General features: G+C 43.8%; 1 long non-coding RNA gene across 1 annotated transcript; it reads right to left on the reverse strand.

Moving 5' to 3' along the window:
• Window positions 1-24,316: 24,316 nt before the first annotated feature.
• LOC130360663 (uncharacterized) lies at window positions 24,317-49,444 on the reverse strand. Its single transcript, XR_008890750.1, has 6 exons — window positions 49,370-49,444; window positions 47,447-47,600; window positions 45,727-45,823; window positions 35,726-35,774; window positions 34,367-34,464; window positions 24,317-24,449 (listed from the first exon to the last, which is right to left on the reverse strand). It is a non-coding gene; the product is annotated as an uncharacterized LOC130360663 (long non-coding RNA).
• Window positions 49,445-72,089: the final 22,645 nt, after the last annotated feature.

The raw sequence follows: 72,089 nt of genomic DNA on the forward strand, positions 1-72,089 counted from the left end.
AATGTTAGAGTGTGAATGTATACACAGCGCATACGTGCTACTACAGTCATGGCCGTAAATGTTGGCACCCCTGAAATCACAGAAAAGGATTGCAGTAACACATGTTTTGCTATATACATGTTTATTCCCTTTGTGTGTATTGGAACTAGACCAAAAAAGGGAGGAAAAAAAGCAAATTGGACATAATGTCACACCAAACTCCAAAAATGGGCTGGACAAAATTATTGTCAATCTTTCAAAATTGTGGAAAAATAAGATTGTTTCCAGCATGTGATGCTCCTTTAAACTCACCTGGGGCAAGTAACAGGTGTGGGCAATATAAAATCACACCTGAAAGCAGATAAAAAGGAGAGAAGTTCATTTAGTCTTTGCATTGTGTGTCTGTGTGTGCCACACTAAGCATGGACAACAGAAAGAGAAGAAAATCATCTGAGGACTTGAGAACCAAAATTGTGGAAAAATATCAACAATCTCAAGGTTAAAAGTCCATCTCCAGAGATCTAAATTTGCCTTTGTCCACAGTGTGCAACATTATCTAGAAGTTTACAACCCATGGCACTGTAGTTAATCTCCTTGGGCGTGGACAGAAGAGAAAAATTGATGAAAGGTGTCAACACAGGATAGTCTGGATGGTGGATAAGCAGCCCCAAACAAGTTCCAAAGATATTTAAGCTGTCCTGCAGGCTCAGGGAGCATCAGTCTAAGCGTGAACTATCCGTCGACATTTAAATGAAATGAAACACTATGGCAGGAGACCCAGAAGGACCCCACTGCTGATGCAGAGACATAAAAAAGCAAGACTACATTTGCCAAAATGAACACGAGTAAGCCAAAATCCTTCTGGGAAAACGTGTTGTGGACAGATGAGACCAAGATAGAACTTTTTGGTAAAGCACATCATTCTACTGTTTACAAAAAACGGAATGAGGCCTGCAAAGAAAAGAACACAGTACCTACAGTGAAATATGGTGGAGGTTCAATTATGTTTTGGGGTTGTTTTGCTGCCTCTGGCACTGGGTGCCTTGAATGTGTGCAAGGCATCATGAAATCTGAGGATTACCAATGGATTTTGGGTCGCACTGTACAGCCCAATGTCAGAAAGCTGGGTTTGCGTCCGACATGGTGGGTCTTACAGCAGGACAATGACCCCAAACATACATCAAAAAGCACCCAGAAATGGACAGCAACAAAGTGATGGAGAGTTCTGAAGTGGCCAGGAATGAGTCCAGATCTAAATCCCAATGAGCACCTGTGGAGAGATCTTAAAATGGCTGTTGGGGAAAGGTGCCCTTCCAATAAGTGAGACTGGAGGAGTTTGCAAAGGAAGAGTGGTCCAACATTCCGGCTGAGAGGTGTAAGAAGCTTATTGATGGTTATAGGAAGTGACTGATTTCAGTCAGTTTTTCCAAATTGCGAGCAACCAAATATTAAGTTAAGGTGCCAATAATTTTGTCCATCTCCTTTTTGGAGTTTGGTTTGACAATATGTCCAATTTGCTTTTTTTCCTCCCTCTTTTAGTTTTGTTCCAATACACGCAATGGGAATAAACATGTGTATAACAAAACATGTGTTACTGCAATCCTTTTCTTTGAGAAATATTTCATTTTCTTGAAAAAATTCAGGGGTGCCAACATTTACACCCATGACTATATTTATAAAGAAATAAATGAATTCCTAACCAGCTACAGGTCAGAGTATGTGTGGGTTGTAATAAAAAAACATTAACATATAAAGAAAAAGATAATTTGCATGATAGCACACATAATGCAAAATATATCAATTATGCACCCAATTCTCTATAAGATATAATGTCTAAACATCTATATATATATATATATATATATATATATATATATATATATATTTAATCTTATAAAATGACACAACTAGGTCCCACTATTAATACCATACTGTAGCAGTTAGGTATAATAATTCATTACATACATATATGTGAATTGCAGGTAAGTATCAGATAAGTGCATAAATAGTCCCGCTGAATGAATCAGTGTGGCAAAGAAGATAAAATAGACATATGTAGCTGTCGCTAATAATGTCTGGTGGCCCCTATATAATGGACTGCCCCAGGATGATCCTCCTCTTTCTTGATGCGACAACCTCAGCAACACTGGAAGCACGATAGCCATCCGGAGAACCGCACCGCCACACGAGTCTTCGGCCAGCCGGCCCGCATACTCCAACTTCAGATCTGGAACATCACCAACGGATCCATCCCAACGGGGATGGCATCGGAGGAACGTCATCCCAACAGGGGATGAAGGCAAACGTCAACTGCTCGACCAGGTCAATCACCAACACGGACACGTCTCCGTTTTTCAGTAACCTGGGAAGAGATAAAGACATCCATCACAGGGTTGGGTCGGGAGGGAAGATACTCGCCTCCTGTCTTCATATAACTAATATTTTCCGTCACAAGCTAGGAAAATCTAGATTTATATATCAGACAGGAGGCTCATATCTTATGCAAGTTCAAAGCTAACAGTTCATAATGATACAACAATACATAGGATACGTAAACTGTCATAAGACCGACATGGAAATATGTTCCTCCGGCCTGAAGTAGAAATGGCGAAAAGTGGTCTCAGAAGACCAATCTGCCGCCATCAAAAGGTCGGAAAGGGAGCCTCCTGAAGAGACTACCTTAGTAGCCATTGCTCCCCTGGTGGAATGAGCACCAAATAGGGAAACGTCTATGCCTGCCAGATCCATGGCGGAACGCACCCAACGTGCCAGCGTGGCTGACGAAACCGGGAGATGCGGTTTAACGTAAGAGACAAGAAGTTGGGGAGAATTCAAGGAACGCAAGGCGGCAGTCTGCGATTCGTAGGCCTGTAGGCAACGGACAACACAAAGCCGCGGATGATCCGGAAAAAACGGGTAGAAGACCGAATGAATACCGGTCTTGGTCCTACGGACCACCGAAAAACTAACTCCCTGAGGCGAAAATTGTCGCCTAGAAATGTCTAGGGCCTTCACGTCCGACACCCTTTTGACGGACACCAAGCACAAGAGCACCGTTAGTTTAAAGGACAATAATTTTAGGGAAAGATCGATGTTGTCTTCCCAGGTGGAAAACATGTCAAGAACCTTGGAAACATCCCAGGTGGATTGGTACCTGGGCCGCGGAGGTCGTTGAAACTTTACGCCTCTCAAAAGTCTACACACCAGCGGGTGTTTACCAACCGGCAAGGAATCTACCGGGCAGTGGTAGGCTGAGATAGCCGACCGATAGACGTTAATTGAACTATAGGACTTGCCGGATTCAAACGAATCAGCCAAGTAATTCACCACTACTGATACAGGTGCCTGTACGGGATCAACCTGTCGTTGATCACACCAACGCACCCAGAGTCTCCAGGCTGATCGATATGCCGATCTAGTCCCGGGGGCCCAGGCCAAGGCGAGGAGATCCCTAGCTGACTTTGAAAGGTCGCTATCTGCATCTGGGATCCCGAAACCAACCACGCCAGGAGAGGCAGGTTGCCCTCCAGAACTAGGGGGTGAAGACCTTTGGTCGGATTGGTGAGTAGCTGTGGAAAGTGGGGAATCAATCTGGGATAATCCACCGACATCCCCAGAAGGAGGGGAAACCACGGTTGTGTCGGCCACCAGGGGGTGATCAGCACCACCGTCGTATTTGAGTTCGCTATTTGTAAGAGGACCCTGGAAATCAACCGGAAGGGGGGAAACGCATAATGCGTGCCTTTCGGCCAGATTTGGCGGAACGCGTCCACCGCGTACGCCTCCGGGTCCGGCCTCCAGCTGAAAAAGTGGGGTAGCTGGCGATTGAGGCGCGAGGCGAATAGATCCAAGTGGAACGGACCCCAAAGTAGCCTCAGCTGAAGAAAAATGGAACGATCCAGTCGCCAATCGCTGGAATCGAGTAGATAGCGGGAATTCCAGTCGGCAACCATATTGGAGACCCCGGGGATATACTCCGCGATCGGGATTATTTCGCGGGCTAGGCAGAAATGCCAGAAGTCCTTCGCGACATTCGCCAGGACTCTCGATCTGGTGCCCCCTAAGCGGTTGATGTATTGCACCGCTGCCACATTGTCCATGCGCAGTAATACACAGCAATTGGACGCGTGTGGTATGAGACTCCTGACGGCGAAAAACGCCGCTAAGAGTTCCAATGCATTGATGTGAAGAGTGGCTTCGGATGCGGACCATGTCCCTCCTGTGGAGGAGCTTCCGTACCGGGCACCCCAACCCCGTCGACTCGCGTCCGACTCTATGATAATGTCCGGACTGGAATTGAAAATGGTCTTGCCGTTCCACTCTACGGCATGACGAAGCCACCATCGTAATTCTTCGATGGTCTCCGGGCAGAGGGGAACCTCGTCCGCATATCTGAGACCCTGTCTCAGATGCATGATCTTGAGCCTCTGTAGGGCCCTGTAGTGAAGCGGGGCCGGGAAGATGGCCTGGATAGAAGCCGCTAGGAGACCCACCAGACGCGCTAGCGCACGTAAGGATAAACAACCCTTTCGTAGGACTGCCCTGATCTCTTTGCGGATTAGGGTAAGTTTTGACTTGGGAAGGCGGAGGACGGCCTGATTGGTGTCCACCAGAAATCCCAAGAACTCCATCTCTTGGGCTGGGAGTAGAATAGATTTCTCTAGGTTGATTATGAATCCCAGCCCTTGTAACAATGACATCGTCCATGTCATGTGGAGATATGCTTGAGGTTTGGAATAAGCCATGATGAGGAGATCGTCTAGATAAATGATCAGACGAACACCTCGGCTCCTTAAAGACGCCACCACGGGTTTCATGAGTTTTGTGAAACACCACGGGGCGGAGGATAGACCGAATGGAAGGCAAGTAAACTGCCACATTCGGTCCCTCCAGAGGAATCGAAGTAGGTGTTGTGATTCCCTGTGAATCGGAACGGTGAGGTAGGCGTCCTTCAAGTCTATTTTCACCAGCCAGTCTCCCGGCTGAAGAAGATCCCGAAGGAAGTGAATGCCCTCCATTTTGAAATGTCGATACTTGACATGTTGGTTCAAGTCCCGGAGGTTGATCACAGGACGATAACCACCCCCTTTCTTTTTTACTAAAAAGAGGTTGCTTCCGAAGCCCGGAGAGGAGGGTTCCACCTCCATGACCGCCTGCTTGGCTAGGAGGTCTCGCAACTCTTTGTCTATGAGGGTAACGTTTTGGTTTGCAAATCGAATAGGGGGGGGGATAACATTTAGAACCGGTAGTGACTGGAGGTCTATGAGAAATCCCGCTACTGTCTGTAGAATCCACGCGTCTGCCGTAATCGCAGACCAAGCGTGGATAAAATACTTCAGGCGCCCCCCCACAGGAATATGGGCAAGAGGAGTGAAAGGAGTACTCACCGGTAGGAGGTCTGGATCGAGGGTAACCACGTCCGCCGCGGCCGCGCCAGGGTCTGCCCCGGGGAGGAAAGAAGGGCGCTGGTTGCGCCACAGGCATGGGATAGGATGGAGCCTGCGCGTATTGGAATTGAGAAGGGGCTCTGCCCTGTGGCCTATAGGATGGGGTGCGGCCGGCAGATCGGCCTCTACCTCTGCCGGCCTTAGGGAAAACCTTATTGGTCCCCGATTTTTTTAATGAGGTCTGGGCTTTGTCTAAGCTTGTAAAAAGCCCTACAAATTTGTTAATGTCCTTAATTAAGGAATCCCCAAACAACATGCCTTCTGCTGAGGGGCCAGGCTCAGATTCTGCCAGGTGGGACAATTGAGGGTCCAGGCGCATCAATATTGATCGGCGCCTCTCTATGGAGCAAGTAGTATTAGCGCTGCCAGCTAGGCAGACCGCTCTCTGTGCCCACCCTCGCAATTGTTGGAGGTCCACAGGCTGATCAGTTGCAGCTGCTTGCTCCGATAGGTTCAAAATCTTCGTGAGGGGACCCATTAGGTCTAGAATGCGGTCCTGTATTGACTTAAAGGACCTCTCAATCCCTTTCTTAGGGAATTTCCCAGATTTTAATAAATATTTAGTGAGAATTGGGTCTACCTCTGGGGTAGCTACTGCCTTTCTAGGAATGAAGGGCCTAGGGCACTCTGCTCTCAGTTTATTTCGGCTAGTCCTATCCAGGGACTTACGTGCCCATGATTCTACGTATTTAGATACGTGAGGCAAGGGGGTCCATTCACCAGAACGGGGATGAGAGATGCCGTCTGGGTGGAAGAATGGTTCGCCTAGAGCATCTAGGAGGACCTCGCCCTGCGTCGCAGGGTTGGCGTCTGTGGTGATCGCCGTGTCCCCAGCATCATCATGAAAAGATTCAGACTCGGAGTGGTCCGACCCGTTGGAATTATCCGACGAGTCCTCATCTGAGGTGTCGACAAATGAGTCGGGTTTAGCCCGTCTAGCGGAGTTATGCCCCTTCACATGTATCTCCCTGGGGCCCAGGGGTCGAGTGGTGTCTGAGGGATGCTGGGGTTGGTAGCTCGTGGTTGGAGCTGCCTGGAGCATATTGTTGTCTTCCCCTGCCGGGGAGTCATGTGCCGCCATGGAATGTTTGCGTTTATGGGACGCTTTCCCTTTCTTAATTGGCGGTTCACTACCCTGCGAAGGTAGCGGTAGAAAAGTCACTGGTTGTTGGGCTTTAGTGGTCACAGTGACTGAGGCCAGAGCTGCCTGGACCGACTGATTAATGAGGGCCTGAATCTGGCCTGCACTCATAAACTGTGCTGAGTCTGTAGAGAAGACCTCCCCTCTGAGGGGGGCATCTGTAGGTTCCTCAGCCATGAAGGGGTTAACTTAATATGAGTATATAAATATACAGTATTTCTGAGGTAAATAGTTGAGAGGTAGGTATAAATATATCTATATATAACTATAAGGATATATAACTACAAAGGCTAACACTATTAGGAGAGTGGAATAAATTCCCTCTCTCCACTGCTTACAGGCTCCTTCCTCTACGCCGTCCGCGCTGTAACTGGCGCTGCGGTGTGAGGAGAAGCCGATAAGTTCCAGTTCCCAGGGCTGAAGTCTCGCGAGACTACCTCCCTGGAGCTGATAGGACGTCGCAGAAACGCCCGCTGCCTACGTCAGCAGGAGCGAAGACGTGCGAAGAAAGGAAGAAGGAAGACCCCGCCCCCCCTGCCCGCGCGCGCGAGAAGAGCGCGGGAAGAAGGAGGAGGAAGGAAGAAGAAAGGGCGCAGAGGTAAAATGGCGCCGAGCGTGTGAAGGGATGGGGGGGGGGGGGGGGGGGGGTTGACAGGGAAAGAAGAGAAATATTCGGCGATATTAGAACCGGAGGGACGGCTCCGGTGCCTACATAACCCCAACACAGGAAGGGGAAAGAAACTATAGAGTAAGAAAATAATGGAAAGTGAACCATATATATATATATATATAAATAAATATATCTATTACAATATATATATGTGTATAGGACAGAAGATACCTTAGGGTATCTGTACAAAATATCAAGTATACAACGTTACACAGTATATTACATGAGACTTATCTGTATGTATGCTGCCATGAGCAGAAAGAAAGAGGAGGATCATCCTGGGGCAGTCCATTATATAGGGGCCACCAGCCTGGGTGTGGCTTACAGGATTACTAGGACTGCTGGGAGTTGTAGTTTTTTGATTGAAATTCTTTGTTTGAACTTTATTAAAAGAAGTTATAAAGGTTCTGCTATGGGCATTAATAAAGAAAGATTAATGCATAAGATATGAGCCTCCTGTCTGATATATAACTCAGGATCAGTACAGTATAAGTAATGTAATGTATGTACACAGTGACCTCCCCAGCAGAATAGTGAGTACAATTTTAGGGTATAATACAGGATATAACTCAGGATCAGTACAGAATAAGTAATGCAATGTATATACACAGTGATCCCACCAGCAGAATATTGAGTACAGCTCTGGGGTATAATACAGGATATAACTCAGAATCAGTACAAGATAAGTAATGTAATTTATGTACACAATGACCTCACCAGCAGAATAGTGAATACAGCTTTGGGGTATAATACAGGATATAACTCAGGATGAGTACATGGTAAGTAATGTATGTACACAGTGACCTCACCAGCCTCCAGATATTGCAAAAACTACAACTCCCAGCATGCCTAAACAGACTTTGACAGGCTTTGGCTATCCAGGCATTCTGGGAGTTGTAGTTTTGCAACACTTGGAGGGACCCTAAAATAGAAAAATGTCCAGCACCAGGAAGGCAGATAAATTTCCTCTTTATTGTGGCATCAATAAAAGTAGGATACACAGAACAAGTAGTCTACGCGTTTCTGGCTGTGGGGCCCTTAGTCATGGCATAAAAACTTATAGTAACACCATTGTATTTATACACATAAATGGTAGATCACATGGGTGTTGCTGATTACACAAAGCTAAAAAATGCGGTATGGATTGCAGCAGGAATGGGTTCTAAAAATTGTAAGACATGGATAGAAGGATCGGATCACTCTTTTATGCAATCCTACCTACATATACACAAAGAAAATAACTGTAAATATGTGACTACATATGAGACAAGAAATACATAATAGAAATTGTAACTAATATGTTAGAATGAGATCCTGTCTTAAATTCAAACCACTTGGTTCCCTACTATCCAAGAGAAACATCCAAAAGGATTCCCTATTGAGGAGTAGTCTCCTCATATCCCCTCCCCGAATAGGCCTTCAGATTTTTTCTATACCCTGCACCCGTAAAGTGCTAGTGTTACCAGCATGAATATCCCTGAAATGTTTTGAGAGGGCAGATATGTTAGGGTTGAAGTTAGGGTTGAAGTTCGAGGCGAGGGACGGAGTGGATGCTTGACTATTTCAGTAAGTTTGTGTCCTGGCGTGTATCACACCCTCCCTCGTATCAAAGTCAGTGGCCTAATATGGAATCTAATATCACGGAACATGTGGAAACAGTGGGATCTTCTGTGCAAAATGTGAGAGTGACCCTAAAGTGAATAGGACAGAAAAAATACGAGCAGTGTTCACAACAGCTAATGAAAACGCTAATTCCACTGCACCAACAGGATTTAGTTATTCTAATGCGGCAATTGGAATCTCTACAGGTGAAGGAACTAAAGACATGGTGGGATTTCCAGACACTGAACACCTACAAAGACAAACTGATGATACCTTGGGGTTTAAGAGTTAAAAAACACCCCACCAAAATCTTCTCACCCAGTTTGAAGCCAAGTGGGATGCGGCACTAACTGAATGTTCGTTTAAACTGATAACTTACATCCTGGAAGAGGAGGACTTGGAATTAAAAACCTTAGAGGAAGAATTACAAAATCTGCAAATCAAATTAGAACCGTTTAAACCCAGCGACAGTTACAAGATGCTGTTGGAGAAAATCTCTGTGAAAATTGCTGAAATAGAAACCAAAATCATGGACATTAAAAAAAGCAAATTCTCCCGAGACACCAAGGATTATCAAAAGGATGAAGTATATACATGGGCTAGTTACAATGCGGGAGCCCATGGCTTCAATACTCCTAAATCTATCCTGCGTCCATCCGAATCCAATAAAAAGGGTAAATACCGTAAGAGGAATTGCAATGCTAAATGCAGGGTCAGCTTCTCGGATGTGGACAGTGCTCAAGAGTTGTCTTCCTCTAATGAGAACTTACCTGCAGCGACAGAATCTTACAATCATCCCACACCTGGGGGCAATACCCGTGAACAGTCAGGGTTTCGTCCAGGAAACATGGAAAGAGGGGCGGCAAGAAGCACAGACGCGGACGGGTATGCTCTCCGCTAACGCACTCCACACAAGTGAGTGATACAGTATTAAATCTTTCAGCTACTGTCCTTACTGTGCCACAAATTTCTGCCCTTGGTAAGGGATTGAATTATGTACTCACGTGTAACTTCAACTTGTTCTCTTCTATTTTGGACATTAATAGGTGGACTCATAAATTTACCCTCTATAGAAATTTTGCTCAAATACCGGACAGTAAACACACTTTCTGGTGTTAATAATAGCAATGTTGTCACTTCTGTCAATACTATTAGCAATGTTGGTAATGATGTAGAGATGCTGTGGGATTTCACGGATCAGATTAATACACTTACACTAAAAGCATTAAACACTGAGTCTCTAGTAAGTCCAATCAGGATTTTTATCCCATTTCCTCACGCCCATCTGTCCTGGACAAATTTCAGGAACTAGTTGAACAAGACTTGGTAAAGCTACATAGCAAAATTGATAATAATAAGTCTTATGGTTCAAATTTGTCCAGGGCAGAGAAGTTAGCTATTCAGGAGCTTAAAAATAATCCTAATGTTGTGATCCGCAATGCGGACAAGGGGGGCTCAATTGTTGTCCTTGATGCAGGTTTATACAAAACTTTAAGTGTGAACATGCTCCAGGACAGCACCACCTACAGAAAATTGCAAGGAGATCCCACAAAAAGTTGGCAAATAGCTCTGAATAAATTGTTGGATGAGGGTATTTCTATGGGGGTTATTGATGTTAAAATGAAAAATTATCTGTTGGTCCAACATCCTGTCACGCCAGTCCTCCACTCTCTCCCCAAGGTCCACAAAGGGGTTTTTCCACCTCCCCTCCACCCTATTGTGGCCGGCATTGGATCCTTGGGAGAGAGACTGGGGGACTGGCTTGACAGTTACCTTCAACCTCTCACAAGAGTGACGCCTACATTTCTCAAGGACACCTCACATGTACTCAATATTATGGAACATCTCAAATGGGAATCTTCCTTTTCTTGGGCTACATGTGATGTTACATCCCTTTATCCATCTATTTTCCTTTTCCTTCAAGCCAGGGGAGCATCCATGGGAGCTAAATACTCCCCTTCGTTTGCAAATATATATATGAGCCAATGGGACGAAAATGTTATATTTGCGGACAGCAATCCATTCCAACCTCACATCAAATGGATGGGTCGATTTATTGATGACCTGATATTTGTTTTGAGGGGCACTAAAAACGAATTTGAAAATGTTGTAAAATATATTAACAACAATGTTTTAAACCTTTCTTTTACTTCGGCCTTCTCCAAACATCAAATTTCCTTTCTAGATGTGTGCTTGTCAATTAGTAACGACAATAAAATTGTGGTGGCACCTTACAGAAAGGAAAATGCTGGAAATTTCCTATTACAGGCATCATCTTGTCACCCACAACATGTCCTGAAAAATATTCCCTATGGGGAATGGTGCAGATTAAGATGGAATTGTACCGAGGACAGTACGTTCTCCAGAGAATCTGATTCACTCTTTGACAGGTTAGGCAATAGAGGATATGAATGATGCTAGAGAAAGGGCTAAAAAACTTGATAGAAAGGACCTTATTACACAATGTAACACCAGAAACACGAAAAGAATGAACAAAACAACAGATAATAAGAATCCTCCATTTTTTGTCACTCAATACAGAAAACAATGTCACAAGATAGGCAATATCATGAGAAAATATTTACCAGTGCTACAACAGGATCCCATTATTGGCAACCTGTTTTGTGACAAATTTTAAATGGCTTCTAGAAAGGGACCGTCACTGGGCTCCATCCTTTCCCCCAGAATGTATAGTAATAGATCCAGAGATAGGCCATCTACTTGGTTACAACATGCTGGAAATTGGAAATGTGGACATAAAATTTGTACCACATGCAATCACATGCAAGTTACAAAGCAATTTCAATCTTATGCTAATGGAAAGTGCTTTCAAATTCGTGATTACATAAATTGCAATTCCCAGTATTTGATATATCTGGCCTCCTGTAAAACATGTTTAAAACAATATCTGGGTTGCACCTCAAATAGTCTGAAAGTTAGAATCCGTAGACATATTTCAGATTCAAAAAATACAACGAACTTCAACCCTAACATATCTGCCCTCTCAAAACATTTCAGGGATATTCATGCTGGTAACACTAGCACTTTACGGGTGCAGGGTATAGAAAAAATCCAAAGGCCTATTCGGGGAGGGGATATGAGGAGACTACTCCTCAATAGGGAATCCTTTTGGATGTTTCTCTTGGATAGTAGGGAACCATGTATGTATTTCTTGTCTCATGTAGTCACATATTTACAGTTATTTTCTTTGTGTATATATAGGTAGGATTGCATAAAAGAGTGATCCAATCCTTCTATCCATGTCTTACAATTTTTTGAACCCATTCCTGCTGCAATCCATACCGTATTTTTTAGCTTTGTGTAATTAGCAACACCCATGTGATCTACCATTTATGTGTATAAATACAATGGTGTTACTATAAGTTTTTATGCCATGACTAAGGGCGCCACAGCCCGAAACGCATAGGCTACTTGTTCTGTGTATCCTACTTTTATTGATGCCACAATAAAGAGGAAATGTATCTGCCTTCCTGGTGCTGGACATTTTTCTATTTTGCTTTCTGCTTACGGAAGGGAATGCCCCCCACCAGTCTGAACACGGGAACCAGAGGCGAGGGACGGAGCGGATACTTCATTATTCCAGTAAACTTGGACGGACCCTGGTTGGGAAACACTGATGTACACAGTGACCCCACCAGCAGAATAGTGAGCTCTGGAGCTTACATGTATATACTGTACATATACTGTATATACTGTATATTTCACACCGCCCCCAAAGTCGCAGGATCGTGACTTCACCACAGGTCCTCAAAGCAATCACCCCCTCCAGCATTCAGAAGGCACAGAGCAGGTCCTGATCAGGCAGTCACTGCCATTATGTTCTGTGTGGAGATCGCTGTTTTTTAGTAACTGTCGACCAGGACCTGCATGATGCAGAAAGAGCCGGCCCCCTTTCTTTCCTGGCCGTGCGGGGCCCAGAGCAGGAGCTCCAAAAGCTCCAATGATAATCCGGCCCTGCTGATAGGAACATTTGATGATGCTTTCTATCCTAAGACGTCACTGGAACATTCCATTGGCTGATCCTGACATAGTGGACATAGTAACAAACAGACCATCAGTCACATACAGAAGAGGGAGATCACTAGGTGACCGCATTATCCATAGCCATTACATGCCTTCTCCCTCTGGGGATACCTGGTTGGATCGCAGACCCACAGGTACTTTTAAGTGTAGTGGTTGTGTTGCCCCCTTTATAAACCCAGGGAGGACTTTTACCAACACCCGTACTGGTAGAACCTACATCACTAGGGATTTTGCCAACCGCAGAAGCCAAGGAGTGGTATATACCTGATCACTTGCTCTAGTACCAAAAATTATGTAGGCATGACCAAGCGAGAACTGAGATGTAGGGTGGGGGAACACTTAGAAGGCATATGGCACTACAGAGATACAATGGTATCCTGTCATGTTTGGGAAGTACATAAGGGGGATGCCAAATGCCTTTAATTTAAGGTAGTTGAGGTTGTGAGGAAGAGCCCCAGAAAGGGTGACTGGGATAAATCCATCTTAAGAAAAGAGACCCAATATGATATTTAGGTTGGACTGCACAATACCTAATGGGTTAAACAATCAATTGTCTTTTCAGAGCTTTATTAAGTAAACAATCTTTTACTACCGGTACTTCAAAGGTGTGGATGTGCTAGCCAGTACCGTAGTATATGTAATTTTTCTCGGGATCTGTCTATTTTGGACAAACCCTGGTTCTGATGTCCAGGGGTTATTTTTCATAGATGAAGGTTATTGGGGATGTGAGTGGACTACTCGATCGTAAGGGAAGTAATATATGTTTCTACTGTTTTCTCCATATACAGCCCCCAATGACATTATTAGCGACAGCTATATATGTGTTTATCTTCTTTGCCACACTGACTCATTCAGCGGGACTATTTATGCACCTATCTGATACTTACCTGCAATTCACATATATGTATATAATGAATTATTATACCTAACTGCTACAGTATGGTATTAATAGTGGGGACTAGTTATATCATTTTATAAGATTATATATATCTATATATATAAAACTCAATGGGGGGTATTTATCAATTTTGCCTGTTGACAGTTTCTTTTTACCCTTTTTTTTTCACTTTGGTTTTCGTGGACATGCACCAAATTTATCATTTGGTGCAAGTTGTTAGTAATTTTGGCTCAAATGTTGAAATTTTGTGTTCACAGCGCCTTTTACACAGAACTTACCGCCACAGAGGACAGCGTATTTTATCCTGTAGAGCAGCCATTTCAGAGTCCCTCTTGCAGTATATCAGCAAGCGACATGAGTTATTTTCTTTTGTGGGGTTTATAGCCACCATGTGAAATGGATTTTATTTTCAACTTGGGTAGTTTTTTTTGTATTTGTTACTTTAGTGCAGTGGTCTTCAACCTGCGGACCTCCAGATGTTGTAAAACTACAATTCCCAGAATTACTGACTAAAGTTAAAATCACACACAGGACTGTGTGATTTTGAGAAAGTTGTAAAAATGACAGTGGAGAAGATGCGCCAAACTTTGGCACAAAAAGACACTGCGCCAAAGGATTGCACCAAAGTTACGTGAAAAAAACACATAAATCCCTTGATAAATACCCCCCAATGTGTGTGTGTGTGTATGTATGTTCCGCAATCACATCCAAATGGATAAAGACATTAACATGAAACTTGGCACACATGTTATTTATATGTCAACAACAAACATAGGATAGGTAATTTAACCCTTACTCACCCCCATTTGCCAGGGTCAGGGTTTTTGTTTAAAGTCCCACACAAGTCAATGGGAAATATATGTTACTGCATAACTTCCAAATGGCTGGAGATATTTCGATAATACTTGGTCACATGTTACTTATATGTCCACTCAAAATATAGGATAGTTCATTTAACCCACCACCCCCATTTGTGAGGGTCGGGGTTTTTGTTTAAAGTCCCATGCAAATCAATGGGAAATGTATGTTCCCACATAACTTCCGGATGGCTGGAGATATTTCAATACCTGGTACACATATTATGGGTCGGGATACTAGGATGGGATGGAGGGTCGGGATAGGAGGTCGAGATAGGAGGTCAAGATAGGAGGTCAAGATAGGAGGTCAAGATAGGAGGACGGGATGATCGGGATAGGAAGTCGGGATAGGAGGTCGAGATAGGAGGTCAAGATAAGAGGTCGGGATAGGAGGACGGGATATGAGGACGGGATAGGAGGTCGAGATAGGAGGACGAGATAGGAGGTCGGGATAGGAGGTCGGGATAGGAGGTCGAGATAGGAGGATGGAATAGGAGGTCGAGATAGGAGGTCGGGATACGAGGTCGAGATAGGAGGTCGAGATAAGAGGTTGAGATAGGAGGTCGAGATAGGAGGATGGGATATGGGGATGTGATAGGAGGTTGTGATAGGAGGTCGGGATAGGAGGTTGGGATAGGAGGTCAGGATAGGAGGTCGAGATAGAAGGTCAAGATTGGAGAACGGGACATGAGGACGGGATATGAGGTCGGGATAGGAGGTCGAGATAGGACGTTGAGATAGGAGGATGGGATAGGAGGTCGGGACAGGAGGTTGAGATAGGAGGATGGGATAGGAGGTCGAGATAGGAGGAAGGGATGGGAGGTCGGGATAGGAGGTTGGGGTATGAGGACGTGATATGGGGTTGGGATGTGACAACAATATATGAGGATGGGATATGAAGTCAAAAGCTTCCTCTGTTGATTTTCCTCCACAACAAAGATTAGGAAATAAAAAAACGGGCAACACCGGGTACTCAGCTAGTATATAAGTATATAAGCTGGCATGTTCCCTGAGTTTTTCCAGCAAGATGGTGCACCACCACATAATGGGTGTCAGGTCCGAGAATTCCTAGATGAACAGTTTCCTGGAAAGTGGATTGGTCATCGTGGGCCAGTTGAATGGCCCCCAAGGTCTCCCGATCTGACCCCCTTAGACTTTTTTTTTTGGGGTCATCTGAAGGCAATTATCTATGCTGTGAAGATACGAGATGTGCAGCACCTGATGAAACGATGGATACTGGAAGCCTGTGCTAGCATTTCTCCTGCAGTGTTGCTATCAGTGTGTGAAGAGTGGGAGAAGAGGGTTGCATTGACAATCCAACACAACGGGCAGCACATTGAACACATTTTATAAGTGGTCAGAAACTTGTAAATAACTCATGAAAGAATTAAGTTACGTTAAAACCATGCACATCATTGTTTTTCTTGGGAAATTCCCAATAAGTTTGATGTGTCATATGACCCTCTTCCTATTGAAAAAACAAAAGTTGGATTCAAAATTGCCGACTTCAAAATGGCCGCAATGGTCACCACCCATCTTGAAAAGTTTCCCCCCTCACATATACTAATGTGCCACAAACAGGAAGTTAATATCACCAACCATTCTCATTTTATTAAGGTGTATCCATATAAATGGCCCACCCTGTATATATAACTCAATGGCCCAGATTTATCAAACTGTGTGAGAGAAAAAATTGAGAGATTTTCCCACAGCGACAAATCACAGCTCATGTTTCACTTTACCTCAGCTCATCAGCTGAGCAGTGATTGGTTGCTGTGGTAAAATCTCTCAATTTTTTCTCTCACACAGTTTGATAAATCTGGGCCAATGTGTGTATGTATATATATTCCACAATCACGTCCAAAACGGCTAAAGATATTAACATGAAACTTGGCACACTTGTTACTTAAATGTCAACAACAAACATAGGATAGGTAATTTAACCCTTACCCACCCCCATTTGCCAGGGTCGGGGTTTTTGTTCAAGTCTCATGCAAATCAATGGGAAATGTCTGTTCCACATAACTTCCGTACGGCTGGAGATATTTCAGTAATACCTGGTACACATATTACTTACATGTCAAATAAAAAGATACGATAGTTAAATTAATCCTTACCTACACCCTTATATAAAAGATGGGTTTTTGTTTCAAGTCCCATGCAAGTATATGAGACTTCCAGTACCTTACTCCATAGTCTCCCCTCTGCATCTACTGGTGAATGTGTCAATCTGGCTTGCAAGCCACACCCCATTTCACAAAGACACACCCACATTTAAGCCCCATCTCTTTTAATATCTACCTTTTTGTGCATCGGTCTGGCTTGCAAATCACGCCCAGTCCCACAAAGCCACGTTCCCTTCCTTTTTCAGCTTACAATATCTTCACCACAAATCAGTCCCACCTGAGGAAAGGATATGAGTATGGGACTTAAGGACGGGATATAAGGTCAGCATACGAGGTCGGGATATGAGGACGGGATATGAGGATGGGATAAAAGGAAGGTATATGCAGTCGGGATATGAAGACGGGATGTGAGGATGGGATATAAGGTCGGGATATAAGGATGGCATATAAGGTCTAGATAGGAGGACGGGAAATTAGGTCAAGAAAGGAGGTCGGATGTGAGGATGGCATATGAGGTTGAGATATGAGGACGGAATATGGAGAAGGAATAGGAGGTCGGGAAAGGAGGACGGAATATGAGGATGGGATATGAGGTTGAGATAGGAGGATGAGATAGGAGGTCAGGATATGAGGTCGGTATATGAGGACGGGATAGGATATCGGGATATGAGGTCGAGTAATGATGATGGGATATGAGGACAGGATAGGAGGTCAGGATATGAGGTTTAGATATGATGACGAGATATGAGGACGGGATATGAGGTCGGGATATGAGGACAGGATATGAGGTTGAGATATGAGGATGGGATATGGAGTTGGGATATGACAACAATATATGAGGACGGGATGTGAAGTCAAAAACTTCCTCCTTTGTCGATTTTCCTCCACAACAAGGATTAGGGAGGAAAAACCGGGCAAGGCAACGCCGGGGACTCCGCTAGTATATATATATATATATATATTTTTATATATATATATATATATATATATATATATATATATATACCAAATGTGGAAAGGAACCGGCACTGTGTATAGGCTCAAGGCCCAACGGGTGCTCTTCTACTGGAGACAAGACTCAATGTCCCTTGAAGATACAAATCCAAAGAAGAAGCGGCACTCCAATATGGCAAAAAAGTGGTGTGTTTATTCACCCATCCAGTTACAAGTGCTATGTTTCGGTCTGCACAATAAGACCTTTCTCAAGCCGAGGACTGGAGAAAGGTCTCATTGTGCAGACCGAAACGTAGCACTTGTAACTGGATGGGTGAATAAACACACCACTTTTTTGCCACATTGTAGTGCCGCTTCTTCTTTGGATTTTATATATGTATGTATAGATGTTTAGATATTATATCTCATAGTGAATTGGTTGCATAATTCATGTATTTTGCATTATGTGTGCTATCATGCTGCTGCGGCGATCCGATCATCCAGCATGGCAGCCAGAAGTCCCCTCCCCACTGCCTTCCACGGGTCTTCTGCTCTGGTCTGTGATGGAGCAAACCAGAGCAGAAGATGACTGATAATACTGATCAGTGCTATGTCCTATACATAGCACTGAACAGTATTAGCAATCAAATGATTGCTATAAATAGTCCCCTATGGGGACTATTAAAGTGTAAAAATAAAAGTAAAAAAAGTTTAAAAAAAAGTAAAAAAAATTTGAAAAACCGCCTCCCCCAATAAAAACGGAAATTGTCCCATTTTCCCTATTTCACCCACAAAAAGTGTAAAAAAAATATTTTATACACATAAATGGTATCGCTGTTTGTGTAAATATCCCAACTATTAAAATAAAATGTTAATGATACCATACGGTGAATGGCGTGAACGTAAAAAAAAGCACAAAATAGCTGCTTTTTCATAACATTTTATTCCCAAATAAATGAATAAAAAATGTCTGAAAAGTTTTCTATAAGCAAATATGGTATCAATAAAAAGTACAGATCACAGTGCCAAAAATGAGCCCTCATACCGCTGCTTATACGGAAAAAGGAAAAAGTTATAGGTCTTCAAAATAGGGGGATTTTAAATGTACTAATTTGGTTAAACAGTTTGCACTTTTTTTTAAGCGCAACAGTAATAGAAAAGTATGTTATCATGGGTATCATTTTAATCTAATTGGCCCAAAGAATAAAGAACACATGTCCTTTTTACCGTAAATTGTACGGCGTGAAAACAAAACCTTCCAATATTTGCTAAATTAGGTTTTCTTTTTAATTTCCCCACACAAATAGTATTTTTTTGGTTGCACCATACATTTTATGGTAAAGTGAGTGATGGCATTAGAACGGACAACTGGTTGCGCAAAAAACAAGCCCACATACTATTCTGTGGATGAAAATAAAAAAGAGTTATGATTTTTTGAAGGTGAGGAAGAAAAAACTAAAACGTAAAAATAAAATTGTCTGAATCCTTATGGGGTTAAGTGCATATATTGCCTTTGCCTTCTACCTTGCTTGATGCAGAGCCTTTGGGATCCTGAAACTGAATATTACAATTTTCACTAGTTTGAGATAAGTGATCAATATGTGCAACCCGTAAATATTATCTAATCTTCTTGAAATTTGGCATGTATATCTTTTACATCACTGAGACTCGGGGCGTAAGCAAAGTCATATGAAAATCACATCTTTTAGAAAAATAAAACACCCTAATGTACTATCTTAAGCAGGGGGACATGTCTGGCACTGCATGATTTGAGTTCCTGGCAGCGTAGTGTGTTACTGATGGTAGCCTTTGTTACTTTGGTCCCAGCTCTCTTCAATTAATTCACTCCGCCCCCCGTGTGGTTCTGGGAAGGTTGCTCACCGTTCCTGTGATCATTCTGACACCACCGGGTGAGATCTTGCGTGGAGTTCCAGATCAAGGGAGATTATCAGTGATCTTGCATGTCTTCCATTTTCTAATAATTGCTCCCACAGTTGATTTCTTCACACCAAGCTGCTTGCCTATTGCAGATTCAGTCTTTCCAGCCTGGTGCACGTCTACACTTTTGTTTCTGGTGTCCTTCGACAGCTCTTTGGTCTTGGCCATGGTGGAGTTTGGAGTGTGACTGTTTGAGGGGGTGGACAGGTGTCTTTTATACTGATAACAAGTTCAAACAGGTGCCATTAATACAGGTAACAAGTAGAGGACAGAGGAGACTCTTAGGTTAGGTTCAGACTACGGAATTTCCGTCTGCAATTCCACTTTGAAATTGCAGGCGGAAATTCCTCTTGCTAAAATGTACTGTATAGTGAATGGGTTTCCGTTCACAAATTTACACTTCGGATTTTGTGAACGGAAAATCCGCTTGGAGATTTCCGTCTGAAGAATGCCGTTGCTCTTTCTTCAGGTGGAAATCCGCGCGGAACACATTGCAGTCTATTGGAGGTCCTAGCGCCGATTAAGTCCACTCGGAATCTCCGGGCGAAATTTTCTGAACCCAGCCTTAAAGAAGAAGTTATAGGTCTGTGAGAGCCAGAAATCTTGCTTGTTTGTAGGTGACCAAATACTTAATTTCCACCATAATTTACAAATAAATTAATAAAAAATCAAACAATGTGATTTTATGGATTTTTTTCATAGTTGAGGTATACCTAAGATGAAAATGACAGGCCTCTCTCATCTTTTTAACCTGTTGGGGACGAAGGGCGTATGCCTGGAATATGTAGTTTTGCAACAGCTGGAGGGCTGCAGTTTGAGACCACTATACAGTGGTCTCTAAACTGTATCCCTCCAGATCTTGCAAAACTACAACTCCTAGCATGCTCAAACAGCTCTTTGCTGTCTGGGCATGCTGGGATTTGTAGTTTTACAACATCTGGAGGGTCACAGTTTGGAGATCACTGTGCAGTGGTCTATAATCTGTAGTCCTCCAGATGTTGCAAAACTGCAAATCCCAGCATGCCCAAACAGCAAACAGCTGTCTCAGCATGCTGGGAGTTGTAGTTGCGTAACCTCCAGCTGTTGCATAACTACATCTCCCAGCATGCCCTTCAGCGATTAGTACATGCTGGGAGTTGTAGTTTTGCAACAGCTGGAGGCACACTGGTTGGAAAATTCTTAGTTAGGTAACAGAACCTAACTGAAGGTTTTCCAACCAGTGTGCCTCCAGCTGTTGCAAAAGTACAACTCCCAGCATGCACGGTCTGTCAGTACATTCTGGGAGTTGTAGTTTTGCAACAGCTGGAGGCACACTGGTTGGAAAATACTGAGTTAGGTAACAGAACCTAACTGAATTTTTTCCAACCAGTGTGACTCCAGCTGTTGCAAAAGTACAACTCCCAGCATGCACGGTCTGTCAGTACATGCTGGGAGTTGTGGTTTTGAAACAGCTGGAGGTTTGCCCCCATGTGAATGTACAGAGTACATTCACACAGGCAGGTTTACAGTAAGTTTCCTGCTTTAAGTTTGGTCTGTGGCAAATTATTTTCTGCTGCTCAAACTCCTAGCGGGAAACTCACCGTAACACGCCAGTGCGAATGTACCCTAAAAACACTACACTACACTAACACAAAATAAAGGGTAAAACACTACATATACACCCCCTTACACTGTCCCCCCAATAAAAATGAAAAATGTATTGTACGACAGTGTTTCCAAAACGTAGCCTCCAGCTGTTGCAAAACAACAACGCCCAGCATTTCTGGACAGCCACTAACTGTCCAGGCATGCTAGGAGTTAAGCATCAGCTGGAGGCACCCTGTTTGGGAATCACTGGCGTAGAATACCCCTATGTCCACCCCTATAAAATCCCTAATTTAGTCCTCAAATGCGCATGGCGCTCTCTCATTTTGGAGCCCTGTCGTATTTCAAAGAAACAGTTTAGGGCCACATATGGGGTATTTCTGTAATCGGGAGAAATTGCACTACAAATGTTGGGGGGCTTTTTCTCCTTTTACCCCTTATGAAAAGGAAAAGTTGGCGGCTACACCAGCCTGTTAGTGTAAAAAAAAAAAAAAAAAAATGTTTACACTAACATGCTGGTGTTGCCCCATACTTTTTATTTTCACAAGCAGTAAAAGGAAAAAAAGCCCCCCAAAATTAGTAATGCAATTACCCCATATGAGGGCGCGTAAAATGCTCTGTGGGCACACAACAAGGCTCAGGAGTGAGAGCGCACCATGTACATTTGAGGCCTAAATTGGTGATTTGCACAGGGGTGGATGATTTTACAGTGGTTCTGACATAAACACAAAAACATAAATACCCACATGTGACCCCATTTTGGAAACCACACCCCCCACAGAACGTAACAAGGGGTATAGTGAGCCTGAACACCCCACATGTGTTTGACAAATTTTCATTAAATTTGGATAGGAAAATGAAAAAAAAATGTTCTCACTAAAATGCTGGTGTTACCCTAAATGTTTCATTTTCACAAGGGAAAATAGGAAAAAAGCCCCCCAAAATTTGTAACCCCATTTCCTCTGAGTAAGAACATAACCCATATGTGGATGTAAAGTGCTCGGCGGGTGCACTACAATGCTCAGAAGAGAAGGAGCACCATTGGGATTTTGAAGAGAAAATGTGTCCGGAATTGAAGGCCACGTGTGTTTACAAAGCCCCCATAGTGCCAGAGCAATGGACCCCCCCCCCCCCACATGTGACCCCATTTTGGAAACTACACCCCTCATTTAGTGTATTAAGGGGTGCAGTGAGAATTTCCTTACTCAAAAGAAATTGGGTTACAAATTTTGGGGGGATTTTTCTCCTATTACCACTTGTAAAAATAAAAAAACTGGGTCTGTAAAACATGCGAGTGTAAAAAATGAAGATTTTGAATTTTCTCCTTCACATTGCTGCTATTGCTGTGAAACACCTAAAGGGTTAACAAACTTACTGAATGTCATTTTGGATACTTTGAGGGGTGCAGTTTTTATAATGGGGTCATTTGTGGGGTATTTCTAATTTGAAGACCCTTCAAATCCACTTCAAAACTGAACTGTTCCCTGAAAAATTCTGATTTTGAAAATGTTGTGAAAAATTGCTGCTGAACTTTGAAGCCCTCTGGTGTCTTCCAAAAGTAAAAACATGTCAACTTTATGATGCAAACATAAAGTAGACATATTGTATATGTGAATCAATATATAATTTATTTGGAATGTCTGTTTTCCTTACGATCAGAGAGCTTCAAAGTTCGAAAAATGCTACATTTTCAAATTTTTCATCAAGAAATGATGCAAGTATCGACAAAAATTTACCACTACCATAAAGTAGAATATGTCACGAAAAACAATCTCGGAATCAAATTTATAAGTAAAAGCATCCCAGAGTTATTAATGCTTAAAGTGACAGTGGTCAGATTTGCAAAAAATGCTCCTGTCCTTAGGGTCATAATGGGCTCCATCCCCAAGGGGTTAAAGGGTACCTTTCATAAAAATTTTTTTTTTTATATATTATAGATTAATGTATGCAGAATCCCTTTCCAATTGCATGTTATTAAAAATATGCTTCTTTCTATTTCATTTTTCACTTAGAAAAAATGACCCCCAGTGGGGTCTCCCTACCAGTCCTGGCCGTAAGCCTTGTTTTTTTTTTAGATTTCAGATTAAAGGGGTATTCCAGGAAAAAACTTTTTGTTATATATCAACTGGCTCCAGAAAGTTAAACAGATTTGTAAATTACTTCCATTAAAAAATCTTAATCCTTTCAGTACTTATGAGCTTCTGAAGTTAAGGTTGTTCTTTCCTGTCTAAGTCTTCTCTGATGACACCTGTCTCGGGAAACGCCCAGTTTAGAAGCAAATCCCCATAGCAAACCTCTTCTAAACTGGGCGTTTCCCGAGACAAGTGTCATCAGAGAGGACTTAGACAGAAAAGAACAACCTTAACTTCAGAAGGTCATAAGTACTGAAAGGATTAAGATTTTTTTAATAGAAGTAATTTACAAATCTGTTTAACTTTCTGGAGCCAGTTGACATGTATAAAAACGTTTTTTCCTGGAATACCCCTTTAATGCTGGAGTCCGAAATCTCAGACTGCAGCTGGGACACAGACAAGCTTAGCGCTGCTCCCTGCCTGTCAATCAGGCAGGCAGGAGCCAGCACTGTGCTCATAGCACAGCAGGGCATACTCCTGACTCTGCCTTACTGCATGCCCTCATTCATTTTACTATGTGAGCTCCGATCTTTATTCTCTCTGCATGTGCAGTTATAAACAGAGTGGAGAAGACTCAGAGCTGTCGGCTGTGCTGTGATCATGGCCATACCCCCTTCCTCACCCACACTAGGACGGCTGAATGAGCAGCCAAGAAGACAGGTATCAGGTACAAAGAGGGGGTTTTCAATGAAAAGAAACACAGGCATAGTGTCAGCGAGAATCAGGGACAGATGGGGGGGGGGGGGGGTTAAGGAGAGTTTAGATCCTGATTGGTACTCTTCAAGTGGGAGAACTTGCACAATTGTTGGCTGACTAAATACTTTTTTGCCCCACTGTATGACTATTGTAATAAAATACATGTTGAAACTTTTAAAAACAAAATCTGAACAGAGCCTGTGATAAAGAGCCCCTCTGAACTACCTTATATATCTGTATTTTCTACAGTAGATACAAATATCTAAAGTCTGCGCTTTCAATCCCATGCCTTTATTCAGCGCCTGGTATGTTGACATCCCTCCAAGAGTCATGGTTCTGCTTGAGTACGCTTGCCAACTGTAGAGTGGAAAGTTGCCAGCAATTGTATTTCCCAGTTGGCAGCTAGGAGGGAAATAAAGTCGGTGTTAATTTAGGTTGGAAATTATAATCTAGGAGAGAAATGGCTTCTGACAGTGATCTGGCTGTTATTACTCAGAAAACTCTTACTGCAATTAGTTATATACAGAAACTTCTAGCTTAGAAACTGCAGCCTTCTGCTGGCGATGACGTCGCTCATACACACTAAATCACAATTCTGCTTCACTTCTATGCAACCGTCACCTCAAAGCTGTATTTTTATTTCCCTGGAGCTGGCAGGAGCAATACAGATACTTCATAAACTGCCAGTAGACACTTACAGGACGTAAATTACACGTTAGAAAGTTATGGAACAAATAAGTGGGATAGACAAGCAAGTTAAAGTAACCTGTTTTGATGTCCTTAAACCACTGTATGGCTGGGTTCACACTGTGGAAAAAAAGCACTAAAATAGATATAAAACCAACAGTGTTTACGGATAATAAGTTCTCTCAAAGTTTATAGAAAAGCATCCATAAGTGCACACATTGTATAAAAAATGGCAGTATTTCCAACGGTGGAATTACTGCAGTTTATTTTATACAATATGTGCACTGATTGTACTTTTCTACAGACTTTAATAGAAACATTATTATTAGGTTTAAAAACTGCAGCTTTTTATACCTGTTTTGCTGCCATTTTTTTGTTTTCATTTTACACTGTGTGAACTCAGTGAAATTGCTATATAAAGGCTAGAGAGAAAGGGAGTGTGGAATATATCCATTCAGAGCATCATAATAAAGCATACCTTTATAAACTTATATCATGTACCAAACCCTTTTAGTGTCCACTGGGCATTTCTTCAGCAGGCAAATACCCTGCTGTTCTGACAGCAATCCATATCATCTAGTCTTCCTTGATATATCTAATACCCAGTGCTGTATTCAGTATTAGGCACTTGTGGGTCTGTGCAGCAGTATTAAAGGGGTTATCCACCATAAGGTGATTTTAGTACGTACCTGCCAGACAGTAATGGACATAGTTACATAGTTACATAGTTACATAGTTAGTACGGTCGAAAAAAGACATATGTCCATCAAGTTCAACCAGGGAATTAAGGGGTAGGGGTGTGGCGCGATATTGGGGAAGGGATGAGACATGCTTAAGAAGGATCTGCGCTTGTCTTGGAGATACATGGCTATGTTGTGAGATGACCATAACACTGTGGCTAGCTTTTTGTGAACTTGTTTTTCCTGTTTGATTTTTCTTTTTTTGACTACAAATCCCACAATTCTATTTTCCTCCTTCCCACACATCAGCCTCCCCACCCATTGAAACATAAATGAGCTGCAGACCTGTGGTTTTAAATCAGTGTGCCTCCAGCTGTTGCATTAGTTGCAGATTGATCCCTCCACCCATTGAAGCAGACAGGCTCCCTGTCATCAGCTGACTAGTGAGTCAGGTCTCGGCCGCATTGCTAGCTGGGAAAATCTGAGACAGCAGTCATTTTGTATGCTGTTAAAAATAAATATTGGAGTGAAAATCACAGAAGAATTGTGAGAAAACCGTCACACACAGGTACAGACACTATATTATGAACTACACTAACTGTACAGCCCCTGTAGCATAGTCAAATAAAAAAAAATTTGACTGATACATGGGCCGGCTAATGTACAAGTTCTCATCAGGATGCAGTAAAGCGGCAGTGCTATATTAGGGAGGTTGCACAGTGTCTTAGAGTTTCTTCACATAGCTGTATTACTGCTTTGTTTTTTATAATTGGTATAGGGCCACCATAGTGGTGCATAACCCCTCTGCTCTACCTTTATATCCCCCTTATTTTATAGAAAGACATACGTCTTTCAGTCACATTTTCTAAAAAAAAAATAAAAAAAAATATGCCAGTATAAGAATTATAGCATGCTGTGTTTGGGCGCCATGTCCATTAAGAATTTCTACCATAGAAGCATTGCTTATAAGGATGCATATCAGATATAAATGCAAGGAAGCTTTGTATACAGGGCTCTTCTGGGAGAATAAGCCCTTAGGAATGTTTTTTTGGATTTTAGAATCCTTGAAGTTTATACCATGGGCAAAGGTTTACATTTCCCAGAGACTTCTACTACCTCATCACACAAACTGATTTATTAAGAGTATATTTAAAATCACATATCTGATGTTATGTAACAATGTACTTAATAGTACAATAGATTAAAGGGGTATTCCATGATTTTTTTTTCATTTGACTATGCTACAGGGACTGTAAAGTTAGTGTAGTTCATAATATAGTGTCTGTACCTGTGTGTGACTGTGGTCTCGTAATTCTTATGTGATTTTCGCCCCAATATTAATTTTTAACAGCATACAAAATTACTCATGTCTCAGGATTTCCCAGGTTGCAGTGCGTTGTGCAAAGGAAGCCAGTCCTGCTTCAATGGGTGGAACGACAGAGAGATAATTTAGCAACAGCTGTATGCACCCTGATTAGAAAACACTGATCTTTTGTGCTTATTTGTGCTGCAATGGGTGGGGTGGCTGATGTGTGGGAGGGAGGAATGTAACTTCACACTTACAGTACAAGCATGTGGTGGATTTGTAGTTTAAGAGACCAAAACTCCAATAGAAAATACCCAGATAGCCTGGCAGGTATGTAGTAAAATCACTGTATGGTGGATAACCCCTTTAAAGGAAAACGGTCATCTGTTCACTCACACTGAACCCAATACACTGGGTTATAGTGTGGGGTAAACAGGAGACCAGGGAGGGTCTAATTAGTTAAATACATATCTGCACTCCGGAGATCTGTCCCTCCGAAGATCGGCATCCATCTTCAGCGAATTGCACGCTGGAGGCGGGCCGGACGGCTAAATTTAAATATTCATTGTCACGGGTCACGTAAGTAGTGTTGAGCAGCATAGGCCATATTCGAATTCGCGAATATTCGCGAATATATGGACGAATATTCGTCATATATTCGCGAATATTCGCATAGTCGTTATATTCTCGTTTTATTTTCGCATATGCGAATATTCGCGTATGCGAAAATCAACATATGTGAATATTGGCATATACAAAATTAACACGCGCGTAAATTCGCATATGCGAAAATTAGCATATGCTAATTTTCGCATATGCGAATTTTCGTATATACGAATTTTCGCACGCCAGTCTCACACAGTAATATTAGAGCCTTCTTTACACCACACAAGCTGGAAGCAGAGAGGGATGATCACTGTGATGTGTACTGTGAAGAAAAAAAAAAAAAAAAAAAAACGAATATTCGTAATTACGAATATATAGCGCTATATTCGCGAAATTCGCGAATTCGCGAATATGCGATATTCGCGAATAATATTCGAATTGCGAATATTCGCGAGCAACACTACACGTAAGCGCTCAAACGGCGGATCGCTCACATGACCCATGACAATGAATATTCATATTGAGCCGGCGGGCCCGCCTCCAGCCCGCAATTCACTGAAGATGGATGCCAATCTTCAGAGGGACAGATCTCCGGAGTGCAGGTTTGTATTTAACCCATTATCCCTTCAACAGTCTCCTGTTCACCCACACTATAACCCAGTGTATTGGGTTCCTTGTGGGTGAACAGATGCCAGTTTTTCTTTAAACAAACTGTTGCAGAATAAATATTTTCCAGTTGATATCCTTCATGTAAATTACCAATCATTGTTAATAAAATGTGAACATATCAAATATATCATAAATGCAAAGCATATTTGTAACGCCGAGCACTCCGCTCCCCGCTCCTGGACCGGAGCGCTTACGGCGTGTGTCCCCAGGCAACACTCCGGCGTCTCAGCTTGTGCGCCCCCGCTCTCCAGGGCGCGCGCGCACCGGGACTCTTAGATCTAAAGGGCCAGTGCATCGGTGATTGGTGCCTGGCCCAAAGTGGTTTATTAAGGGTTAAGTTTTGTGAGAGGCAGTGCTCTTTGGACTTAACCCCTACAGGACCCATGACGTAACGTAAGGACCAAGGACGTACAGTTACGTCATGAGAAGTTCTGGTCCCCGCCATGCGCCGGGCGGGGATCGGACCGGGATGCCTGCTGAAATCATTCAGCAGGCATCCCGTGCAAATGCCCAGGGGGGTCATCAGACCCCCCCCCCCCCATGTCGGCGATCGCAGCAAATCGCAAGTGAATTCACACTTGCAATTTGCGCGATTCCGGGTCATTACGGGTCTATAATGACCCGGTGACCCGGAATGTAAGGGGGATTGCGGATGTCTAAGACACCCAGGATCCCCCTGAAGCGATAGGAGTGAGGTGGCACGGGTGCCACCCCTCCTATTCCTGCTATTGGTGGTCTAGACGCGACCGCCAATAACAGATCGGGTGCGGGGGGGTTAACTTTCATTTTCCCCGTATTGCCCACCCACAATAGGCGGGGCAGGACGGGGAAACGTCGGGGAAACGCCTGTGAACCATGGCTGCCTGCCCTGAACATTTGCTTCGTCCGACTATGCCTTTGCCTGATCCTCTTGTACCTTGCCTAATCTCAGCAGCCAGAGAGGTTGAGTCGCTACTGGGTGGAACGACCTGGGGGTTACCTGCCGCAGCAAGTCCATCCCGCTTTGTGGCGGGCTCTGGTGAAGACCAGTAACTCCTTAGACTCCGTTCCCCTGGTACGGCCCACGTCATCACCTCTCTGGCTCAGCGGATCCACCACCAGCCTCCGCTACCAGCCCAGATCCTGACAGTAAGATCCGGCCATGGATCCCGCTCAGGTGCCTTTGCCAAATGTCACTGATCTTACCACTATTGTGGCCCAGCAATCTCAGCAGATCGCTCAGCAAGGTCAACTGCTGAACCAGTTGTCCGCCATGATGCAGCAACTTCTGACAGCCCAGCAGCAACCATCTCCACCGCCTGCTCCTATGCCACCCACTCAGCCTGCTGCCGTTTCCAGTTCCAGATACCGCCTGTCCATGCCTGACAAATTTGATGGAGACTCCAAGCAGTGCCGTGGGTTCCTGTCACAGTGTTTTCTTCACTTGGAGATGATGGCCAACCAGTTTCTTACTGAACGTGCCAAGGTGGCTTTTATAGTCAGTCTGCTTACCGGGAAAGCCCTGGCTTGGGCCACTCCGCTTTGGAACCGCAACGATCCAGCCACTGCTACTGCCCAGTCCTTCTGCCAAGAATTCCGGAGTGTTTTTGAGAAACCAGCCCGGGTTGCCTCAGCAGAGACTGCCTTGTTGACCCTGAATCAGGGAAATTCTTCTGTGGGCGAATATGCCATTCGTTTTCGCAGTCCGGCCTCGGAACTGTCCTGGAATAATGAAGCGCTCTGTGCCACGTTCAAGAAAGGTCTGTCCAGTGACATAAAAGATGTTCTTGCCGCACGGGAAATGCCTTCTACCCTGAGTGACCTCATCCACTTGGCCACCAGGATTGATATGCGTTTCGCCGAGAGACGTGAGGAACTGCTACAAGAAAAAGGAAGTGCTCGCTCCAAGCGCAATCCTAGTTTGGCTCTTGTCTTCCAGCATCCACCGCAGCTGTCTACTGGGCCTCCCGCCGAGGAGGCCATGCAGGTGGACCGGTCTCGGCTGACCCCACAAGAGAGGAGTCGCCACAGAAACGAGAATTTCTGTCTGTACTGCGCTGTACGGAGCATTTCCTAAAGGACTGTCATCTTCGTCCTCCGCATCAGGGAAACGTGCGCACCTAGTAAACGTGGGAGAGGCGTTACTAGGTGTGAACATTACCTCTCCACGCCTCACCGTATCCGTGTGGATCTCCGCTCCTGCCAAGACATCTTTCACTGCCGCTGCCTTTCTGGATTCCGTCTCTGCCGGCAACTTCATTAATGCTTCACTTATTCACAAGTACAGCATCCCAGTAGTTCGTCTTCACAAGTCGTTCTGTATCTCCACTGTCAACGGAGAGAGACTTGACGGTACCGTGCAATTCCGTACTGAGTCCTCCAGATGGATATTGAGGTTCTTCATTCTGAGAAGTTGGAGTTCTTCGTGCTTCCCCACTGCACCTCTGAACTACTTCTAGGACTACCCTGGCTCCAGCGCCATTGTCCCATTCTGGATTGGACCTCTGGAGAGGTTCGAAGTTGGGGTTCTTCTTGTTTCGGCAGATGCCTCAAGCCGGTCCTTGCCAACTCTGTTCCAGTTGCTTCTCCTCCTTCAAGTCTACCAGAATCATATGTCGACTTTGCGGACGTATTTTGTAAGAAACAAGCCGAGGTCTTGCCTCCACACAGGCCGTTTGATTGCCCAATTGACTTGCTGCCTGGTACCACACCACCTAGTGGAAAGATCGACCCTCTTTCTCCTCCAGAGACTCGCGCCATGTCCGAATACATACAGGAGAATTTGCAGAGAGGGTTCATCAGGAAGTCTTCCTCACCTGCCGGAGCAGGTTTCTTCTTTGTTTCTAAAAAAGATGGTACTCTGTGTTCGTGCATCGACTATCGTGGACTCAATAGCATTACCATCAAAAACCGTTACCCTCTTCCCCTGATTTCAGAACTCTTTGATCGCCTACGTGGCGCCAAGTTTTTCACTAAACTGGATTTGAGAGGGGCCTATAATCTTATCCTGATTCAAGAGGGTGACGAGTGGAAGACTGCCTTCAATACCCGTGATGGGCATTTTGAGTACCTAGTAATGCCCTTCAGACTCTGCAATGCACCTGCCGTCTTTCAAGAGTTCGTCAATGACATTTTCAGAGACCTGCTCTACACGTGTGTCGTGGTTTATTTGGATGATATCCTTATATTCTCCACCAATCTGGAACAACACCATGCGCATGTCCGCCAAGTGCTTTCCCGTCTGAGGGAAAATCGCCTTTATGCCAAATTTGAGAAGTGTGTATTTGATCAAACCAGTCTGGCCTTCCTCGGGTACATAATTTCTGCTAAAGGACTTCAAATGGATCCTGCTAAACTCTCAGCAGTTCTGGACTGGCCTCGTCCTACCGGTTCTACGGACCATACAGAGATTCTTGGGTTTCTCCAATTACTATAGACAATTTATCCCTCACTACTCTACTCTTGTGGCACCCATCGTGGCTTTGACTAAAAAGGGGGCTAATCCTAAGTCCTGGCCTCCTCAGGCCGAAGAGTCCTTTCCCTCTCTCAAGTCAGCCTTTGCCTCCGCTCCGGTCCTTACCAGGCCCGATCCATCTAAGCCCTTCTATCTGGAGGTAGACGCATCCTCTGTGGGTGCTGGAGCCGTGCTTACTCAAAAGACCCCGAAGGGTAAATTTGTTTCCTGTGGCTTCTTTCCCAAGACTTTCTCCCTGGCAGAGAGAAATGATTCCATCGGCGACAGGTAACTTCTGGCCACAAAACTGGCTCTAGAGGAGTGGAGGCATCTTCTTGAAGGGTCTGCTCACCCAGTGATTATTTACACCGACCAAAAGAATCTTTCTTACCTCCAAACTGCACAGAGACTCAATCCGCGTCAAGCCCGTTGGTCATTATTCTTTGCCCGTTTTAACTACTTGATTCATTTCAGACCTGCAAGCAAGAACGTCCGTGCAGATGCTCTTTCCCGTTCCTCTGATGCCGCTGGGGTAGAAATCATACCACAACACATCATTCCACTAGAACGCTTGGTTACCGTGGCTCCTGTGGATCTGCATAGTCTTCCTTCCAGGAAGACTTACCCCGTCTCCGTTTGAAAGTGCTTAAATGGGGACATTCTTCCTTGGTTGCTGGCCATCCAGGAGTCCGTAAAACTTCTCAGCTGATCTCCAGAAGATACTGGTGGCCTTCCTTGGAGAAAGATGTGGCTGACTTCGTCCAGGCTTGCTCAGTCTGTGCTCGAGACAAGACCCTATGCCAGACGCCTGCAGGGTTGCTTCAACCTCTCCCAGTTCCAGAGTCTCCGTGGTCCCATATCGCCATGGATTTTATTACTGACCTGCCTCCATCCCACGGCAAGACTGTAATCTGGGTGGTTGTGGACCGCTTCTCTAAAATAGCGCATTTTGTTCCATTACAATCTCTTCCTTCTGCACCCCTGTTGGCTAAGCAATTCTTGCGCCATATCTTCCACTTGCATGGACTCCCTTCTCATATTGTGTCCGATAGAGGGGTACAATTCGTTTCCAAATTCTGGAGAGCCTTCTGGGGACAACTAAGAATCAAATTGGACTTCTCTTCGTCATACCACCCTCAATCCAACGGACAAGTGGAACGTGTGAACCAAATCCTGGGAGACTTTCTCCGTCACTTTGTCACCTCCCGTCATGACGACTAGGTCGACCTTCTTCCGTGGGCAGAATTTTCGTATAATCATAAGGAATCATCTGCTTCCAATAAATCTCCTTTTTATGTGGTCTACGGGTGTCACCCCTTGCCACCCTTGCCTTTGTCTTCCTCTTCCGGAGTGCCTGCGGTAGATGAGCTTGTCCAGGACTTTGCCACCATCTGGCGCGAGAAGCGTCTTTCTCTTCTACAGTACTCCTCCTTATCCAGGCGGATAAGAGACGTCGGACTCCACCAGTTTTCGCCCCCGGGGACAAAGTGTGGCTCTCCTCGAAGTATATTCGCTTCAGAGTCCCTAGCTATAAATTGGGATCTCGCTTTTTGGGACCTTTCAAGATCAAGAAGAGGATTAATCCGGTTTGTTACCAACTCCATCTTCCCTCCTCCCTGAGGATACCAAACAGCTTTCATGTCTCCTTTCTCAAGCCGGCGGTCTTTAATCACTTCTCCCCCAAGGATGTCATCCCTACCCCAGTATCAGGCACCTCTGACATTTTCTCCGTCAAGGAGATTTTGGCGGCCAAAGTGGTCAGGGGGAGAAGGTTTTTTTTGGTCGACTGGGAGGGCTGTGGTCCTGAGGAGAGATCTTGGGAGCCGGAGGAGAACATCTTGGACCTCAGTCTCATCCTCAGGTTCCTAGGTACCAAGAAGAGGGGGTGACCAAAGGGGGGGTACTGTAATGCCGAGCGCTCAGGTCCACCGGAGCGCTTACGGCGTGTGTCCCCAGGCAACACTCCGGCGTCTCAGCGTGTGCGCCCCCGCTCTCCAGGGCGCGCACGCACGGGACTCTTAGATCTAAAGGGCCATTGCACCAGTGATTGGTACCTGGTCCAAAGTGGTTTATTAAGGGTTAAGTTTTGTGAGCGGCAGTGCTCTTTGGACTTAATTAGGCCTCACAGGTGCACTGCCTATAAGTACCTTCTCCTCCCACAGCCTCCTGCCGGATCTTTGTTGCCTTGAGCCTGAGGGAACGCGTTCTTTGTTCCTGTGTTCCCTGCCTGTTGCTGTACCCATTGCTACTGACTACCGCCTGTGAACCGTTGCTGCCTGCCCTGACCATTTGCTTCGTCCGACTACGCCTTTGCCTGATCCTCTTGTACCTTGCCTAATCTCAGCAGCCAGAGAGGTTGAGTCGCTACTGGGTGGAACGACCTGAGGGTTACCTGCCGCAGCAAGTCCATCCCGCTTTGCGGCGGGCTCTGGTGAAGACCAGTAACTCCTTAGACTCCGTTCCCCTGGTACGGCCCACGTCATCACCTCTCTGGCTCAGCGGATCCACCACCAGCCTCCGCTACCAGCTACCAGCCACCAGCCCAGATCCTGACAATTTTAAAATATGTTTCTGATGTGATGCAAAATTTTAAATTTTATTGCTTTAAGGAATACATTCTGAACCTAGAGTGTATCTGCCCTTTCATGTAACTTCTCAGGATTTCCTCTTGTATGTGATCATAAGGAGCAGCTCTGTTCCTGGTCATTACATAACTTCTATATGCAATTTTTTACCCCTCTGCAAGCTCTATCTCTAGTGTTCACTTTTCCTTGAGCAAGTTGGTGGAACCTACCTTCATGATGTCTCCCATACACTGTGTGTACACACAACGAGATGTTGCTCCTTATATAGCATACTCTAAGAAACAGCAGCAGCATGGATGACATTTTGGAGCAATACTGAGCAGTTGTGCCCTAGGATGAGATTTTGCACTTACCCAAAGTTACAGCTATGGCTCTATGTCTTTCTCTTCCTTTTTCTTACTCTGCAGCTAATTCCTCCTGCCCCCATTTCCCCTCTTGTCTTCATCAACTTCTATAAACAGCATATAAATTATATGTCAGTAAACTGAAACTGTTTGGTCTCTCAAGACAGATGTATAAAAGTTTTTTCAGATTGAATGAGAAAGGCTAGAAGTAAACTCAAAGGAGGAGGGGAGTCAGATGTGAAGAGAAAGTGCTATTTAGTCTAATGAGTGTGAGTTCACATTATCATTTGTCCTTACTCTACAAACATATGTAGACATTGGACATTTACTCTTGATATTTTGAATGTCCAACCTTATTTCAAACTGTTCATTTCTTCCATATCACCGGTACTACCCCTATTTTGAAAGGTGCCCAATGCAGAAGCTTCTGTTTACACTCCTATCCCCAAATGATGTTTTATAATACAATCTAAAAAGTATGCCAGATAGTATAGTGTCCAAATAACAATATCATACAGTTGCTTAAATGCCAATACTGTACATTGATTCCTGCAAAAACAATTTTTTGTACAGTAACAGTGCAATACAGTGTACATGACACTTTATAGTGCTCAGAGTATACCAACATACAGCAGCCAAAGAACAGTTTACAAAATAAACAAATAACAGTGCATTTACACATATTACAAGTGCACTAAGGGTCCAATGAGCAAAGGGCACCTGGATCACTCCGTGTGACGGTAGAGGTTGCACACGCCTGAGGCTGCCTTCATTTAGAACATGAACTGTTTGGGAATACGGATTAAACTGTAACATTTGCAGATGTTTGAAACAAATTTGTACATACTATTATGTTTTAGCCAAGTGGGAGTACTATATTTACTGTAAAATAAACTGGGGATAAGATCTCTGTATGATCTATCAATCAGAGAAGTAACATTAAGCTTCTGGGCCCCAATGCAAAATAAGTAACAGGACCAAATGTGTCATTCATAATACTGTTGTCCTCATATGTTGCAAAGGTGCTTCTGAGCTTTCTCTAACACCAGGCCCCAGTGTAACTGTTACCTCTGCATCCCCTATAATTAGGGGTCTTCTACTTATGGGTTTTTTCATAGTATTTGCTATCCATTTTCCACCTACTTATAAAAATTATAAAAGAAGGAAATATTCTGTTACTATTAAAACTGTGTGAGGTTCTTAACCCTCTACCATTTTGTAGAATATTCCCAATACTATTCTCTAAATCGGGTGTTATTTTTTTTTTTATTTGGACAAAACTGCAGATCTGTCCTTATTCGCTGCAGTCACTCCTGCTCTCAGTAGTTCAGTGAGAGTGGTAATGATGGCTTTAAAGAATGGAATTACCTGCCATAGGAATGCCGAGGCTGCTAATGAAAACTTCACTGCCTATTGCCTGTAAATTAAACATAGCAATTATCACTCTCAAATGTAAAATGCAAATTATACTCATTAGCATTATTATACAATACAAAATCTGTAACTGCAGAAATATCACCTCGTAAAACAATAAAGATATCAAAAATGTTCCTCAATCTGAGGTCAAAGTGGATGGCGTTCAGAATAAAGTTTCCCTCCCACAATGAGATTTTCTATAACAGGGTAAAGTTATCCTCTACTGAAGGGGTATTACTTATGCATCTTAGGCAGGGCATATTAAATGTTTAGCTCAATGCTTTACATTAAAATATTCCAGATCCATCCAAATACTCCAATATATACCAATGTATACTGTGGCGTACGCCTGCTATTACCAAATATTTGGTCTGTATCACAAAAGAATGTTAAGTATTTTGTTTTTCTTTTGTGTCTTGCAAAAAAAGTGTTATGCATTTGTAAAACATATAGTTTGTCTAGATTACATTTGGTCTTTTCAGATGTATAGCTATGTCACAGGTATTGTAATATATGTGTGAATACCTTTTGAAGGTATTCCAATCTATACTGGAGATAGAGCCAGAAATGGGATGTGAATGAGGCCTGAAAGCAGAAAAGTAACTCAGTATTGAGCATTGTTGCCATGCAGTCATGGCTTCCAATCTGACCAAGGGCAACATCTGCATAGACTTTGCAATAGATGAAGCATCTATTGCAAGAGAAATTCCCTGATGCCACCTCTACCTTCTGGGGAAATGGGAGGACCTAAATCCATTCTAGCTAGTTGAAACCTAGTGATATGTTTGTCCCTCAGCTCTACTTTTCCTAAGCAGACCAAGCCTAGTTGACCTAGTATGCTAAAGTCAGGCATTCCTTACGCATAACATGTCACAGGTCTAGTCCACAATCAAGCTGTTCCTGTACCTTGTTTCTGTCTACGCTGCGATGATACATTCTAGTACATTTAACCACCAAGAGAGATCTTTCTGTCTTACACTGATCTATTTTCGGGCAAGTCATAAAAGCTTCCCTGGATGTGTTTTTCCCGAGAGTCACAGATTGCCACCCATGAGTGAGTAAAGTGCATTTCTTTTTTGTACCTTGGCAAGAACAAGGTGACTCCAGCTCAAATGGCAGATCCAATAGCCTTCTTTATTCACATATAGCTACAAAAATCACAGGAACAAGGCAGGATGTGATGCATTTCGGCCAGATGCTGGCCTTACTCGTATGAGTATTGCCATTGTTTCTTGGGTGCAGTCCGCTCCTTCTCCGATCTGATTCTATGTTCTATTTTTTACCTTGTATCACATTATACCAACCCATGAAGATCCTTGTTCATTAGTTTTAGTGATTTAGGGTAGGGTCAGTTGGAGCGCATCCACAGTATATTTTACGCTATGGATGCTCCGACAGCAGTCACAAAAGCGAGCTCCTTGCTGCGGCTGGGTAACTCTGTGTGTTTGCTCGTAGCGGCGGATTTCCCGATATAGACATAGTGCCGGGGGGAAATCTGCTGCTATGAGTGGATACACATTATCATTTGTAATGTGAGATTTATTGAGAGTTATTCAGGTCATTACATGTCGGCCCTTATTTTATGATAATACATTTATTCAGCAATTCTCCCCTTCTCACTTTTCTACCATAGATTTTTTTTTTATAGATTGAAGAATAATCATGATATTCTTTACTGTATGCTTAATATATATTGCAATTTTACTCAGAAATGCCATTCCACATATGTCTAGTGTGTGTCACTATAAGTCTTTTAAGTTCTACACTGGAGGCAGAGGCAGAGTTAATGATAGAATTAACATATGTTAATGTATATTGTCTATTTCATCTACAGTCTTGACTCAAAGGAAAAGTAATCAAACCATCTAATTACCTTTTGCCTTGGGCATAATGGGTGTGCACAGCTGACACAGTATCATACATTCATTAAAAGCTCAATATAGTTTCCGCTGAGTGCCATGAGAGTTCAAGATGGATATTTCTAGGATGAATAATTCTGAACTTCATCCTCATGAAATGACCCAGTGCTAGCTCCACATTAATTAGAAATGCAAGGTTTTCCAGTGAACACTTTATAGTGGGTGTATAACTGTCTAGCTCTAGAATGTATATTGCACTTTCCATAATTAGTACTGGAACTAAACTCAACTAACCCTATATTTCTACAGCTGAATACTTATAAGTCCCTTGGCAGTATTTTGGCCACTTTTGCATCAGTATCTGTAAGCTAAACTTAGAAGTGTAACATTAAAGAGAAACACTATAGCAGTAAAGTTTGTGTCGCTTCTATTTTCTTGTCTCCACTGAGAAGTGTACTGGTTGCTTATTGAGATAACCCTGCTGATGTACAGCATTTTAAGAACATTGTCCTATGGTTAAAAACATGCACTATTGGAGACATTTATCAAAATCTGTGTATAACAAAAGTGGTGCATTACCTATCCTCTGCTCTTGGAGAGGTCATTTGCAGACTTTTAGGTATTTCTTTTCTTCCTCCTTTGGGAAGTAGGAGAATAGTACCCTCCTCCTTCTTCCTCTCCCCTTGTGTATCTTTCTTTCAATAAAGCTTTGGGCCTGTGATTCTCGTCTATTTCCCTTGAAGGGTTTCTGCAATTTCAGATATTGATCAGCTGAAAGCCTCCTTGTACTGTGCGATGACCCTTATTATTTTACAATAAAATGTACGATGCAACCCAAAAAAAAATTATATGTGGGGCAAAATTGAAAAGAAAACTGCAATTGTGAAACTTTTGGGAGGTTTAAAATGTATGCAGTACACTTTACAGTATAATGATATCACCTGTATTCTGTTGGTAAATTCTGTGGGGCGCCACTTTTTTTTGCTTTTGCTTAAAATGTGATGAAAACTATTAGCACCACATGTTCAGATATTTAGCACCTGATTTAGTGCCCTGTTAGCCAATTTTTAAAAAGTGTAGTTAGGCTTTTTGTGCTATTAACACCCTATTTTCAAAGGTTTAGCACCACTTTCTGGTTCACACAGTGTCGAAGGTAATATCAAGTATATTAAATATTAAATATTGTGCTATTTGCCCCAAATTTTCAAAAGACCAAACACACTTCTGAAAATGAGGCACAGTTAACACTCTTAGAGGCACAAAAGAAAGAGTCCTAATAATTCCTCAGTCTGAACTAAGCTTTACTGATGAGGACCCAAACAGCTGTACTGGGCTACCTTAGCTCTTCAGCACAAATTCCTTAGGTACCCCTACATGTAGCATTTTAACATCACTGAATAAATTTAGCTTTAGTCGACTGTTGCTGTTACATGCTGGGCAGGGTAATTTCCATGGAAATGATAGTGACCCTATCTACACTGCTCAAAAAAATAAAGGGAACACTAAGATAACACATCCTAGATCTGAATGAATTCACTAATCGTATGAAATACTTTCGTCTTTACATAGTTGAATGTGCTGACAACAAAATCCCACAAAAATTATCAATGGAAATCAAATTGATCAACCCATGGAGGTCTGGATATGGAGTCACACTCAAAATCTAAGTGGAAAACCACACTACAGGCTGATCCAACTTTGATGTAATGTCCTTAAAACAAGTCAAAATGAGGCTCAGTAGTGTGTGTGGCCTCCACGTGCCCGTATGACCTCCCTACAATGCCTGGGCATGCTCCTGATGAGATGGTCTCCTGAGGGATGTCCTCCCAGACCTGGACTAAAGCATTTACCAACTCCTGGAAAGTCTGTGGTGCAACGTGGCATTGGTGGATGGAGTGAGACATGATGTCCCAGATGTGCTCAATCGGATTCAGGTCTGGGGAACGGGCGGGCCAGTCCATAGCATCAATGCCTTCCTCTTAGAGGAACTCCTGACACACTCCAGCCACATGAGGTCTAGCATTGTCTTGCATTAGGAGGAACCCAGGGCCAACAGCACCAGCATATGGTCTCACAAGGGGTCTGAGTACCTAATGGCAGTCAGGCTACCTCTGGCAAGCACATGGAGGGCTGTGCGGCCCCCCAAAGAAATGCCATCCCACACCTTTACTGACCCACCACCAAACTGGTCATGCTGGAGGATGTTGCAGGCAGCAGAACGTTCTCCATGGCGTCTCCAGTCACGTCTGTCACATGTGCTCAGTGTGAACCTGCTTTCATCTGTGAAGAGCACAGGGCACCAGTGGGGAATTTGCCAATCTTAGTGTTCTCTGGCAAATGCCAAACGTCCTGCACAATGTTGGGCTGTAAGCACAACCCCCACCTGTGGACGTGTGGCCCTCATACCACCCTCATGGAGTCTGTTTATGACCGTTTGAGTAGACACATGCATATTTGTGGTCTGCTGGAGGTCATTTTGCATGGCTCTGGCAGTGCTCCTCCTGCTCCTCCTTGCACAAAGGCGGATGTAGCGGTCCTGCTGCTGGGTTTTTTGCCCTCCTACGGCCTCCTCCGCATCTCCTGATGTACTGGCCTGTCTCCTGGTAGTGCCTCCATGCTCTGGACACTACGCTGACAGACACAGCAAACCTTCTTGCACACAGCTTGCATTGATGTGCCATTCGGGATGAGCTGCACTACCTGAGCCACTTGTATGGGTTGTAGACACTGTCTCAGGCTACCACTAGAGTGAAAGCACCGCCAGCATTCAAAAGTGACCAAAACATCCGCCAGGAAGCATAGAAACTGAGAAGTGGTCTGTGGTCACCACCTGCAGAACCCCTCCTTTATTGGGGGTGTCTTGCTAATTGCCTATAATATCCACCTGTTGTCTGTTCCATTTGCACAGCAGCATGTGAAATTGATTGTCAATCAGTATTGCTTCCTGAGGGGACAGTGTGATTTCACAGAAGTGTGATTGACTTGGAATTACATTGTGTTGTTTAAGAATGCCCTTGAGTTTTTTTGAGCAGTGTATGATCATCTCTTGGCTTTGCACTTGCAGCCTTCTTGTGCTAGTTTAGATCTACACTTTGTTTCTCTAATCCTGCAAGTAGATGAAAAAGACCACCAAAGACTAAATAGAGCTGAAGAAGACTTTAAACAAGGATTTTTTATTTTTGCTGAGGATCTTTACCGAAGAAATGTTCTCATCTTAGAAGATCAACATGGCAACTATGTTCTTCCCCCTTGGTGTCCAAGAAGACAATGGGACAGTGCCAGAAAGGAACTCAGAGGTACTTAGATAGGACATAGTCCTGGACCAGTGCTTCTCCAAGGCTATAACCCTAAGCATCCAGATTATAAAAACAGATAAAAATATATATATATTTTAGATCATGTTTGCTTTAATCAACAATTGCCAGTGTGGTGCCCACATGGAGGATGGGAGTTGTGTTCTGGGCCAACTGGGGATGGTTGTACACCTAGTAAAGACTATTGTAGCACAGTAGCTTTGTGCTGTGGCTGAGCCCTGATTATCTTCATGTGGTCTCTGCAACTTTTGCAATTGGGGTCTGCACAGTTAAAGAATACCCGTCACCAAATAAAGCTTTTAATATAGTGTTCCTTGTGTAATTAGCAGACACTTTCCCTTTCACTTGCTTTTAAAATTATCAACATACATATGTTTAAAATGTAATAGAAAAAACAGCCACTAGGTGGCTCTGTTCTGTTCCCTGCCACAATTAATACAGTGAGTTTTGTCTCCTCCTGGCCTGGCAGGAGTCTAAACTCAGGAAGTGCTTCTCTGCACGGAGCTTGATTGACAGATGCACAGAAAGTGAAAGCTCCACAGATTCCCACAGAAAGCTGCACAGACTGAACCTTGCAAGAGAGCCTCACTGATAGCAACACAGAATGAAACATCCACATAGCCTGAGGTATTTTATTCATCACAGCACTGCAACCATGTGAGCGTGGAAATGGTCCCCCAGCAGGCTTCTGTGCTTTGTCCTGCTGGGAGATTGCACTATGTGAGCAAGAATAAAGGTAAGATACACATCTTTTTAACGCTCTGAATTTTTTTTTAAGGGTAGGAGGAGTGTTAGGAGTAGTTAGGGAACATAGCCTGAATTAGTTTGGAACAGTTTATTTGGTGACAAGTACTCTTTAAGGTAGTCATTGACTCCAAAGTACACTATAATATATGTTTCTGGGTGCTGGTGTGCCAGTGATGGAGGGTGACAATTATTTGAACCTGACACAAGTGTAAATCTGAAAACAGAAACAAACTTTACTTGAAAAATCTTCTGCACACACTAATAAAATTTATAGTCATCTTACAGCAGAGGGTAGTGAAAAGTTTACACATGTTTAGCATTTTCGCATAAACTGCCCTCTTCGGCATCAGCCAACCGGAATAGCAAGCTCCTAGGGCACGTGGGAGAGGCGTCTCTAGGTGTGAATACTTCTTCTCCTCGCTTATACATGCCTGTCCGGCTCTTCTCTTCCTCCAGTACCTTGTTCCCCGTTTCTGCTTTTGTGGACTGGTTCAGCAGGGAACTTCATGGATGCTTCTCTGGTCCACAAATATATTCTCCCAGTCACACAGCTTACTAAGCCTCTGTACATCTCTACCATCAATGGGGAGTGCCTGAATTCCGCGGTGAAGTTTATCACGGAACCTCTGAAGATGCAAGTGGGTGCTATGCACAAGGAGAGGATTAAGTTCTATATGCTTCCACACTGTTCTTCCTCGGTTCTCCTCGGTCTGCCTTGGCTGCAACGTCACTCCCCGGTTATTGATTGGTGCTCTCACTGGGGCCAGGATTGCCGGGACCGCTATCTGGAGAAAATTCTTCTGGAGCATCTTAATCCTTGTCCCTCCCTGCCGGGTCTTCCTACCCCATACCAAGACTTCACAGACATATTTTGCGAGAAGCAAGCTGAGAGCCTTTCTCCTCATAGACCCTATGATTGCCCTATTGACCTTCTGCCTGGTTCTTCACCACCTAAGGGAAGAATCTATCCTTTGTAGGCCCCTGAGACGTAGACCATGTCTGAATACATCTGCGAGAACCTACAGAAGGGCTTCATTCGGAAGTCTACCTCTCCTGCTGGAGCCGGTTTCTTCTTTGTGGAAAAAAAAGATGGTTCTCTTTGTTCCTGCATTGATTACCGGGGACTTAATAAGATCACCATCAAGAACCAGAACCCTCTTCCTCTGATCTCGGAACTATTTGATCGCCTACGGGGAGCTGAGATTATCACCAAGTTGGATTTGTGAGGGGCGTATAATCTCATTAGAATCCGAGAAGGAGACAAGTGGAAGTCGGCTTTTGACACCCATGATGGACATTATGAGTACCTTGTGATGCCGTTTGGTCTCTGTAACGCCACAGCCGTTTTTCAAGAATTTGTCAATGACATTTTTCAATAGCTCCTTTACACTTGTTATACTTGAAAGACTTTTGTACCAACACGCCTAAGGACTAAAGTGCTAAACTGGGGACATTCTTCATTATTGGCCGGTCACCCAGGAATATGGAGATCTACTCTGCTCATCACCCGTCATTACTGGTGGCCAAACCTGGTACGCGATGTTGTTTGCTATGTCCGTTCCTGCACAATTTGTGCTCATGACAAGACACCTCATAGCAAACCAGCTGGTCTCTTACAGCCTCTTCCCATCCCAGAGTCTCCATGGACCCATATTGCCATGGATTTCATTACTGATCTGCCATCCCCCTCCAGTTGCATGGTCATTTGGGTGGTCGTTGATCGTTTCTCCAAGATGGCTCATTTTGTATCCCTGCCTGGTCTTCCTTCTGTTCCTGAGTTGACAGATGTATTTTTCCAACACATTTTCCGCCTGCATGGTCTTCTGCTTCACATTGTGCCCGACAGAGGGGTTCAATTTGTTTCCAAGTTATGGTGGGCCCTCTGCTTTCACATTAAAGTCAAATTGGACTTTTCTTCTGCGTACCATTCGCAAACCAACGGCCAGGTGGAGCGGGTGAACCAAGTCCTTGGAGAGTATCTTTGCCATTTTGTTTCAGTCCGGCAGGATGACTGGTCTGATCTATCGCCCTGGGCTGAGTTCTACAATCGTCATGACTCTGATTCTACAGGTACCTCTCTGTTCTTTGTTGTTTATGGTCATCACCTTCGTCCTCCTCTTCCTCTGTCCACTTCTTCTAGAGTACCAGCAGCTGATGACTTGATTTTGGTTCAATCCATTTGGCAGAAAAACCCGGCGTTCTTGTGCTGTCGCCTCCTCCCGCATGAAGTCCCAGGCTAACAAAAAGAGGAGGTCTCCACCTATCTTTTCCCCCGGAGACAAGGTTTGGCTCTATGCGAAATATGTTTGGCTGAAACAAACTATTTACAAGTTGGGTCCGTGGTTCTTGGGTCCTTTTAAAGTTCTTTGCCGCATCAATCCGGCTGCGTACAAGTTGTATCTCCCTCCTTCTCTGCGCATCCCAAACTCTTTCCACGTCTCCCTCCTCAAGCCTTTGGTCCTTTATCGCTTTTACCAGAAGAATATCTCTCCAGCCCAGGTCCTCTGATGTGTTTGAAGTCCAGGAGATACTCACCACCAAGACCATCAGGGGGAAGTGGTACTTCCTGGTTGATTGGAAGGGTTTTGGTCCTGAGGAGAGGTCCTGGGAGTCTGAGGAGAACATCTTAGACTGGGATCTGGTGCTCAGGTTTCTCCGGCCTAAAAAGAGGGGGAGACCTAAGGGAGGGTACTGTTAGGAGTTGCGCCACGGTCAGACATGCTGGCCGTGGACTCACTCCTCCTCCGCTTCCCGGCTTATCCCGTTCTGCAGTTCGTAACCCGCGATGCAACCGCAGCCTGCCCGCCAACTTCCCCATCGTCTCCACTCTCTTCCTGCTTGCCGGCATGTGCACCCCCACCTCCTAGGGCACGCGCGCAGCTCTGTGAAATTTAAAGGGACAGTACACATTTAATTGGTCCTTTCTTTCCCATGACCCTATCAGTACAGGCACTTCCTTTTGACCCTTGCTGGATCTTTGTGCCTTGTCAGCCTAAGAGAAAGCGTTCTATTTGTGCCTTGCCGTGTTCCAGACCCTGTTGCTACATACCCTGACCTTGCTTCTGTGCCGCCTGCCCTATGACCTCTTTCTTTGTGACCTTGCTACTGTGTCGCCTGCCCTGACCGCCTGCCTGTCCTGACTACGAGTTGCCTTATCCATCTAGTACCACGTTACATCTTGGCCGCCTGTGTGGACGAGTCATATCAGGGGTAGCGACCTGGGTGCCGCCTGCTGCAGCAAGTCCATCCGCTCCCTGATATGGCCCACATCATCATCCACACAGGTAAGCGGATCCACTACTCCTCAGCCATAACAGTACTACTTTGTATGTGTGTGATATTTATTGTACTGCCAATGTGTATCATTTGCTGAATTGCAGTATATCATATGTTTGCATTGGATTCATTAAGATAAAGCTTTATAAATCTGAAACAGTGTCTGGTTTGGCTAATATTCCTTGTTTTTTTGCTCTAATATGGAGTAAAGTTAATTTATATACTGATGTAATTGTTATTGACCAAAATATTGACAGGTGATCAGTAGGACCACAGTGGGCCCGAGTCTTGTGACCACAATTTAACATCAGTTCATGTCATTAGATCAGTGGACAGACTGGAACTTGCAGCTGTAATATGGACACAAAAATGTGTCTATGATATGCCTGTGCAGTGGCATAACTAAAGGGAGTGCAGAGGTAGCTATAGGGGGAGCAGTCACATTGTGGCCTTGGTATCTAAAGTAGCCCCAAGGCACATCTGACCAATTAGAGACCAGTATTATAATTGGCACATGGGGCTTTGTTGCAGATTTTGCATTCGGGCCAGTGCCCGTGTGACACTGGCCTAATGTACAGTAAAATGAACTTCTTGATAAACTAACGGCTGGCTATGGAGGGACCCCACACTGTTCTTGGAAAGATCCTCCTCCTTTCTTTGTATACCTCTGTGAAGATATTATTTTCTTTGTCCTATATCATTACATTTATTGTGTGTACACCAATTTATTCCATTGTAGAAGACTACGCAGACTTACAGACATGCAGGTTAAGATGGAGAATAGCAGTGTTTCAGCTGTTCTTTATATGAAACGTATGCTAAAAATCAGTTTAATCAAATCCCAGTGTGAGTTTCTGGGGATAAAAAAAGACAATTAAATAAATACATGATATTTAACACAGCGCAAACAGATAAACATGGAGGATTAAAAGAAAGCTGTAATCATTGAGTACAAGTATGGAGATTGATTTAAGGCTTTGCACACTGCTCTACATTAAACTGCAGATATGAGGGGGCGTTCAGCGAAACAACTACTGAGAATTATACAGAAAGATACATTTCCAACATTTAGTGTCATACAAAGGTTATATATTGATGCAGTCTTTTTCAGAAAAAGGAGAGGCTTTAAATATAACCTGGTAAACTGAGAACACTCAGTCTTCTTTCCTGGAAAATCACTGTACTTCTATAAGTCATACTGCAATTTGCCTGACGAAGATTTAAAGATGCAGCCCTGCATTTAACATAAGAGGTGCATACTAAATTACAGTATGTGTTTTCATGCACATTGTTATGTAAAGTATGTTACATTAGTTTGATTTGTGCATCTGGTTCCATGTTGGTGCCTGTGCCCTTGGGGTCTGTTTGCCTCTAGTTTTGGTTTAGTTTTTTTTATTTTTCTTTTCTTTTGCTCCTCTGTTTTGGTAATGCCGTCATTGGAAGTGCTCCTTCTATCTTAGGGCCCTTTCATATGGCAGAATTTCCTCACTGAATTTTCTCTTTTTCTCCAAGCAAAATCCATGGAAACTCTACCAGGAATCCTTGTGGAATCAAAGCCCTAATTGATGTCATTGGAAGATGTTGACAAGGATTATGTTCTGCTTTAAGAATTAACAAGTCAATTCTTAAAGCAGAAATGAATCCTCGTCTGGATCGTCCATTTACATCAATTGGGTTTTGATTCCACAAGGATTCCAGATGGAAATTTATGGAAATTCTGCTTGAATTTGCTTCAGATTACTTGTGTTCCATGGTTTTGTACAGAGAAGTAGAGGAAATTCAGTAAGGAAATTCTGCCGTGTGAATGGTTCCTTAGTGTTCCTTTTTGGGGTAGGGCCTGATTCCATCATTCCATGGGCTCTGGGAAATATTGCAATGGCACTGTGAAAATGTTCTGAACATGACGCCAAGCTCTCCTATCTCTGGGTGCTTAAAGGGGAACTCTGCTGGAAACAAATGTTTTCAAATCAACTGGTGCCAGAAAGTTAAACAGATTTGTAAATTACTTCTATTTCAAAATCTTAATCCTTCCAGTACTTATCAGCTGCTGTATACTACAGATAAAATTGTGCAGTTCTTTCCAGTCTGACAACAGTGCTTTGTGCTGAAATCTCTGTTCATGTCAGGAACTGTCCAGATTAGAAGCAAATCCCCATAGAAAATCTCTCCTGGGCTGGACAGTTCCTGACATGGCCAGAGGTATGAGCAGAGAGCATTGTGGTCAGATAGACAAGAACTTCTCTGTAGTATACAGCAGCTGATAAGTACTGGAAGGGTTAAGATTTTAAAATAGAAGTAATTTACAAATCTTATAACTATAACAGAATAGCTCGGCACCACTCTCTGTATCCTTAGGACAGGAAAATATTGGACCCTTAACTTCTCCCCTTGCAACTGCTGGAGGTACATATGGTGCTACCACGCTACAAAGATAGTCCATGCAAACATCCAAAAGGAATAGAAAGTGGAGCACTCACCAAACCTTCTTATTCAAGTTGTCTTTATTGAACGTGATGTTCAGGTGCACATCGGGGAGATGCAGACAGGGTAGTGTGACTTAGAGACGCGCGGGTATCCTCTCGGTGACAGACCGTTGCGCGCCGAAGCGCTTCTCCAGACCGGGACTTAAATCTGTTAATTACAAATCTGTTTAACTTTCTGGCACCGGTTGATTTGAAAAATGTTTTTATCTACCGGAGTTTCCCTTTAATATCTAACAGTTGGTTCCTCCCCCAAAAACTTGCAATGAGATTCTTACTCTATATCTAAGTTTATCTAGTCTTATTTATGTGTAGCTCTTTGTATCTTGTTGCTTTGTATTTGCTTTATTATTTCATCATTTACCTGTTCTTTTTCACAATTTTTTTAATTCACTTAGTCTTTGATAGGACCCATAATTTCTGTCTTTGGTGTGTACCATAATGTGCATTATGCCTCGCAAGATGCAGTTTTCAGCAAAGAACTGTAAAGTAGAACTATATATGCCTAAGGCTGGCCTAGAGCCTAGCAATGGATAAAGAAAAATGCTCAGAGAGTACCTATGTTAGGAAGCTTAGCTTTCGTAGTTGGGGAGCAACCGCATGGGACAAATGTGTGTTGATGCTATTGTTCGAGGTAGTGTATCAAATGTTGTAGTTGCAACACTTGGATGTAAACAACTTTTCTTTCATCCCAGCTTTTGAGGTGAGGCATGTACATGCCTCACCTCAAAAGCTGTAATGAAAGAAAAACTGTTTACATCCAAGAGTTGCAACTACAACATTTATTACAGTGGTGCAATACTCCAATACTACCGTCACACAAGACATTGGCCCTTTGGTATATCCAATTACTGATTAGACATTAGATAGATATCCTATGCATTACATTGTTTCACTTAACAGCATCAGGGAACTTTATGGCAAAACTTTGAGCAGCCTAATGTTGGGTTCACATGCAATATTTTGGTAAGTACCAGGGGTGGGTCTAAAAACAGGAAACGGTTCAAATGTTTACATTTAGATATATTTTTTTTCTGTGTTAGTTCTACTTCTGGTTTTGGCTAAAAACATTTCCCAACATAATACATGTGAACCCAATCTTACTGTTTTACCATGCAGTTATATTTCAGACAGCCACTCACATGCTCATAGTTAGTATGGACGAAAAAAGACATACGTCCATCAAGTTCAACCAAGGAATTGAAGGGAAGGGGTATGGTTGGATGAAAGGGAAGGGATGTGATTATATTTCTGCATAAGCATTAATGTTATTTTGTTCTAAGAATCTATCTAACCCTGTTTTAAAGCTTTTAACTGTTTCTGCTGTGACCAGTTCCTGAGGTAGATTGATCCATAAATTCCCAGTTCTTATGGTAAAGAAGGCATGTCGATCCTTGATACCAAACCTTTGAGGGGGTTTAACCTGAAACCGTTTTTCTCCATATTTTTTGTATAGTAAATGTATATACTTACGTACGTTGATCATATCCCCCCTTAAATATCTTTTCTCAAGACTAAACAAATGTAATTCTTTTAATCTTTCCTCATAGCTAAGATGTTCCATGCCGCATATTAGTTTGGTCGCGCGTCTCTGCACCTTCTCCAGCTCCGCAACATCCCTTTTATGAACTGGCGACCAAAACTGAACAGCATATTCCAGGTAAGGTCGTACCAATGCTTCATAAAGTTGTAGTATTATGTCCCTGTCCCTCGAGTTCATGCCTCTTTTGATACAGGACAATATCCTGCTGGCCTTAGAAGCATCTGCCTGAAACTGCATGCTATTCTGTAGTCTATGATCCAATCTACAAGTAAACCCAGATCCTTCTCTACCAGTGAATCTTCCAGTTTAACCCCCTAAGACATACATTGCAGGCAGATTTTTAGTACCCAGATGCATAACTTTTATCCACATCGAACCTCATATGCCAAGTTGATGTCCAGATACTTAGTCTATCCAAGTCATCTTGTAACTTATGCACATCCTCTATAGACTGTACCGTGCTACAAAGCTTGGTGTCATCTGCAAAGATAGAAACAGAGCTGTTTATACCATCCTCTGTATAATAAATAAATAAATTAAACAAGAGCGGGCCCAGTACTTAACATTGGGGTACACCACTTATAACCGGGGACCAATCAGAGTACGAATCATTGACCACCACTCTCTGGGTACGATCCTTAACCCCTTAACGATGCAGGACGTAAATGTACGTCCTGGTGATGTGGTACTTAACACACCAGGACGTACATTTACGTCCTGAGCATAACCGCGGGCATCGGAGCGATGCCGGCATCATGCGTGGCAGGTCCCGGCTGTTGATCGCAACCAGGGACCCGTCGGTAATGGCGGACACCCGCGATCCTGTGGATGTCCGCCATTAACCCCTCAGATGCTGTGATCAATACAGATCATGGCATCTGCAGCATCGCGATCACTTAACAGGATGATCGGATCGCCCGCAGCGCTGCCGCGGCGATCCGATCATCCTGCACGGCAGACGGAGGTCCCCTCACCTGGCTCCACTGTCTTGCGGGAGTCTTCTGCTCTGATCTGCCTTCCTGCAGACCAGAGCAGAAGATGAACGATAACCCTGATCAGTGCTGTGTCCTATACATAGCACTGAACAGGATTAGCAATCGAATGGTTGCTATAAATAGTCCCCCATGGGGACTATAAGAGTGTAAAAATAAAGGTAAAAAAAGTTTAAAAAATAAAGTAAAAAATAATGTGAAAAACCCCCTCACCCAATAAAAACGTAGATTGTCCCATTTTCCCTATTTTACCCCCAAAAAGTGTAAAAAAATTATTTTATATACATATTTGATATTGCCGCATGCGTAAATATCCGTACTATTAAAATAAAATGTAAATGATCCCGTACGGTGAACGGCGTGAACGTTAAAAAAAAGGTCCAAAATAGCTGCTTTTTTATAACATTTTATTCCAAAAAAAATGAATAAAAAAATGTAATAAAAGTTTTGTATAAGCAAATATGGTATTATTAAAAAATACAGATCTCGGCGCAAAAAATTAGCCCTCATACCACCGCTTTTACGGAAAAATGAAAAAGTTATAGGTCTTCAAAATAGGGCTCGTTTGCGATTTTTTTTAAAGCGCAACAGTAATAGAAAAATGTATAATCATGGGTATCATTTTAATCATTTTGACGCAGAGAATAAAAAACATATGTCATTTTTAGCATAAAGTGTACGGCGTGAAAACAAAACCTTGCAATATTTGCAAAATTGCGGTTTTCTTTTTCCCACACAAATAGTATTTTTTTTGGTTGCGCCATACATTTTATGGTAAAGTGAGTGATGGCATTACAATGGACAACTGGTCGCTCAAAAAAAAAGCCCTCATACTAGTCTGTGGATGAAAATATAAAAGAGTTATGATTTTTTGAAGGGGAGGAGGAAAAAACGAAAGCGTAAAAATAAAATTGTCTGAGTCATTAAGGTCCAAATGGGCTGAGTCTTTAAGGGGTTAAAGGGGAACTCCAGTGGAAAAAAGAAAACATTTTCAAATCAACTGGTGCCAAAAAGTTAAACAGTTACTTCTATTTAAAATTCTTAACCCTTCCAGTACTTATCAGCTGCTGTACACTACATATATACTACAGAGAAATTCTTTCCAGCCTGACCACAGTGCTCTCTGCTGACACCTCTGTCCATGTCCGGAACTGTCCAGAGAAGGAGAGGTTTTCTATGGGGATATGCTTCTAATATGGGGATATGCTTCTATAGCAGCTAATAAGTACTGGAAGGCTTCAGATTTTTTAATTAATTAAAATTTACAAATTTAAAAATCTGTTTAACTTTCTGGTACCAGTTGATTTGAAAACATTTGTTTTAAACTTGTTTCCACCGAAGTTCCCCCTTTAAGCCAGTTATCAATCCAGTTACAAACTAAAGTTTCCAAACCCAAAGACCTTAACTTACCTATCAGACGTCTATGAGGGACAGTATCAAAGGCTTTTGCAAAATCCAAAAACACTATATCCACAGCCATTCCTCTGTCAAGGCTTCTACTCACATCTTCATAAAAGCAAATTTCATTGGTTTGACAACTTCTATCCTTAGTAAACCCATGCTGGCTATCACTTATAATACTATTATCCCCTATGTATTCCTGTATGTAATCCCTTATAAGTCCTTCAAACAATTTCCCCACAATGCACGTTAAGTTTACCAGTCAATAATTATCTGGGGAAGATCTAGAGCCCTTTTTGAAGATTGGTACCACATACGCCTTGCGCCAGTCCCTCGGCACAATACCAGACACCAGAGAATCTCTACATATCATGAACAAGGGTACAGAAATGACTTAAAATAGTTCTCTAAAAACTCTTGGATGTAATCCAGTTCAGTACATTACATGATGTGTTACCAGCACTGGCCCGGACTTTGTCAGATCCTCCTCCTCCTCCTTTGTATATACAGAACTAAAGAACCCATTCAGTAGCTCTGCCTTCTTTTGATCACCAGTGACAACCTCCCCATTATCATTATTAAGGGGTCCTGTAACGGGACATGGCAGGTGCTGGATCCTCTGGGCCTGTGTGGATGATGATGTGAGCCATGCCAAAGGTGCCGATGGTTTTCATCAGAGCCCGCCACAAAGCAGGATGGTCTTGCTGCGGCAGGCAGCACCCGAGTCGCTACCTCTGGCACGACTCGTCCACACAGGTAGCTGAGAGGTGGCGTGGCACAGAAGGAGACTGGCAGGACATGGCAAGAAGGCAGTAGTTCATGGCAGACAACACAGGTGCAGGGGAGGTAAGGCAGCAAGGAACAGGTACACGGTAACAGGGACACAGGACTTTCACTATGGCATAAGGTAACCAAAGATCTGGCAGGGAAACAAGGGAGGAACTGATATTTAAGGACAGGGGACAGGTGTAGACACTTGATTAATAGAGCACTGGCCCTTTAAGTGAAAAAGCTCCGGCACGCGCGCCCTAGGAGGCGGGGGCACGCATGCCAGGGCTGCGAGGATACAGAGAGACAGAAGATGAGGGAGGTGAGTGACGGGCTGGGATTCACATGCGGGCACATCCCGCAATGCAAATCCCAGCCCTGCCGGCAGCGGGGACATAAGCAGAGAGGTGTTACAGTACCCTACCTTTGGTCTCCCCCTCTTCTTTGGAATTCAGAGAGTACCTCACTACATGAGACCAGGGGGCTTCTGGAATGGGCAAAGGCTGTTAGGAACTTGCAGGCATCTGTCGTGGAGTCTTCCGTCTTCTAAGGTGACTAACTTGCAAGAAGAATGTCCCCAATTCAAGACTTTACGTCTGAGTTCAACAGGCACAGAAGATATCACAGGGAGAACAAGAAAGGATATTTCACCAAATTTCCAGTCAAGTTGTGGAGAATGACGTTGAAGCCAAGGAAGACCAAGAAGAAGCTCCGAAGTACAGTGTCGTAGCAAATACAACTCGAGGAGTTCCGTACAAAATTGCCCCTTACAGTTCAGAGTTTGTCCATTAACAGAACAGATGTAGAAGGGCTTGGCAAGACGAGACCCTGGAAGACAGTGTTTATGGACCTGGAAGGCACCAATGAAGTTACCAGCGGAACCAGAGTCCAAAAGAGCAGAAGCAATGACATCTTGGCAGAGGAAAATACTCTAACTGGGGTGGTCAAGCGAGGAGAGGTAATATTATCATCTAGGAAAGCCACTCCTACTTGTCCAAGTTGAGAGCTCTCCCGGACGCGGAGGACGTATAGAACAGTCTTTGAAAAAGTGCTCCGGACTGGCACAATATAGGCACAAATTCTCATTGGGTCGACTAGATTTTTCCTGCTAAGTGAAAACGGTCCACTTCCATAGCCTCTTCGGCAAGAGGCAAAGTAGAGAGTAAAGGTGGATGTTGGAACACGGGGGCCACAATGAGGTTAATGCCGTGTTCGGGCAGGTTCTTTTTCCAAAGGAAGTTCCTCCTGTCTCTCGGCAAAAAGCACATCAATTTGAGTGGCTAAATAGATAAGTTCGCTCAGGTTAGTTGGAGAATCTCGTGCAGTGAGAGCATCTTTGATTCTAGAGGTCATCATTCCAAGCAAGTTCTGAGGCAAGTGTGTGGAACTGAACCGTGTAGTCGCTAATGGAGGAGTTCCCTTGGCAGAGGTTCAGAAGAGCCGTCTCGGCAGAGGAGGCCCGCGCGGGTTCTTCAAATGCATTGAGGAATTCTGCAAGGAAGGCCGACAGGTTCAAGGAGACTGGATCTCTACAATCCCAGGGAGGAGTAGCCTAGGCTAAAGCTTTTCTAGACAGTAGACTGAACACAAACGCCTCTTTAGCACGCTCTGTCGGGAACAGATCCGCCATAAGTTCAAGATGGATAGAACACTGTGTCACAAAGCCTCTACACAGCTTGGGATCTCCGTCATACTTTGAAGGCAAGGACAAATGAAGCTTGGTCCCGGGAGAAGCTGCAGACTCAGGAGGAGGCTCAGGAACAGGTGGCTGCTGCAGTTGCTGTTGTTGCTGAGCGGCAAGAAGCTGTTGCACCATGGCTGAGAGTTGATTCAGTTGTTGCGCCTGACAGGCTAACTGCTGCAACTGTTGAGCCATGATGGTGGGAAGATACGAGACATCTGGCAAAGGCACCCCAGAGGAATGCTTATTGCTCTGTTAACATCAGTTGTCAGCCATGCAGGATTTAGTTTTAATCATTTATACTTGTTCCCTTAGGAACACATTTAGCTGTATATTTATTTAGTGTTGATTTAAAAATTTCCCATTTACCGTCTGTATTATTAGTTGAGAACACCTCCTCCAGTCTATGTCCTGAAGTGCAGCTCTTAGCCCAGAGAAATTTGCCTTTTTTAAATTACGTGTTTTTGCCCTCCCAACCTGTCTTTGTTTTCTACACTTTAAGTCAAAAGTAACTATATTGTGGTCGCTATTACCAAGGTTTTCCCGCACAGTTACATTACCAACCAGCTCTGCGTTGTTGGAAATGATCAGATCCAACAAGGCATCACTACTTGTTGGGTCCTCCACAAACTGGCCCATAAAATTATCCTGCAATAAACTTAGGAATTGTCTCCCCTTTCTAGTTTTAGCCAAACCCCGACCCCAATCTTTATCTGGATAGTTAAAATTTCCCATTGTTACCATTGTACTGTGCTCGTACTAGCTATGTCTGGTAGACCTTCATAGCAGATATGACAACACATGGCCTGTCATACCAACAAAAAAATATCATTAGCAGTTATTAACCCACAAAATGACATAAAGGTTTATTCAAAAATTTCTGCATAAAAAGGGGTATTCCAGTATGCAAAATGTATTTTTTTTTTTAAATTACCCCAAGATATATAATGTACTAATATTGTGTTATCACAGATTATACTGGCTTCCACATATTTTTGATTGAAATACCCTTGACCGGACGTTGGGCAGTCTTTCATTCTTGGTGTGGTGTTGTCTCCAGGTCCAATTTTTCTCCAGAGACAACACAACATCCTTTGCTGTCTCAGGAGACGTGACTGGATATTGTCCCTGAGCTAAAGCCTCACCTCCTGAGTGACCACCTCTGACAACCTCTAAATACAACATCCCCATCTCCTGGTCATATACATATACATCCTTATTGGGACATTTAGGAAGAATGGGGTGTATTTAAAGCATGCTGCCTTCTGCTGAACAATGTCACAGGAAGAGGAGCAGACGGAAAGTGAATGCAACAATTGCTGCAGATTTAGTGACTGCAGAACAATAGTCTTCTCTGTACTGAAATGTTCTAAAACAGGGACTGGTAGAACTGGTAGAAGTGCTGTGGAAGGTTAGTAGGCAGGGTAGAAGGGCTGTGATGAATAGCTTAGGGAAAGCTATGCCTTATAGAAATTGAGTAGACGACATTTTTATTTTTTGTGTCTGTCGTGGAATACCCCTTTAAAGAAATGTTTTGCATATACTGAGTTCATTAACTGAAGAGAAAATATTATGAATACATTTTCTTATTCCATGGTTTCAACTTATTATGTGTTCTATAAAAATGTCAAGTGAAGTCTAAATACTTTGCTTTCCACAGTCAGCTAACTAATCATTTTAATCCTAGAATAGATCATTAATGCATTTACCTGAGATAATATTCTGCTATGAATTACCACTTTAATATCTTAGTTCTGTGATATAATATACAGCAGCTAGTCTGTTTTTGGAGGATTTTTTATAAACCACAATAACGCAATGCAGTATTTGTTTACTTGCACAGACCTTATCTTTTGCTGTTTTGTTGTATTTTATTTTTACTATTGAAGCCAACAAAAGAAAAACAGTAACATTAAAAATCAGGTGTTTTAAACGAAACCAGAAACAGACAAAAGTGCTCCATAGCGTAAAACAGCAAAGCAGTGTTAATCGCTAAGTGTGAATGGCGCTTACCCCAATTTGTTGTGCACACCATATACAATAATGAAAAAGAGCATTAGATATACAAGGTCTTCCTGCAGCCTTCCTGCCCGAGTGTAGTATATCAATTGAGGGAATGCTTCAGAACAAAGATGCAGGATCACCCGCCACTGGAGAGACCCTGGTCTCTCCAGCGCCGGATGATCCTGCATATTTGGTCTGAAGCTTTACCTTGATTGATTAAACTGAACTAGAACCTTCTTGGCAAACCAACACCATGTAGTATTTGTGGTGCTATTTATCTCTTGCCAGTACTTGTGGACTCTGTGGTCAGGTTTCAACACTTCAGACTAGAGGATTTGGTGTAATGGTGTAGGGATTGTTTTGTAGGCACACCCTGACTACAGTGTTCTATGCTGACACCGCTGTCTGTGTCAGTAACTGTCCAGAGCAGGATAGGTGTGCTATAGGAATTTGCTTATGCTCTGGACAGTTCCTGACACAGACAAAGATGGCAGCAGAGAGCACTGTGGTCAGACTGGAAAGAACTACACAACTTCCTCTGGAGCATACAGCAGCTGATAAGTACTAGTTAGTACAACTGTAATCCTATCTTTAGGGGTCAGCTGCAGAATGATTTCAACACCTAGTAGAATATATCACATGGTGAATTGCTGCATTTCTGAAGACCAAAGGATGTTCTGCACAGTACTAGAAGGGCATCTCCAATAAGATGATCAGTCAGTGTCTGATTGTTGTGGCAGTGTGGCAAGGAAAGGGTGTATTTCCTTGGCTCACCCTGCAGAAGCTCTCACCTGCTTCTTAAGTAATGAGGCAGGAGGGAAGGGAGGTGTATATGAGATGGAGACTCAGTCTATTGTGGGCTCTTCCTAGGAGACAGCATGTGGGCTGTAGGGAAGAGACAGAGGCTGCTGAGGAGTACACAGCCCGAGCTATGAGGGGCTCAAAGAGACTGACATGAATTGTGAGTAGAAGGTTGCAGGGGACATATGTTTAACCGGCTGAGGGAAGCTCAGCGGTTGTTAGTCAGGACAAGCTGATCTGTTTAGTCAGTGACCAGACGGTCTAGGATTTTGTTTTGTTCCTGCTTTTTGTTTATTTCTTTCCCTGCAACCTGTCTAATAAAACTGGCAAGGTGCCAGATTTGCATTATAAACGTTTGTTTGCTGGTTTATTGAGAAGAAACGCATCCTGTGGCGTAGTCCAGGACGATCCCCGAGCTAATCCCCAAGACGGATCGTCACATTTTGGTGGAGGATGCGGGCACGCCGTTGCTAAGGGCAACCCGTTGCCAAGGGCAACCAACGGGTGAGTTGGAGAGGAGCCGTTGCTAGGAGCAACCCTTTGCAAGATTGCAAGTCGGAGGAGCCCAGCAGAGGAGTTCAAGCACAGTTTGGTGTCTGTGGAGGAGTGTTACTAGGGGCAATGGACCGAGAATTTTTTTCAAGAAAATGGGACAACCTCGAAAGGCCGTTGCTGGGAGCAACCGACGTGGGCCACAAGCTGTGGTCGCCAAGACGAAGCCGAGGTCCCGTGAGTTGTCGATGGGCGGAATCCCCCTTTGGGTGGACTTGGATTGTTGCCAGACTGTTATCTCGGATTATGCCAGAAATAATTCCATTTGTGAAGTCCCGCCCGGAGCCCGGTAAGACTGTTCAAATTACCTTTGATACATGTTTTGGGACAGTAAGCCATATGATGGAGGTATGTGCGGAACTTCCAGTGGAAATTGTACTGGGCAGAGACTTTCCGTATTTCTGGCAGCTGTGGGATGCTGAGAGTGCCCCTGAGAGTTCGCAACCAAAGGTTCCGGAAGTAGTGAGGACTGGGGGGTCTCTACTGGACTGTGTGAATGGTGCTGTATATTGTGAACCTATGCAGGCTGATAATGTTTTTCTTGAAACACTTATGTTAATGTGTTCTGATGTAAAGTGTTCTATTCCCACCGCTCGCAGGACAAAAGAAAACCTGTGTGAGCTGGAAATGAAAGGTAAAAAGATGACGGTTTTGTTAGATCCAAAATGTGTAATAAGTCTGGTAAAGACCAGCTGCAGAAAGCCAGACCCCGCTATAGTGTCTATACAAGCCGGTATTTGGGGTTATAAAACAGTTAATGTGTGTATTTCTACTCCCTATGGTACCATAAGTCACAAGGTTGCAATAAAGCCTACCTTAGAGTATGAAGTAGTGCTGGGGAAGGATTTTCCATTTTTTCAGCAGTTGTGGGAAGATAGTCAGGTGACTAGAGCAGGAACACCTGATAGGCTCACAACACTTGGTTTTCACCACATAGCAGGGGACAGTAACTCAGCAGAGGCTGAAAACAGGGAGTGTCAGCAGACCCTAGGTATATCTCAGGTGGGAGTGTGCCAGACCACTAGGGGAGCTGAAGAACAGTCCACGAGTCAAGTTAAAGTGGTGACTGGAATAGAAGCTACGGAGATGGCTGCGGAAAAACCAAAACTCCGGAAGAGAGTACCAGTGGAGCTGGGGGCTGCACTTACAGTCACAGACAGAGTCCTAAGTGAAGGAGACTGTGACAAGACAAAAGAAAAGTCTGCCAAGAAGCCGAGAGACAGTTCAGAGGAACTGATCAGGAATCTCCCTGACTCGCTGGTGCCAAGAACCATTGAAGTTGTTGCTAGGGGCAACAAACTTACCGCCAAGGGATTGCCGGTCCGACGGGAGTGTTTAGCGAGAGTCTCCAGAGTTGCCAACGTGGTGGGAGAGGAAGAGTGCCAGGTGTCAGTGGCACCTGTTGTGGATGATGATAATGAGGCACAAGTGGCCGCAACCCCGGAAAAGGGGGAGACTTCATCTAGAGATGGAGAAGAGCTGGGTCGAGTGTCTGACAGAGGACCAGAGGATGTCTCAAGGTCTAACAGCGAGAGTGAGGAGACCGCTGTCAGTAAAAGGTCTCGGAAAAGACGAGCTGGCCTTGGAAAAAAACTGGAGCAGATCCAGAATCTGGAAGAATCCCTGCAGATGGCTTCTGTGAAGTTGTTGGACAAAGAAAAAGAGGTACATCGCTTGACAGAGGAGAAGGACAAATCACTTGCTGATTTCAAGAAAGAGCAAGAAGCGAGGCTTCAGCTGGAAAAAGTCATGGAGCATCACAGAAGTGAGTTTGTGGCTCTGCAGGATGAACTGTCCCGCTCCCAGGGTCTTGTGACCAGCAAGGAGAGTGAAGTGCAGAGTCTGGCCAAGCGGATGTCCTTCCAGGAAGAAGAAGTGCGTCTTCTACATGGTGCATATCAGGCTCTGCACAGTGATCACAAGGCTAGCCTGGTGGCCATGAAAAAAACTAGAAAAAGAGAAGAATGAAATGAAGATGGAAGTTGATGATCTTGCCAGCAATCTGGAGTGTCTCTAAAGCTAAGAGACAACTGGAGGAGGAAGTCAAGGCAAAGAATGCCCTTGCACATGCTCTTCAATCTGCTCGTCATGACAATGACTTGCTCCGTGAGCAGTATGAGGAGGCCTTGGAACAAGTTGAGACTCTGAACCATGAAAACAAGAACTTGCAACAGGAGATCTTAGATTTATCTGAACAGATTGGTGAGAGTGGAAAATCTATCAATGAGTTAGTGAAGTCCAAGAAACAGTTGCTGGACAGTGAGAAGATGATCTCCACAAAGCTCAAGAGTGAGCAGCTGAAATATATAAAGCTGGAAGATGACATGAAGATCTTAAAAGAGAGCCTGGAAGCGCAGAACGAAACTTGCAGAAGGTCCCATGTAGCTGGCTTGGTTTTGCTGGGAGCTCAACTCTATGAGCAGGTGGCTGTGCTGGCGGACAATGAACAATTGAGGAAACAATTGCTGTCTTCGGAAGATACTGTCAGGGACTTGACAGTTACTTGACAGTGAGAGGATGAAGTCTGCTAAGCTCCAGTGTAAGCTGCGAAAATGCGAGAAAAAGGAAGAGGACCAGGAAGTCCTAAAAGAGAGCAGAGACCAAGATATGGCGGAATTGTCTCAAGAAAGGCTTCTGGGGCCGAAGTTACAGGATACAGTTATGCTTTCTCTGAATGCCAAAAAGTCCTCTAAAGCTAAGATTGAGGTGAAGTCCTGTAAGAAGTCCCCTGAAGCTAGGACTGAGCTGAAACCTGGTGGGAAATCCTCTGAAGTGGAGACTAAAGAGAAGAGAGGTGGGAAATCCTCTGAACCTGAGCAGACCAAAAATTCTGAAGGTAATGCTGAGGCAGAGAAATCCTCTGAAGCAGAAGCCAAACTAGAGTCAACCTCAAAAGCTGTGAGTAAAGAGAATGGCACAACTGAAGCTACAGGTGAAGAGAAGAGTAAGCCTGAAGAAGCTGCAGTAGTAGAAGCTGATTCTACACAAGAATCTGAAGGAGCCAAAGACTCTGAAGCCAAACCTGAGGAAGCTGGGGCCCCTGAAGAGAAAGCTGGAAGGGAGGAGGTGAAACCACGTGAGAAATCCACTGAAGTCAAGACTAAGTTGAAACCAGGTGGGAAGTCCTCTAAAGTTGAAACTGAAATGGACCCATGTCAGAGGTCCTCTGACGGTACAGAGAACAAGACCGTGGTTGGTGAAGCCTCTGAGGCCGAAAGATTCTCTGAAGCCGAGGCAGAGGTCCGGCAAGCCAGAAGAAGACAAAGGTTAGAAGCATCGGTCCTCTCACTCCTTAATTTCAAGAACCCTGCCCACACCAGGGTGAAGAACCTAGTACTGGAGAGGTGTGACCGAGAGACTTGCAATTGGTGGCTGGTAAAAGTCCGGAAGAAAGAAGTCAAGGACTTCAGAGACTGTGGGACAAAAGTTGTCCAAGAGAAAGGAAAGGCAGATGGTTTCTGCCTTTCAAATACATGTGCTCCTTCCCGGTGGTCTGAGCAAAGGGGGGGGGGGATATGTGGCAGTGTGGCAAGGAAAGGGTGTATTTCCTTGGCTCACCCTGCAGAAGCTCTCACCTGCTTCTTAAGTAATGAGGCAGGAGGGAAGGGAGGTGTATATGAGATGGAGACTCAGTCTATTGTGGGCTCTTCCTAGGAGACAGCATGTGGGCTGTAGGGAAGAGACAGAGGCTGCTGAGGAGTACACAGCCCGAGCTATGAGGGGCTCAAAGAGACTGACATGAATTGTGAGTAGAAGGTTGCAGGGGACATATGTTTAACCGGCTGAGGGAAGCTCAGCGGTTGTTAGTCAGGACAAGCTGATCTGTTTAGTCAGTGACCAGACGGTCTAGGATTTTGTTTTGTTCCTGCTTTTTGTTTATTTCTTTCCCTGCAACCTGTCTAATAAAACTGGCAAGGTGCCAGATTTGCATTATAAACGTTTGTTTGCTGGTTTATTGAGAAGAAACGCATCCTGTGGCGTAGTCCAGGACGATCCCCAAGCTAATCCCCAAGACGGATCGTCACATTGTATTAACATAAGAAACACAAACAACTTAGCAGCCTCTCAACAAACAATGAATCAAATTAAAGAAGCACCCAGGAATTTTTTTTCCTATACTGTATAGTGCAGCACAGACTATTATTATAGTATACGCATGCAGATATAGCTAGCTCCAACTTTATAGCTGGCGCATTACATCTGTAGCGAAGCACACCAAGCTATCACACTTTGCAAGGATCAGGGGCATCTGTATTTGACCAAAGTCTGTGCTCTTTGCATACTTTGCATATCTAACACAGTGCTGACACAGTCCCTTCTCCTTTTTCGGATAGACTGCCTATGCAAATGGTAAAGGAGACGGTGAATAAGAATAGATAGGCTGGCTATCTATGGGCTTCTGTTATGCAGGGGAATGGCCCTGGGCTCTTCAGCCTCATTTACATATTAACAAATAGGATTATGGGGGAGATTTATCAGGCTCAGTCTTCGGTATAGTATTTTGATGTTTTGCTCTCTGTGATGTTTTACGTGCGGAAAATTTATCAAGAGGTCCCACTGTGTTAATCATTTGATGCACGTATGGCAAAGTGAGGGAAATCCCCTTTGTGGGTTATTCACACGTACACTGTTCTGTGCAGATTTGATGCACAGGATTTTCTGCTGCAGATTTCAATGTAAACTGAACACAACTTGAAATCCTGAGCATCAAATCTGGGCAAAATACTGTATGTGTGAATAGACCCTTGAAGTTCATTTTCCAAGACAATTGTTAGCTGGTGTAGGTTAATGGTGTGTTTTTTCTTGTGCGACTTTTTTTTTTGCGATAGTTGCACGTTGATAAATGCATGACTACTGCAAGTTCAAAATGAGAAAACCAATGGGTATGGGTGTTTGGATAAATTGTCATTACTGTATTGTGGTCCAAAAAGTTGCAGCAAAAAAAACCCAGGCGCACATGTGACATTCCATGCGACAAATGTATAGAAAAAATAGAAAGCCATAGTATAAAAAGCCATAAATGCAATGATAAATCTTTGTCTATATCCCTGTGCTGGAAAGGTTATAGAGATAAAAAAGGAAGTCTAGTATCCCGATGAGAAGCCATATCTAGCCATGAGCTTATTTTTACCCCTGTTAAGCTGCTGACATGTCCTCGCGAAAGGGTAGGTGTCAGAAAACTACCTATCTTGTAAATAAAGGGTGAGATTTATCAAAACCTGTCCAGAGGAAAAGGTGCTGAGTTGCTCATAGCAACCAATCAGATAGCTTCTTTCATTTTTGAAAAGGCCTCTGAAAAATTAATGACGCGATCTGATTGGTTGCTATGGGCAATTGGGCAACTTTTCCTCTGGACAGGGTTTGGTAAATCTGCCCCAAAGTTTTTATTTTAAAACTGTGTTATGTCATAGATAGGATTACAGTAAAACATGATATCAGCATATAGATAAGATAGGATAAGTTTCTTTACAATAAATGATGATCAGAGCTCAGCTTCTACTCCACTTCCCTCTTCAAATTGACCCCTGTACAGGTCAAAGATAATGCTTAATAAAGCACTCATGCAAGAAAATAGGGTCCCATCCAGTTTATTGTGCCTCTGTCCTTGGGGCATACTATCAAGCATATTTTTAAATGCTGTTAAAAAAAAAAGCCAGGAAAGATAGCTGCCCCCATAATAATGTACTACAAAGGAAATAAAATAAAACTAATTATAATCCGAAAGAAGATACAGATTGGAAAAAAATGAAGTAAAAACAGTAAAAACAATCTAGGTGATATGTTCCCCTTAAAGGAAATACAGTATGCAGCAAACAGTGAAATATGCATTAGTGTCTGATCACGGGGGGGGGGGGGGGGACCGACCACTGGACCCCTAGTGATCTCCTGCACAGGGCCACGGCTCTCCCGTGCAGGAGGCATGTCGGCTGCAGCATGACGTTGTGGCCAACACGCCCCCTTCATGTATATCTATGGGAAAGGCGGAGAGGCAGCATTCGTGCCTCCCCGCCTCTCCCATAGAGCTGTATGAGAAGGGGACGTGAAGGGGGCGTAATGCGGGGCCCAGTTCGGGAGATCGCAGGGAGTCCCAGCGGTTGGACCCCCCGCGATCAGAAACGTATCCCCTATCCTGTGTATAGGGGATAAGTTTTGTTAGCTGCAGATGTTAAGTGCACTAATCTAATAAGTTTTTTTTTTAGCTTTCATGTAAACTATAACATAATTGTTCACACTTGTTAATTTTTAAATTTGGACATTTTAAGTATACTTTACAAATGTAGCAGCTATATAGTTATCCGTTTTTATATTTAAAAACCCATTGGACTTTGCTTAACAGCATGTTACAAAAAAACTTTAAAATGAATGTTACTGAGGTATACATTTTTATGACAGTACAATCAGCTGCTCCATGTTCTTACAGAGAATTATGGTGCTTTGGGGAAGAAGCTTGATTTATAGGTAGGAACAAACAAGACTCAATGGCCTTGGGATTAGATCCAGCCCTGCATAAGTAAACATCAAACAGTGATGTAATTTAGAATTTCACGAGAACGTTATTCTCATAGGTGACATTGAGCATTTTTCAAGTCGGATTACATTTCTAAACAATGACAGATCAGCTGTATGGCTCTTACCTGCCATATAAGGCTGATGTCGGGCTCTGCAGTGAACCAATACATTCGAGCAAACTGATTCATTGTGAAACTTCTACTTTAATCTTGAAAAACAAGATGTTCACCGACTTGGCTAAAAATTATTCATGAAACATCTGGCAACAGCTCCTAAAGCAGAACTGGTCTCCAGCCAAGTGCCTGCAGATTTAGCCAGTGTAGTTGGTGCGTAGAACACTGTACGGAGAGAAGTTCACTCCGTGCACCGGATGTCTGGGGTGCCGCAGCCAAGAACATGGGGGTCCCCAGTGGTGGGACCCCCACGTTCAGACATCTTATCCCTACTCCTTTGGATAGGAGATAAGATTGACTAAAGGTGGAGTACCCCTTTAATATTTCAGAAAATATTCTGCTGAAACACACAGTGCATGCTTTTATTTTGAAACAATGTAACTTTTTTGTTGTTGAATGAATAGTGGTTAAGTGCGAAGGTTAATTGACTGAGTCACTTAACCTGTGTTTGTGGGAGGGGCGGTACTTGCGCTTAAAAGCCGCGGCTCCCTGTGTTCAGTGCGCCACGGCTCTCACGTTGTTTGGAGTCCGTGACGTCAGACGCCGGGGGAAGTCTCTCCAGCCTCGTGTTCGTTCCTGTGCTCTGCTGTGCCGGGTTGTGCTGAACGTCATTTTCAGGTTAGTTCAGACGCTAGGTAGGGGGCGACGGCGGAGCGGGTCCGGGGGGTGACTGCAGGAGTCTGGGGGCTCATGTCTTGTGAACCCTGCAGTTGTCTCCCGTGCCCTGCCTTTCGCATGTTGGTGTTGTTGTGGTTCAGCAGCTGTAGCGGGCTGCTAAGCAACGTTGCGCGCTTCCGGCTGCCCGGCTCTGCATGTTGGGGGTATGTTTTGAGATGTTTGGTGCTGGATTGGGGAGGTGACAGCGGGAGTTACCTTCGGAGCATATGTCCTTCAGAGCTCCGCGGTATTCTCCCGTCCCGTTCCGCTGCCTTACGCATGCCGGCTTTCTTATTTGGTCACCAGCCTCAGCCGGCAGCCAGTTCGTTACACACCTTCTGCTGCTCAGCTCTGCATGCTGGGTGCTTATTTACATACTGTAGGTATTGTAGTCTTGTAGTTCTAGGTGTTAGTCTGTGTCAGTACACGTTGACTACTGGTCAGGATGCTTCGTTAATATGTCCCAGCTGTCCCTGCTGTGTATTTCACTGGTTGACGCGTTTGTTCCGCAGTTGCTCCTCATATACCTAATCTGTTTCATGTTCCATGTATTTTACATGTTCCATGTATTTTACACTGTTGCTCCTCGTATCTACACTTCGGTCGCATACATTGGTCCGTGTTAGTCATGTTTTAACTCATGAGTCTGTTAGTTCGTTAGTTGTTGTTTAAAAAAAAAAAATATATATATATATATATATATATATATATATAATTAATCAAACTCACATTCCTTCTGCATACGCTGCTGATTAACTGCTACTATATGCTCCGCTATTTGTCTGGTACTATAATTCTGATCTCACATGGTCGATTTGCCTTCCGCTGTTTCGCCTCTGTCTTCATGGTATTTATTGCTAGTCGTAGTTATTTACTTTGCTCGTTGTTTGGTACTGTTGTGGTAGTGTATAAGGCGGTTGTGCCTAAATTAGTTTGCCTGGCTAGCAGCATGGTCTTCGATGTGCGCTGCTGTTTTATTGTTTCTGTGCTCCTATGGTTACTCTATTAGCTGGCTAGGTGTTTATGTTATGTTACTGGCTAATTCTTCATCGTAGCCTCACTAAGCGCCTTGTAGGTGTTGATCCACGCCTGTACCTACTCAGTTATGTGGTGTGTTTACCTTTGCCATTATTCTTGTTTTTACATTTTAGTTTTTTCTCCTTGGCCTTACGTAGTATTGTGCCTTACAATCGTTTGTCATTGTCGGTCAAGCGGTGTATTTACGTTGGTTTTCCTATTTTCAGTTTATTCGCAAGAAAACTACCTCCTGCATTAGACCATCGACTTACTAGCTCAGTAACGCTGTGTAGCTGCCTAGGCTCGAAGTTCATCTTTACGCAAGTTCGCTGTCCTCGGCCCGGTCGCTTTTAGGTAAAAAGAGAAAAGAGTATATTTGGGATTTTGCATAAATGTATATAGGTGTTAATTAAAAGTTTTATGTTCATGCAAGTTGTTTTTCTTCCCCCAACTCACCCTTGGGGCTCGGTTCGTATCCTTTCCACCGACTCAACTCGTCTTTGGATCCTTGTGTGGATCCGCCTTAGCCTGCGTGTTGTTAAGTTATATGCCTGTGTGTTTTATTCAGCAGTTGTCCACGCACGCTCTTGTGGCCTAAATGTCTGCTGTCTTGAACGTCGTGTTGGGTTACCACCCTCGGTACAGGTATGTGCAGTCTATATTTGGGTTAGTTATAGTAAACGTTCTCTTCATACGGTTCTCCTTTGGCTCGCAGTGTTCATCCTGGTGGTCTCGCCTCGCTTCAGCTTCTACGTTGATCCAGCGCCTGTTCGTGTCGAAATTGACCGTCATAACCCAGTTGTCAAGGTGCGGTCTGTTTTAGGCTTCAGGAAGCCCAGGTATTCATGTCTTAGTTCGTTACCCATCACGTCCTTGGGTATACTCTTTATCCCCTGCTCATCACGTCTTTGGGCCAAGGGGTTCGTTTGTCACGAGTAACTTTACGTGTCACGCTGTTAGCATGTGTTTAGTCACCACTCGGTACTCTTCACTTTCTAGTCTGATTCTGTGGTGGCAGTGGTTTTGGTTTCCGGGTTAGTCTTGCTCTGAGAGGTGTATTTCGTCTTGGTTTGTTCCTTGGGCCAGGATTTGATTGTTGTATATCTAATTTTCAGAAAATGTCTCACGCTTCAGACATTGAAGATGCAGCTTCTGTTCTGGACAATGTCGCTAGAACATCGGATCTGGGTAGCGTCCCATCTCTTCGTAACTGGACTATTCCTAAACTGGCGGCTGAACTCGTCCGCAAAGGTATCCCGTTCCCGGCTACTGCCCGCAAGGTGGAACTTTATCGCTTATTGGTCTCTGAGCAGTCGGGACCCTGTGATCAAGCAGGCCCTAGCAGTGAAGAAGTGTCCATGCAGACACTTAATACGTCCATCTTGCAGTTTCATACGTTAATTAACTCGCTGTGCTCTAGAGTTGATACCTTGGAGTGTAAGAATTCGGAGGCTCCCGCTCCGGCCCCAGTGGTGGGTTCGGCTTCGGCTGTACCGCTCACTTCCGTTCCCCCTCAGGTTTCTGCTACCCCGCAGGCTTCAGTATTACCGGTTGGACTTAATATGCTCATGCCAAATATCGCGCCAGCTCATTTTATCCCGGCTAATCTGAAGAAGGACATTCTTGATGGTAAGGATGTTAATCTCACTTCCTTGCTTATTGCATCTCATGATGTTTACGAGAACAAGACTATTGCTTGCGGTGAGGTGTCGGTTATTCTGAAAGCTAAAGATGTAAGGTTAAGTCGCAAGCTTACACTAGCTGAATTCAGTATGGCGTTCGCCATTTATCGTGACGTTTTATGCTCAGTCAAGCCAGAGAGACGTGAAGAGCTTGACATGTATCTGTACAAAGTCACAGAGTTAGCTCATAAATATGGTGGGTTCACGTTTTATGATTATCATAAATCGTTTTCAGCTAAGGCGGCGGCAGTTCTAGTGCAGTACAACTATACAGTTAATTGGGCGTTGGTTGACACCGAGATTTTCTGCAATCATTTTGCAGGTCTTAAAGCCCCCGTTTGCTCTCGGTGTCAGTCCATCGCCCATACCACTGAATGGTGCAATACTGTTAATTCCCCATCCGAGGTAAATCCCGGCACGTCCTCACCCACATTTCAGCCTAGGAATCAGAAACACCCGGGCTTGATTGACAAGTTAGGTAGACCCATCAAGTATCTTGGTAAATCTCAAATTTGCAATAATTTCAATTTTGGGTCTTGCAATTATAACCAGTGTAGACTTTTACATGTCTGCGCAGTCTGTTTCAGGGCCCATCCTATGTCCAGTTGTCCACAGAAGTCGAAAGCATGACTAGCAGTGGTAGACGTGTTGTGTTTAGAACTTTTTCTTGCTGATCATCCAGATAGGTGTTTTGTTCAGTTTTTGATTAATGGATTCCGGTCAGGTTTCCACACAGGTTTCATTACTTTACCCTCTGCTACGTATGAGTGTGACAATTTACGTTCTGCTCTAAGGGACCCTAGGGCTGTAGATACCCTGATACAAGCTGAAATAGACAAGGGTTTTGTTATTGGTCCGTTTGATGAGCCCCCCTTTGACGTTTGGAGAGTAAGCCCGTTCGGGTTGGTGGCTGGGAAATTCAGTGATAAATTTCGTTTAATTTATGATTTGTCCGCCCCTTACTCTGCACACACACCTAGTTTAAACTTTCTTATTCCCGCAGAAGAGTTCTCCCTGAAATATGCTTCCATAGATGAGGCAATAGCGGTCATCCTGAGCATGGGCGGTGGTAACACGTGGCTGTCCAAGATCGATATTTCCGATGCCTTTAAGCTCCTGCCCATTATGCCTCAGCTATGGAAGTGGCACGGTATTAAATGGCGCGACAAGTATTATTTGGCTGTTAAGTTAACTTTTGGTTCCAGGAGTAGTCCTTGGTTATTTGATAAATTTGCGCAATCCCTACACTGGCTCCTGGAAAACAGGTTCGACTGTTCCCATGTCATCCACTACTTGGACGACTTTTTGTTTATTGAGCCAGGTAACGTGTGCCCCAGTGACTTGACAACCTCGTTAGCAGTGTTCCAGCAACTGGCGGTTCCGGTGTCAGATAAAAAAGTTGAGGGCCCTTGCAAGTCACTGACTTTTTTAGGTATTGTTCTAGACACACAGGTCATGGAAGCCCGATTACCGCTCGACAAACTCTCACGCATTAGACAGACCATGCATGATCTTGTCAATTCACCCCGGGTGACCAAGGTGCAGCTGCAATCCATTCTCGGCATGCTGAACTTTGCCATGCGTGTAATTCCACAGGGTAGGAGTTTTGTTTCCAGGTTGTTAGACGCTATGAATTCTGTGCCTGGCCAAAGCGACGTAGTCATATTTGATTGCCGATTTTGCTATGTGGCATACGTTTTTGACTAACTGGAATGGGGTATCCTTTTTCACCCCTGGTATCGATTATGCCTCTCCTTTAGTTTTTTCCGATGCTTCCTCCTCAGTGGGTTTTGCAGCCATTTGGGAGAATCATTGGTTGGCTAGTGCTTGGCCAATTGAGGTATTTCAGTCTCCGGGTTTTAGCAGGTCCTCAGCATTGTTTGAGTTGTACCCTATAGTTGCAGCTGCCAGTGTGTGGGGTCACCTATGGTTTAGGAAGTCAGTTCTGTTCGTTTCTGATAATGAAGCTACGGTGTATATTCTACTTAAAGGTAGATCCTCGTCCCCACAGGTCATGTCTTTGATGCGTAAACTAGTATGGTTATCATTGTCACATAATTTTCGCTTTTCTAGTGCTCATATAGATGGTGTTAGGAACACGGCTGCTGATGCACTGTCTAGGCTCAATTTTCCACTTTTCTTCCAGGTAATGCCAGAGGCCGATCCATCAGGATGCATGGTTCCAGCGTTCCACGATTTGATTCTGAACTAAATGCCTATTTGTCTGTAGGTCAGGACTTGATTAATAGTTCACTTTCCCGTAACACTCAGAAAGTTTACCGTACGGCCTTTGATCTGTTTACTAATTCTGTCAGTCTCACCCGCATGACGATGTCCTTTCAGTATCTTTTATTTTAGCCTTTATAGGGTTTTGCCACTCCTCCTTACGGCTAGCATATAACACCATAAAGATTTATTTGGCAGGCATACAACACTTTGTTACTTTGAAGTTCCCGGATCGGGCATCATTGTTTACATCGCATGCATTTAAGGCTGCCCTTAAGGGGGTTGCCAAAAGTAGAGTACCAAAGCCTCCAGGCAGGCAGCCCATCTCGGGGTCGCTGTTTAGGGAGCTGGCAGATGCTCTGGATCACTCCCCGTTTGGTCTAGGTAATAGTTTAACGCTAAAAGCAGCCCTCTTCTTAGGTTTCTATGGCTTTCTGAGGCCGGGCGAGTTCACGAGTAGAACTAGTACCACACCATTTCTCAAGTTGAGACAATTGCAGCGAGCCACGGATCATTTCACTCTCGTTCTGCACGACACTAAGACATCACTTCCCGGTCAGGAGGTGCACGTCAAATATTTTAAAACCTCTCACAAGTGGTGTCCGGTCTTGGTCTTTAACTCGTTACTTGCTCTTCGTGTTCATGACAGTCCAGAATGCCCTTTGTTGTTGTTTAATAACATTGCTCTTACTTCCTCAGTTTTTGTTCGTTATTTACGTGTTTTAGTTAAATCCTTAGGCCATGATGCTTCAGTCATATCCGGTCATTCTCTACGGATAGGGGCAGCCGCATCTGCCTCTCGTCATGGTGTTCCTGCTCATGTTATCAGGAAGTTAGGTCGCTGGAAGTCCAGTGCGTACATACGTTATGTTCCAAACCCGAAATTGGAGATGCAATGTGCTTTTGAATCGCTTGTGTTGTAATTACTAATAAAGCTTGTATTTTGATTTCTGAGTTGTCTGTTTGGTTTTGAGTTTTGCCCTCTTATTTTCCAAGGTGTACCCTTACGCGGCAGTATATGGCACAGTTCAGACTGCCTAGCCATGGTTGAGTTAGTTTTAAGTAGGTAGGCTCGCTATTTTTAGCACCGAGCACAAATAGTATTAAAAACAAATCATTTATGGTCTTTATTTCACATACACTATAAAAATGCAATGATAGATATAACTGGCAAGTGAACAAACTATTTTTATTTTTTCACAGCAGTGGCTCCACTTTCCATAGCAACCAATCAGATTTCATCTTTCATTTTTGAAAAGGCCTCTGAAAAATGAAAGAAATGATCTGATTGGTTTCTATGGGAAATTGCTACATTTTTCCTATGTAAATGTTTTAAAAAATATCCCCATAGGCCTTAATTTACATCAGTCACGTCACGTGTGTATTTTTGCTGCAGATCTGACTTCAATGGGTTGAAAAATCTGCTATAGCAAATCTGCAGCAGAAAATACACAAGTGTGAACGTACCCTAAACTGGCATTTTCGTGAAGTTCACTAGATAAGTACTGAAGGTCTCAGTCTATCCAGTATAGAAAGGGTGTTTCCTACGGAGAGAGAACTCTACTAGATCTTTATCATCCCCTACTTCTAACTACAAGCATCAGACTTCTAAACTATCCAGACAGACAATATCTGGCACTGCTGACACGCTAAGCAAGCGCTTCTCTCTACGACTGAAACAGCAGGGCAGCGCCTTCCCGCTACAGCGCACCCGCCACTTTCACACGAGGAGACTTCACATCACTCGCTGTGAACTCTCGCTGAATGCGACGGTCTGCTTGACAGCCGTATATTACTCTACACTGAATTTACACCCACAGGAGGACAAATTTAGAGCACATAGTGCTCATCCAGTACATAGTACTGCTGATTGTTGGAACTTTATTTTCATTTTCTTACTGGATTATTCCAGCTTTAGTATTACTGGACAATTGTTGTACTACACAGTACACATTTATCATCTTCTCTCCACACAGGATTTGGAACTTTCTTTTATGTACAGGTGCTATGTCTGGATAGGCTACTATCAATACACTGATGTATATATTTCTTTATTGAATTTCCTGGACATTTATTCTGATGCTTAACAGCCAAAGGGGTTTTATATATGTTTTTCTATTTTTACCTTTTTATCTTTTGATATGAATTTACTGTTTTGGTCTGTACATTGAGCATGAGGTCATCTGCAGGGGTCCTGCGGCCTACCCACCCCCTTGACAATTCAGTTTATATTTTAACAAATAGATTTTACTGTCCCAGTGGTTAGCCTGCTTTTCTTCTATCTTTCTGCCCCTCCCCCCTTTATCTTTGTTCCCTCTCCTCCCCCACCTCTTTTTTCTGTCTCTTTCCCTTTGTCTGCTCCCCCTTTTTGTGTGGTGCACTACTAGTGTATGGCGGGACCACAGGTGTAGTGGACTGAGTGGTGGGATCAGATGGTATTAACCTCTTGGGCAAGATGTTGTTAACCCCTAGTGTTAGTGATGCCAGGATGTGGTTGTATGGTGTAGGGCACTGCCGACAACCAACCCAAAACGGCATAGATTAAATGAGAGTCCAAAGCAGGTTTTGATGCAACTGGAACTTTACTGAAGAAGGCAGAATAACAGTCTTTACAGGAAGCCAACTTCCATAGA

This window comes from Hyla sarda, chromosome 3 (genome assembly GCF_029499605.1).
Source record: "Hyla sarda isolate aHylSar1 chromosome 3, aHylSar1.hap1, whole genome shotgun sequence".
Classification (NCBI taxonomy): Eukaryota; Metazoa; Chordata; class Amphibia; order Anura; family Hylidae; genus Hyla; species Hyla sarda.